Source organism: Hyla sarda, chromosome 2 (genome assembly GCF_029499605.1).
Source record: "Hyla sarda isolate aHylSar1 chromosome 2, aHylSar1.hap1, whole genome shotgun sequence".
In the NCBI taxonomy this organism is placed as follows: Eukaryota; Metazoa; Chordata; class Amphibia; order Anura; family Hylidae; genus Hyla; species Hyla sarda.
Genome location: NC_079190.1, coordinates 428,393,301 through 428,465,389, shown reverse-complemented (window position 1 = coordinate 428,465,389; position 72,089 = coordinate 428,393,301). Strand labels below are relative to the sequence as shown.

Below are 72,089 nucleotides of genomic sequence, written 5' to 3'. Positions count from 1 at the left end.
TGCTCTCGTGGATGCCAGATTAGCAGGACAGATCTGAGCAACTTTCAAAGACAAGCTAGGTCTGAAAACCTACCGGCCTCAGCCTAAACTAAACCGGGAGTTCTAAACTAAACTAATCCCCGCTAAAGCTAGCGTGACTACTGTACCGCAACTAAATCCCCTAAATCCAGTGGAATAGCGCATATTAGTCTACGGACTCTAAAAGTTCAAGGTCCATACCTGTGTCAATCTCTGCGAGACTTTGCATGTATAGAGACTGTTCCTGTTATGAAGCTTGCATAAAATGTTCCAACTGTTTTCAGCAAACTCTCCGGTTGTGGACATTCAATTATTCTATACCTCCCTATCGCTCTTGGGAAGGGTGGCGGTAGGACAAGCATTACAGAGGAGCCCTCACCCTGGCATCACGAATAGCAAGGGTTAACCAGACACCCTTTAGTCACCGCACAGCTACACCCCATATACCCTACTCCCCCAGGCTATCACTATAACTTTGCAATATTTGATTTAACAGCTACTTAAAACAAGCACAGATATGCCATTTCCATCTAAGCTCTGAGGGTATGGACACAAGTAGTGGGCACAGGGCAAAAACCATGCTAACATGCATTTTAAGTGGTAGTATTTGTTGTTTTTTTTTTACTTTTTCTTTAATATCCCCTTAGTTTTGCAGGTAAACTGTGCAGACTAAATTGTAGAAATGGGCCCAAAAGCATAAATGTCATATCACAGAAAAAATAATGCTTATATATGTTACCTACTAAATCATGTAGATGCTTTAGATGTCTTTTTCAGTGTGTCTGGCTTTTGTATTTGGCTCACAAATCCATCCAATCTGCTGCTCACTAATTCTGACATCCACTGCTCAGGAAGGGATGTGTCCAAGGAAAGCAGTGAGCCTTCCCTCACTTACCATGCATTAACTTCATGCAATCACTGCAGGCTGCTTTGTAACCCCCTGCTCTTTGTTTTCAGACAGGAGTCTGATAGGACAGAAGTAAGCACAAATGTGCTGAGGAAAAGGGATAAAAGTTGATGAAGGGGTGGATTTATTGGTCAAAGGGGTGAGGTTATCAGCTGGAGCAGGCAGGAGAAGCATTGCTAACGCAGCATTAAGAACGCCTCCATTGCTTAGAAAAGCTAATTTGCATGCTTTCTTTTCTAAAGATTAGAACAGAACGGCTGTATGATTTTTTTCTCCAGGTTAACTGCATTTGTATCGGCATCACCGGCCCTATTACCCTGTATATTCAGGTCAGTGTGGGGAATGCTGCTGTCAGATTATATTCAATGCATGAGCTTTACAATCTATGTCCAGAAATAATAATAGTAATAAAACAATGTTTAAACACAGTCCTAGTAACCAATCTGTAGACAACATTTAGCACAGGATGTACAAACGAGATTTGCAATTCAGTCATCTGTAACTTTCAGCAGATATGGTTGAAAATTCAACAGTAAGTGAAGTTAGGCATACTTGAAATAAGATATCCTAAGATAAAAGAAGAAAATATAAAGGCAGACCTGATGGACCGTGCCGTCTTTTTCTGCCGTTAATATACTATGTTTTCATCTCGACACAAATGCCAGTGAGCGTGCCACTTTCTATAATAACGTATAGGTGGTAAGTTGCAGTCACGTTCTGCCTTATAACAGAATCCCATCTCCCAGAAATAAAAGAATCATAGAGGCAGCGATAGTTTATTGCAGAATCATAAAAGAAGCAATATCACAACCCACAAGTATTACTACAATTTCATCATTTTCCTCTGTTAGGAAATGAAAGTCCACTGCACTGCACACACCATTACATAGGGTGATGTGGAGAGCAACCCGGATTGTACATTTTACACTGCAATTTCTATCAAGGCAGTAATTTCCAATATAAAGATATTACATCAGTTATACAAGCAATGTCCCTGGGATCATAAGACAAACCTAGGGTATGTTCACACACAAGATTTGGAGCAGAAATTCCTGCAACTGAAAAGCTGTTTCCATAACATGAGCATGGATTTTTACAATCTCCATTCCGATGAATAGAAACGTCTGCAACAAGTCTACCATGTTTATCTGGATTGGTCCTAAAAATTATTGTGGGAAAATGTACACACCCACTTAAATGGGCACTGTCAGAATTAAAAACTTTTTATATGTTGTACATCTTGGCAAAACACTAACCTTTCTAATTTACTTCAGAAAAAATGTATCTTCTTTTTGTAGAAATCATGGCTTATAAAAAAAAAACACTAGGGGTCCCCATACCATCCAGAACTTAAAGGGGTAGTCCAGTGGTGAAAAACTCCGACCGCTGGGGCCCCCCGCAACCTCTCTGTACGGGGCCCCGGCTCACTGGCTAGATTGCCGAAGGCAGCACTCCGGCTCTGCCATAGAGTTGTCAACACGCACCATCCCGCGGGCTGTCGGGCCCCCCCCCCGATCTGAAACTTATCGCCTATCCTTAGAATAGGGGATACGTTTTTTACCACTGGATATCTCCTTTAATCCTGCCCGGCTGCAGCATTATTTTTGTCCCAACTGAAGAACAGGTTGTGAAAAAGTACAATAAGTCAGGGCGGGACTAGCACTCTTCTGTCCTCACTCCTGTCCTGTCTATCAGACTGCAGCATGAAAACAGAGAGGAGGGGGTTAGAGAGCAACCTTCAGTGATTGAATGAGGAGACCCAGCAGAGCAGACTCAGGGAGGAAGTGAATGCATGGTAAGTGAGGGCGGGCTCAGTGCTTGACTCGGACACGCCCATTCCTGAGCAGCGGATGTCAAAAGAGTGAGCAGCAGCAAAGAGGGATTTGTGAGCCAAATACAAAGCTAGACACATTTAAAAAAGACTTGCAAAGAAACTGCATGGCCTAGTGAGTATATAAGCATTGTTTTTTTCTGTGATATGACAGGTACCCTGTAAGCTCACCCAAATAAATGAACACTATTAACCCTTTCTGAACATTCACTCAGACTGAACACCCCCTATTAGGATATATTTTCTGAATGTTTTCTGCAAACCTGTCACAATTATGCCGCAAATACCATATGAGTTACATTCAGTTTTTGATGCCGATTTAATGTAAACCCCCCAACCACCACCCCCACCGTAATACAGAACGTGGGGGGAAATCAATCACAAATCTACAACATAGTGAGTGACTGCCAATCTGGAGGTAAATTTTGCAGTAGTTCTGACACATGGCAGCTATATCAAAAGCATTAGCATTTTTTTCCTACTTACTAAGGTGCTGCCCTCCATCAACACTGATGCCCTAGGCACAGGCCCACAAGTTTCTAATGGAAACTACAGCCCTGGAAGTACAATACAGTTTACAGATTGTAGTATTGCAGTGTACAATCACAACCACTAGTGTTTATATTTACTAGTGGGGCTTAAAGTATACCTGTCAGATCCCACAAAAAAAAAAAAATAATATGTTACTCAGTACCTAATCCTGACCATGTACATTACATTTTTATGCCTCTATCACATATATATATATATATATATATATATATATATATATATATATATATATATAAATATATATATATGTTATTATCAATCCCTCTTTTCATTAGCTCACAGTGTTAGAAATCCTGTCAGGGGAAGGGGGCATGTCCCTCCTTGTGGGGGTGGGAGGTGATTGGTCCATCTGCTCATGCAGCCTTGTCCATGAATAGACTCATGGACAAGCTAAAGCCGATGCAGGACTGGCTAGTAGGTATGGTGGGATTTTCAGGGTCCGTTTTCTTTATTAAACGTTCAAAAAAAATTAACAACCATATTACAAAAGGTCTTTAATTTTCATCAGTAAGAACAAATAAAAAGTTTTTGGATCTGACAGTACCCATTTAAAAATTAAGTAAACATTAAGTTTTAAGAATGTGAAAAAAATACAGTAATAAATAGATGACCTCTCCCCCTTTTTCCCCATTTACAATATAAATAAATAAAAAGTTTTAAAAATATAAAACATATTGTAATTGATATCACCACATCCATCAAGCAAATGTATTTTCATACAGCGATTTGCTGATCATACATCATTTTTATTTTATTTTATTTTTTTTATTTTATTTGCATACCTAAGGATTTGTGGTTGTTATGGTAAATGTTTACACATGTAGATGTTTAAAAATTAGAAATGAGATGTTTAGACATTTAAAAATTAAGTAAAATTAGCCTAACATTGTCAAATCACAATGATTTTTAAAGTGACAACCCTAAAACTATGTTCAGATTAGGTTTTCGTAAAATATTTTCATAAAATGGCCCAAGAAAAAGACTAATAAATGCAAAGCTAAAACATTCCTTAGTTCCCACACAAATTAAAGTAAACCTGTCATAATTTTCATGCTGCCTGAACTAAGATTTATTGGGGTGGTCCCTGTTAGGCTGGGTTCACACCATGTTTTTCAAACACGGTAACCGTATACGGTTTTCCGCAAAAAACGTATACGACCGTTTCCGAAACCGACCACGTTTTTGCCTCCAGTTGGAAAACCGTATGCGAACCGTATGCGGTTCTTTTAACATTGTTGTCTATGAGAACCGTACACAGAATTTCAGAATACGGTTGCACATTAGAGTACGGTTTTTCTAAACCGTTTTTGGAGTTGACACATTGCGCAGATTGGAATTTCAATAGAACAATAGTAACTTTGTTAAATTGCTGGAAAACTAATTCCAATAAAATAGCAAAACCATTGGCAAAAACTGATGCAAACGGATAGAACCGTACGTATATTTTGGAACCGTATACGGGGAAAAACCGTATACGTTTTAATTTGGAGTCATACGGTTGTATACGGTTGCACACGGTTTTTGCCATACGTTTTTTTAGCGGAAAACCGTATAGGGTTACCGTATTTGAAAAACGTGGTGTGAACCCAGCCTTAGCTTTTGCCTGCCCCAGCAACAGGAAGAGATCTAATGATCAAGGCTGATGGGGCAGGTAGAGGCCACCAGGAACTGCCATGATGACTCAGGTGGAATAAAGTTACTGTATTTATCGGCGTATAACACGCACTGGCGTATAACACGCACCCCCATTTTAATAGGGAAATTTAAGTAAAAAAAAAAATACATATAAGATAAATGAAAGACTAAATGCCATATCATCCCTCTAACTTTGATTTTGCCTGAACTTCAGTTTGGTCTCCCCTTCCAGTGCCACATAATTCCTCCCCTTTTATCAGCCCGTGTGCCACATTTACACCCCCCCCCCTCTTACTCTCTCATCATTCCCCACTGTCTTATCATTCCCCCACCCCTCTCTTATCATGCCCCCCTCTCATCATGCCCCCTTCTCACCATGCCCCCTTCTCATCATACCCCCTTCTCACCATGCCCCCTTCTCACCATGCCCCCTCTCATCATGCCCCCCTCTCACCATGCCCCCCTCTCACCATGCCCCCTCTCACCATGCCCCTTTCTCATCTTGCCCCTTTCATCATCCCCTTTCCATCCGTTTTTTATATATATATTTTTCCCATCTTCCTTACTTAGCCGCGCTCGGCAGGCCAGGTCCGGTGTCGGGTCTTGCGGGCTGCGGTCAGTGAAGCTGGATGAGTGACGTCCTCTGCCGGCTGCACAGCATCAGGGACGTCACTCATCATTCGCTGCATCCGCCGCTGGTCAGTGTGGTCGCCGCTGGCAGCCCAACCGCAGCCACCTTAGAATAGTCACAGCGGCAGCAGCATTGAATGAGGGACGTCCCTGATCTTGTGCAGCGGAGCTAGCAGAGGACATCACTCATCCGGCTTCACTGACCGCAGCCGACACCGTACCTGGCATGGCGAGCGCGGCTAGGTAACGAAGATAAAAAAAAACAATACAATAAAAAGCAGAGGGGAAAAGAAGGGAAATGTAAAAAAACAAAGGGGGGGGGAGCCGCGTGCTGGTCACTGATTTAAAGTGGCCGCGGCCAGGCTGCTAATCCTTAACAAGCAGCCGCTGCTGCGGCCACTTTAAATCAGTGACAAAAAGATTTATCGGTGTATAACACGCAGGCAGACTTTTTGCCTTGAATTTAAGTTTTAAAAGTGCGTGTTATACGCCGATAAATACGGTATATCTGGCTCCCTTTAAAAGGTCGTCTGGGGAATAATCTATATTGGCCTCCTTTGGTCCATCACAGCTGCCGTGATGATGCTCCTTTTCCTCCACTGGTCTCCTCTTCTTCCAGGTTCCTGTGATGTCCCGACCTGCCCACTCTAATTACTGACTAAGGTGAGACACCAGTGCAGCCACTGTTTGGCTGAGCAGGCAGGTCCCCTGGGGTCAGGACATAACAGGAACCCAGAAGAAGCAGAGACCAGCAGAGTATTGGGAAAGTCAGGGCATGTTTTGACCATATTAAGACTGTATTTCATTGCTTAATTTGGGCTATAAACAGCCCAAATGAAAAAAAAATGTTTTTTAGGCTTTTGTTACAGCTCAAAAAACTGCTTAACCCCTTCCGGGGGTTTTCCGTTTTGGCCTTTTTGTTTTTTCCTTTAAAAAATCATAACTCTTTCAATCTTTCACCTAAAAATCCATATGATGGCTTATTTTTTGTGCCACCAATTCTACTTTGTAATGACATCAGTCATTTTACCGTAAAAATCTACGGTGAAACGGAAAAAAAAATCAATGTGAGACAAAATTGAAAAAAAAACACGCTTTTTTGTAACTTTTGGGGGCTTCAGTTTCTGCACAGTACATTTTTCTGTGAAAATGACACCTTCTTTTTATTCTGTAGGTCCATACGGTTAAAATGATACCCTACTTATATAGGTTAGATTTTTTCGTACTTCTGGAAAAAATCAAAACTACATGCAGGAAAATGTATACGTTTAAAATTGTCATCTTCTGACCACTACAACTTTTTTATTTTTCCACGTATGGGGCGGTATGAGGGCTCATTTATTGCGCCGTGATCTGAAGTTTTTTTTGCATTGATAGGACTTATTGATCACTTTTTATTCATTTTTTCATGATAGAAAAAGTGACCAAAAATGCACTATTATGGATTATGGAATTTTTTTGCGTGGATGCCATTCGGACATTTTTTTTTATGGGAAAAGGGGGGTGATTCAAACTTTTAATAGGGGGGGGGGGTTTAAACGATCTTTTTTCACTTTTTTTTTTGCAGTGTTATAGCTCCCATAGGGACCTATAACACTGCACACACTGATCTTTCACATTGATCACTGGTTTCTCATAAGAAACCAGTGATCGATGATTCTGCCGCTTGACTGCTCATGCCTGGATCTCAGGCACTGAGCAGTCATTCGCCGATCGGACAGCGAGGAGGCAGGTAGGGACCCTCCAGCTGTCCTGTAAGCTGTTCTGGATGCCGCAATTTCACCGCGGCTATCCCGAACAGCTCCCTGAGCTAACCGGCAAGGTTTCACTTTCATTTTAGACGCGGCGTTCAACTTTTTAGACGCGGCATTCAGGGTTAATAGCGCACGGCAGCGTGATCAATGCCGTGCGCTATTAGCCACGGGTCCCGGCAATTGTTAGAGGCCGGGCCCAACCCGCTACGACGCGGGGCCACACCGTGGCCCTGTGTTATAGTTCGGGAGCGGGCTCAGGGCGTACAGGTAAGCCCTGGGTCCTTAACAGGTTAAATTACAGTGGTCCCTCAACATACGATGGTAATCCGTTCCAAATGAGCCATCGTTTGTTGAAACCATCGTATGTTGAGGGATCCGTTCAATGTAAAGTATAGGAAGTTGTACTCACCTGTCCCCACCGCCCCGGACCTGTCACCGCTGCCCTGGTCAAGCGCTGGTCACCGCTGCCGCTGGTCCATCGCTGTTGCTGCGTCCCCAATGCTCCGGAACGTCTCTGCTGCCCGGGTACGTCGCTCTCACGACGACGTGATGACGACGATGGAGAGCGCCGGCGATGGACGGGATCCCGAAGAGGATGCTCCGGAGCCCCGAGGACAGGTAGGAGACCATCACCGGAGCACACGGGGCACCGTAAACGGCTGTCCAGCGGCAGCTGAAGCAGTCAGCGCTGCCGGATAGCCGTTTATGCGATGGCCCCGACATACAAAAGCATCGTATGTTGATGCTGCCTTCAACATGCGATGGCCTCTGAGAGGCCATCGCATGTTGAAATTATCGTATGTCGGGGCCATCGTAGGTCGGGGGGGGTCACTGTACATCCAAAATTTTGCTGTACTGCTTTAATTTTCCAAGAGGCCTTTGTTTATTAAAAACTACTGATGTCTGATCATGGGCTCCTTGCTCCTCCTCAGCATATCCACCATGATGGCTTACAATATCATAACCACCATGCCTATCACCACTGGTCGGCCACTGCTTCCACCTCTATCACTTCTGCAACACACTCCAAGGGCTGACTGTCCTCACACCTCAGAGGCTATGTTGCATTTGTTTTATTAAATTCATGAGGATATTGGTTATTATTTATGTCACTTTTTTTGCTGTTAGTCTATTGCTAATAATAAGAGTACACTGTTAAATATGAGAAATTATATATTTTGGTACCTTATGTTAACCCGGTCATGTGACCTTAGCTCACGAGTGTGTCTTAATTTTCTAGTTTGATTTTATCCAAGTAACTTTCTACATGTCACGTACCATGTGACCTGTAAAGGGTTTTTTAAACTGACTAACCTAACTATGTTGTATGGTCTATAATTAAGGCAATGTGGTGAAATGTGTCAAACCCAGTTTGTATCTCCTGGATGTATACAGCTTTTATTTATGCTTCAATACAGATCCAGGTTTTGTGGAGACCTGCTGCTTCTGGATAATTCCATTACTTTTCCTATATTAGCAGATTGTTTATGAAGCTGCAGTTTTTGTAAATTATCACTTACCTTGGTGCAATTGTCTCAAATTCTATAAAATGAATATTTTATATGTTTATCAACAATGATAATAAACATACAAATAAAATATAGGTATCAACCGCAGATCAGACATTTTCATTTTGTTTCTTGACAAATCTTAGAGCATTACCATGACTTGTTGCCTTTTCATTTCCTTTGTATTTTTTTCCATACATCAACCATATTGTTAGGATTCGGCAGGCTGGAGGTGGATCCTCTGTGTAAGAGAGGAATTGGCGTGGACCGTACCGATGGACCGGTTCTAATTTGCTACTGGTATTCACCAGAGCCTGCCGCAAAGTGGCAAGGTTCGTAGTCAAGGGCAACGGCAGAAGGTCTGTTAACACTGGTAAAGGTAAACACAGAAACGCTTTCACTAGGCACAGAGGCAACAAGATCCGGCAATGCTGGGAAGGGGAAGTGAGGTTATAAAGGCATGGAGCAGATGGGAGCAATTACACTGATTGGGCCAGGCACCAATTAGTGGTGCACTGGCCCTTTAAATCTTAGAGAGCTTGCGCACGCGCCCTAGAGAGCGGAGCCGCGCACGCCAGGAAGTGACAGCCGGGGAACGGGACAGGTAAGTAGATTGGGATGCGACCCGCGAGCGGGCGCGTCCCGCTATGCGAATCGCATCCCCGCCGGCAGTGACAGTGCAGCGCTCCCGGTCAGCGGGTCTGACCGGGGCGCTGCAGAGAGGAGAATGCCGCGAGCGCTCCGGGGAGGAGCAGGGACCCGGAGCGCTCGGCGTAACAGTACCCCCCCCCTTAGGTCTCCCCCTCTTTTTGTCTGCTTGTCCCTTCATACGAGACAAGGCCAGTGGGAGCAACTCTTGAGTCTCTTTCCAGATAACGGAGAAGTCCTGGGTTACTTCCTCTATGGCAGGAACTCCAGAAGAAGTGGGACTGGGGAGGGTGAAGTTTGCCACGGGGCAGAGCGGTACCAGGAAGGGGACTATGAGGAGGTAAGATCTCTGCTTGCTTTTTGCAGAAAATATCAGAAAAGTCTTGGAAAGCCTTGGGAGGGACCGGTAAGGGTGGAACCTCAGGAGTTAGACAAGTGGGAGCAGATGTGAGGCATCGTTTGTGACAAGAAGGACCCCAATTTTTGATCTCCCCGGTGGTCCAGTCTAGGGTGGGAGAATGATGTTGGAGCCATGGCAGGCCGAGGAGGACTTCAAAGGTGCAGTTGGGCAGAACAAAAAATTCAATTTTTTCGTGATGCAGTCCAATGTTCATAAGCAGGGGGTTCTGTGCGGTAACGCACAGTGCAGTCCAATTTTTTTCCGTTGACAGAAGAAATGTAGAGCGGCTTGATGAGACGGGTTACTGGGATGCTGAACCTATTAACAAAAGAGGCCAAAATAAAATTTCCTGCAGAACCAGAGTCCAAGAAGGCCACAGCTGAGAAGGAGGAGTTGGCAGAAGGAGAAATCCGCACAGGCACAGTGAGACATGGAGAAGCAGAATTCACACCAAGGGACGCCACCCCCACGTGAACAGGGTGCGTGCGTGCGTTTCCCAGACGCGGAGGACGAATAGGGCAGTCCACTAGTAAATGTTCAGTACTAGTGCAGTACAGGCATACATTTTTATCTCTGCAACGAGACCTCTCTTCATGGGTCAGGCGAGACCGATCCACTTGCATAGCCTCCTTGGCGGGAGGCACAGGGGTAGGTTGCAAAGGATTCTGGGAGAGAGGTGCCCAGAGATCAAGGTCCTTTTCCTGGTGGAGCTCTTGGTGTCTTTCAGAAAAACGCATGTCGATGCGGGTGGCCAAATGAATAAGTTCACACAGGTTAGCAGGAATTTCTCGTGCGGCCAGTACATCTTTGATGTTGCTGGATAAGCCTTTCTTGAAGGTCGCACAGAGGGCCTCATTGTTCCAGGCTAGCTCTGAGGCGAGGGTACGAAACTGAATGGCCTATTCGCCTACAGAAGAACTTCCTTGGACTAGGTTCAGCAAAGCAGTCTCGGCAGAGGAGGCCCGGGCTGGCTCCTCAAAGACACTACGGACTTCAGCGAAGAAGGCCTGGACAGTGGCTGTGGCAGGATCATTGCGGTCCCAGAGCGGTGTGGCCCATGACAAGGCCTTTCCAGACAGAGACTAACTACGAAAGCCACCTTAGACCATTCTGTGGGAAATTGGTCGGACAACATCTCCAAGTGTAGGGAACATTGAGACAGGAAACCACGACAGAGTTTAGAGTCCCCATCAAATTTGTCCGACAGGGACAAGCGGAGGCTAGGAGCAGCCACTCGCTGCGGAGGAGGTGCATGAGCTGGAGGAGGAGATGGTTGCTGCTGTAGAGGCAGAAGCTGCTGTAGCATGGTGGACAACTGTGACAGCTGTTGTTCTTGTTGGGCGACCATGGTGGCGAGGTCAGCGAGACTTGGCAGTGGCACCTTAGCGGGATCCATGGCCGGATCTACTGTTAGGATCCACCTCCAGCCTGCCGAATCCTCTGTTTCAGAGAGGAATTGGCGTGGACCGTACCGATGGACCGGTTCTAAGTTGCTACTGGTATTCACCAGAGCCCGCCGCAAAGCAGGATGGTCTTGCTGCGGAGGTAGCAACCAGGTCGTGTCCACCGTTAATGGCTCAACCTCACTGACTGCTGAGAGTGGCTGGGGACAGGAGGACTAGACAGAGGCGAGGTCAGACGTAGCAGAAGGTCAGGGCAGGCGGCAAGGTTCGTAGTCAAGGGCAACGACAGAAGGTCTGGTAACACTGGTAAAGGCAAACACAGAAACGCTTTCACTAGGCACAGAGGCAACAAGATCCGGCAATGCTGGGAAGGGGAAGTGAGGTTATAAAGGCATGGAGCAGATGGGAGCAATTACACTGATTGGGCCAGGCACCAATTAGTGGTGCACTGGCCCTTTAAATCTTAGAGAGCTGGCGCACGCACCCTAGAGAGCGGAGCCGCGCACGCCAGGAAGTGACAGCCGGGGAACGGGACAGGTAAGTAGATTGGGATGCGACCCGCGAGCGGGCGCGTCCCGCTATGCGAATCGCATCCCCGCCGGCAGTGACAGTGCAGCGCTCCCGGTCAGCGGGTCTGACCGGGGTGCTGCAGAGAGGAGAACGCCGTGAGCGCTCCGGGGAGGAGCAGGGACCCGGAGCGCTCGGCGTAACACATATGCTATGAAACCTGCAGTCAAGGTGTGTGTAATGCAAGACTTGCGGATGTGGACAAAAATTAACCAATACTGACAACTTGTGAAGCCTTTTGAGAAAGATCTGGCACAAATCTTGGCTTGTTGGGAAACAGATGGTTCCTGAGTGATCAGAGACAACATTTGAGCTGCTGCACCTGTTCTCTGGGTGGTAGAAGAACATCGAGAAAAAACACTCAAAGTGAGAGCAAAATAAGCTTCAAAAAGTCAAAAGACACAGACAACGTAAACTGTACAAAGAAGAGGATGCTTAATGATGTACGTAAAGCTTTGACACAGGGAGATGAAGAATAATGGGGATGTCATTCCTCTTAGAACTTATGCACACAACAGAGTACTCTATGAGCCCTACAACTTTCACTAACTATCATGCAAGATTCAACAGATTTTGTTTGCCTGGCGGTGTTCTCCCTTAGAAGCAAAGCTGAGAATTGCTCTATACATAGTAGACAGGTGTGGCATGCCACACATTTTCTATATGTAGCTCTCAGCTGAAAAATTCCAATTCCTCCATGACAGGGGTATTGTCCAGTCCCTCCACTTCCACCCATACTATACCCTTAAAATAAACACATAACACCAGCATGGATTAAATTGGCAACAGCAGCCATTTTATTAATATTAACATAAAAACAAACAAAGTAACTACAACTTGACCATCCACAGAGGAGGTCCTCTGAGCCTCACAAGTCCACTGGTGGTCCCCCAATGACAGTGCACACAGGTTCCTTTTACCTCCAGCTGATCTACCCACTGGCTTGGAGGCACAACCACAATGAATCTGCATGCCCGACCAAGGCCTAAGCCTCCCATCGTTCTTTCACTCTTCCCAGAACCACCAGCCATGAACCTCTTCCGCCCCAGAGTCCAGAACCAACTTTGGTTCCCTCCACCATCTTAAAACATCTTCCTGTTGCTCCCAACTTCGAGGACTCTCTGCCAAAAGGCAAACACCTGACCCCCTTAGGTGTTTGCGTCCCTCCACATGCCCAAAGCCACTTCTATGCCATCCCAGAAGGCCAAACACCACAAATCCAAATCAGAATGGCGTACAGCGACCGAGCCACAAATTTACCTGTTAGCCTTTTTCCGGGCCTTATTTATGCGATCCACCGACCTTGCCAGCTTCCAAACCTTTCTCTGCACAATGTCCGACCAGACCACGACAGTCCGTGGATACATAGCCCAGATGCGAAGAATATCAAATTTCATATCCCTCACCAGCTCTCTAAAAGGGTGAGCCCCCAAATCATTGCCACCGATATGAAGCACCAGGACATCGGGCACCCTATTCAGATGGACAAACCTATTAAAATCTGGCAATATTCTCCTCCCCAACATGCCCCTCTGACCAATCCATCTTACCACTGCCACCTGCCAAGAAAATCCAAGTTGCCTCCCGTCCGGCCTTACAACAGCTCTCAGCAACCCCCAATGGACCTACGAGTACCCCGTGATCCACACCAAGCAGGGAACTTCTGAAAAACAAAACAACAAATAGAACAAATACACAGATACAAGAATGCCCAGAAACCAACACAGAACCCCCAAAACTACTCGGTCAACCGGTCTAACTTCAAATGAAGTTAGAAGCATATAAAAATGTTGTAGAGGGCTCCAGTACCTCTATAGAAATCTCAGCCCAAAACTGCTGTGAGATGGCCATATCCACAAGCCCTTATAATAGTAACATACTTGTGTCCTTATCCCTAAAATGAATGTGCAAAATAGGTTTCCTCTTAAAGGAATAGAGCTTGCTCTATAGTGCAACCTACTGGAGGTAGCATCTCTGCACGTCAAAGCTCAACCCCTTTAAAGGGAAAGTGCCATCAGAAAATGAACTATTGTTTAAAGTGTTACTGGCACTAAAATAGCTTGGGGTATCCCGATCACACATATTTTTGATTCCCCCTTCTGCTTCCGAGATAAAAGGGTTTATCAATTCAAGGAAGATGGGCATAAACTTAATTTTAATAATGGGAGTGATGGGCGGGATTATATAGTCAAAAGAATGTTGTACATTAAGGGGACATATATAAACTGTAAAAAGGAGTGTGATCAGTGTGCCCTAAACAATTTAACCCCTTAACGTTAATGGACATAAATGTACGCCATGGTGCGGTGGTACTTAGCGCACCATGACACAAGCACCAGACCGGTGCTAGCATCATGCATGCCAGGTCCCAGCTGCTGTCAGCAGCCAGGAATCTGCCAGTAATGGTGGAAATCAGCAATCGCTAGGTAGGGGATAAGATGTCTGATGGAGGGATCCCACCACTGGAGCTTGGAGCTTCCATGTTAGTGACGTCATGCCACGCTCCCTCCATTCATGTCTATGGACGGGGATGTGATGGCTAGAACGTAGCCATCACGCCTCCTCCCATAGAAATGAATGGAGGGGGGCATGGCGGCTCTAGTCTTTCTTTGTGCACGAATGACTGGGGTGCTGTGCCGGAGGTCGCTGGAGTCCCTAGCGGTGGGACTCCCACGATCAGACATCTTATCCCCTATTATTATTTGGATAGGGGATATAATGTTTTCCAGCGGAGTACCCCTTTAACTTATTTGTATTTTGGATAGTCAAATTAGCTGAAGAAAATCTGCATCAAAATACTCACATATGAACATCTCCCAAAAGAGCATTCATGCTTTACTCATGTGCACACCTGTCAATTAATTGCAGAAAGTTTGTTGAGGATATTTCTAGCCTCAAGATGGCAAAGACAAATGGCATTAAAGCACAGGCACATTCATGGTGCTATTGTGAAAAGTGGCTTTAGCCATTGCTCAAATCTCAACCAAAATCTAAGATAAAGCCACCTTAGCTGATAATGTATGCAGCACCAAGTACAGGTTACACAATCCATAATACCATTTTATATTATAGTTTTCAAATACTAACCCTGAGATCTGTCAAAAAGTCTGAGCAGAGTGCAAACATTGCTCATTTTACGATTTACAGGATGGCTTGACAGCTCAAGGTCAATGTAAATGAACAGAATACAATCGTTCAGGTTTCCTTGGCACTGGGGAGGTTAGGCATCCTAAACTGTGCTGCTGGTTTCTCTATTCTATGGCTGGATTGGCACTGCAGAAATAGCGCCATCAATCAGAGGTACAGCAATGTGTCAATTCTAATATGCTCTGCAGAGAGGAGGGAATGAGGACTGATGAAGGGGCCTTCAGCCATTAACCCTCTTAGGGTCTTGGAAAACTATTATTGCTGCATGTGTGAACATACTGGGAAACCAATAAATAATACAAATAACAGTCTGTAGTGTGGGAGCTCAGCAGTACATCCCATTGTCTAAAACAAATTTCATTAACATTGATGCTAAATATGCTAAAAGCCAGGATGATTGTATTTATTTTATACCATTGGGTCTCTTCACTCTTTACTGTTGACCCGCCAGATGCCAAAATATGTGTTCTATGTTGTAAAGTTCTTTGTCGGTCCCATTGACTAAATAGTAGATTTGGCTTCGCTGTTCTCCAAACATTTCCTATAGTCTAAGTTTTGCCATTATTCCAAAGTAGCAAGAAAGAAAGTCTGGCATAGCCGTCACAAACTTTCACCAGTTGCGTCAGATGGTGCTCTGCTTCACATCGTAGGCATGTTATATTCCAGGTAAAAATGAAATAGTGGCACTCACCATAGACTGTAACAACTTAGTGCTTCATCGGGCCTCAAGGTAACAGGTGTTTCACACGTCTTAGTGCTTCACTGGGCCTTAAGGTGCTTCATTGGGCCTCAACAACGGTACGGGTGTACAGTTGAATAGGACGCAAAAAAACGTTTTACATGTCTTAGTGCTTTATCGGGCCTCAAGGAAACAGCTGTTTCATGTGTCTTAGTGTTTCATTGGACACGATGAAGCACTAAGGCACATGAAACTGCTGTTGCCTCCTATTCAGCTGTACATTCCTACCATTGATCGTATCTCCCCTGTTAACATGTATGTGAGTATATAATTCAATAAAGAAGTAGTTACGGTCTATGGTGAGTGCCAGTATTTTATTTCTACCTGGAATAAGTTTCCAATAGAATTCAGTTCAGTTTGTCCTAATCTTCCAACGCTTTCACTTTGCTTCAATATTATGTTACCAAAGTAGTAGCTTGACACGGGTTATGTCAACTAGGTAAAAGAAAATATAGAAAAGCAACAAGGTAATATTATTTAGGAAATGCTCAAACCTTACATAATATTCAGGTTTCACAACAGTTTAACTTCAATCTTGCTGACAATTGCCCATGCAGCTGAGATCAGAGGTGCTGTTTGCAGCTCTGTTTGGAGAGATTCCAGAGTTTTCCTTTTGAAAAGTGCCATAGAGTGTCACTGGTCATTTTCATTCCCTTGCTAACAAAACATTGACTCAGCAGGGTCATAGAGTTCAAAAGAAATTTTTGTTGACACAGCAGAACCACTCTTTTATTGCTGCACCAATCTGATTTTCAAAATGACTGGACAATATGAATTTTCGGATCTTTTAAACAAATTTGTACTGTTCTTAGATCAAAAGGCCAATGGCTGGAGACACACAGACGGTTTTGAAAATTCAGTTTGTAGTTTTTGAGCCAAATCCAGAAGTGGATCCAAAAACAAATAAAAAGTTTTAAATAAAGACTAAAACTTGTCTTCTGGTTCATATATATTTCTGTTTGGGCGTAAAATGGCACCAAGAACTGCAACAATACACATCAAAAAAAAAATCTGTGATTCCTGAAGAAAGGTTTTTGCCAAAATGGGATTTGTCATCAATAAGTATTTAGCAGTGGTCCAACCACTAGAAACCCGACAATCAAATCAACAAAAAAGGCCACATCTCTGGGCTGAGGTGCAATACACGGCACATCAATACCCTGACCATACCATATTTGTAAAAAATGTAAAGGGACTGAGGTCTCTTGACTTTTGAAAATGGAAGCTATCCCAGCAATAGGACCCCCCACTGAGCACATATTGATGGCATATCCTAATGATTTTCCATGAATGTAAAAACTCTGGACCCCCTTTAAATATATTAGAGGGAAAAAGCCCCAAAATGTTCAATCAGTTTTGATCCTACGTTCCAAAAGGATAACTACACGGTGTAGCAACATTTTTGTTTGTTTATGGATAGTAATGTGTACTATTGTGCATGCATTAAAATATAGAAAATAGTTTTTGATTCCATCAAATAGTTTTTTTCTGACCAGGAAAATTATACTTTAAAGTGTAATTATTTCTAATGGGAAACTGAGCCAGGAAAATAACATCATATGAATCACAATTGGTAAGTATGGCTATAAAGTCATCAAATACTTACAATGGTAACAATCTTCCTCATGACACTTTTATCACGTTTCCATTTTATTTTTGTCCTTCTGACAGTAGGAAGATCAAGGCACACTGCCGCCCTTTCTGGAGATGGTGGGGGGTCCCAGTGGTCAGATTCCCCACATTCAGATACTTATACACTATACAGTGGTCCCTCAACATACGATGGTAATTCGTATGTTGAGGGATCCGTGCAATGAAAAGAATAGGAAGTTATACTCACCTGTCCCCGCCACTCCGGACCATCACTGCTGCCCTGGATTTTGCCCTCCATCGCTGTCGCCGCATCCCCGGGGTGTCCCCGCCGCTCTGGACCGTCTCTGCTGCCTGGGATCTTTGCTCTCCATCACCGTCATCACGTCGCTGTGCGCGCCGCTCCTATTACATGATGGGACGGCGTGCATGGCGACGCAATGACAACGAAGGAGGATGATGGCGATGCAGGGGATCCTGAAGAGGACGGTCCGGAGTGCCGGGGACAGGTGAGTGACCATCATCGGAGCACACGGGGCACCTTAAACGGCTATCCAGCGGCAGCTGAAGCAGTCTAGCCATTTATGTGATGGCCCCGACATACAAAAGCATTGTATATTGATGCTGCTTTCAAAATGCGATGGCCTCTGAGAGGTCGTAGGTCAGGGGGTCACTGTACTTATCCTCTGTAGTGTGGATTGATGATAAGGTCATTTTCACTGGACAACCATTTTAACCCCTTAAGGACACAGCTCATTTTTACCTTAAGGACGCAACCCTTTTTTGCAAATCTGACCACTGTCACTTTAAGCATTAATAACTCTGGGATGCTTTTACTTTTCATTCTGATTCTGAGATTGTTTTTTTGTGACATATTCTACTTTATGTTAGTGGTAAAATTTCGTCGATACTTGCATCATTTATTTGTGAAAAATGCAAAAATTTGATGACAAATTAGAAAATTTTGCTTTTTTTTTTTTTACTTTGAAACTCTCTGCTTGTAAGGAAAATGGACATCCCAAATAAATTATATATTGATGCACAAATACAATATGTCTACTTTATGATTGCATCATAAAGTTGACATGTTTTTACTTTTGGAAGACATCAGAGGGCTTCAAAGTTCAGCCACAATTTTGCAATTTTTCACAAAATTTTCAAAATCCAAATTTTTCAGGGACCAGTTCGGTTTTGAAGTGGATTTGAGGGGCCTTCATATTAGAAATACCCACAAATTGCCCCATTATAAAAACTGCACCCCTCAAAGTATTCAAATTGACATTCAGTAAGTGTGTTAACCCTTTAGGTTTTTCACAGGAATAGCAGCAAAGTGAAGGAGAAAATTCAAAATCTTCATTTTTTACACTCGCATGTTCTTGTAGACCCAGTTTTTGAATTTTTACAAGGGGAAAAAAGGAGGAAAATCTTCCTAAAATTTGTAACCCAATTTCTCTTGAGTAAGGAAATATCTCATATGTGTATATCAAGTATTCTGTGGGTGCACTAGAGGGCTCAGAAGGGAAGGAGCGATAATGGGATTTTGGAGAGTTAGTTTTTCAGAAATGCTTTTTGGGGGGCATGTCACAATTAGGAAGCCCCTATGGTGCCAGAACAGCAAGATAACCCCCACATGGTATACTATTTTGGAAACTACACCCCTCAGGGAACGTAACAAGGGGTACAGTGACCCTTAATACCCCACAGGTGTTTGACAACTTTTCATTAAAGTTCGATGTGTAAATGAATTTTTTTTCACTAAAATGCTGTTTTTCCCAAATTTTACATTTTTACAAGGGGTAATAGGAGAAAATGTCCCCCAAAATGTGTAACCTCATCTCTTCTGAGTATGTAAATACCCCATGTGTGGACGTCAAGTGCTCTGCTGGCGCACTACAATGCTCAGAAGAGAATGAGCACCATTGAGCTTTTGGAGAGAGAATTTGGTTGGAATAGAAGTCGGGGGCCTTGTGCATTTACAAAGCCCACAGTGGTGCCAGAACAGTGGACCCCCCCCCCCCCCCACATGTGACCCCATTTTGGAAACTACACCCCTCACATAATTTAATATGGGGTGCGGTGAGCATTTACACCTGTGAGGCGTAAGTGCTCACTGCACCCCTTATTACATTCCGTGAGGTGTAGTTTCCAAAAGGGGTTCACATGTGGGGGGTCCATTGTTCTGGCACTATGGAGGCTTTGTAAACACACGTGGACTTCAATTCTTGACAAATTTTCTCTTCAAAAGCCCAATGGCGCTCTTTCTCTTCTGAGCATTGTAGTTCGCTCGCAGAGCACTTTACATCCACATATGGGGTATGTTCTTACTTTGGGTTACAAATTTTCAGGGTCTTTTTTCCTATTTTCCCTTGTGAAAATGAAAAATTTAGGGTAACACCAGCATTTTAGTAAAAAACTATTTTTTTCATTTTCCCATCCAACTTTAACGAAAATTCGCCAAACACCTGTCCGGTGTTCAGGCTCACTATACCCCTTGTTATGTTCCGTGAGGGTGTAGTTTCCAAAATGGGGTCACAGGTGGGTATTTATTTTTTTGCATTTATGTCAGAACCACTGTAATATCAGCCACCACTGTGCAAATCACCAATTTAGGTCTCAAATGTACATGGTGCACTCTCACTCATGAGCCTTGTTGTGCGTCCACAGAGCATTTTACGTCCACATATGGGGTATTTCCGTACTCAGGAGAAATCGCGTTACAAATTTTGAAGGTCTTTTTTTGCTTTCACCGCTTGTGAAAATAAAAAGTATGGGGCAACACCACCATCGGTGGGCACAATGGGGGAACAGAACTTTAACTCACCCGCACCGATCTGCTATTGGTCGTCGCTTCTTGACGACCAATAGAATGGATAGGAGGGGTGGCACCCCTGCCACCTAACTCCTATCCCTTCAGGGGGACCGGTGGTGTCCAAGATCCCCCTGATTTTCCGGGTCACCAGACACCCGTATGACCCGGATCCGCCGAAATTCACCGGTCTGAATTGACCGGCGATTTCCGGCGATCGTCGACATGGGGGGATCTCAGGACCCCCTGGGCATATGCACGGGATACCTGCTGATAGATATCATCAGTCATTCCGGTCCGGTCCCTGACCGGCTAGTGGCTGGGACCGGAATTCCCACGGGTGTACAAATACACCCTACGTCCTTAAGGACTCAGGATGCAGGGCGTACCTCCTGAAGAGGTTAAGTAAATGTGGTGAGTGATGGGAGGATAGTTGGCTTTTACGTTCAGGTTGTGCAAAGGTCAAGTTTGTAATGCCAGAAATAGGGTTGTGTATGTAGACTGGAGTATATGATCATATGACTATTTTTTAGAATTACGCAAACCACTATTTCAAATGATCTTTCTACCGTACACAAGACCCAGAGAAATAATACCTCTAAAGGCAGGGTTTATAGAAAGCAACTTTTGTTGTACTTTAAGTGCAATTTCAATACAGAAGAATAACAGATCGGAAACCTCTCCTGCTTTGAACAGTTCCTGACATGGACAGGGGTGTCAGCAGAGAGCACTGTGGTCAGACAGAAAATAACTTCCTCTGGAGCATACAGCAGCTTATTAGTACTGGAAGGATTATGATTTTTAAATACAAGTAATTTACAAATTTGTTTAAACTTTCTTGCACCTGCTGATGCAGAAAAAAATGTTACCCAATTTTTCTTTTTCATAAGGGGTAAAAGGAGGAAAAGCCCCACAAAATCTGTAACACAATTTCCCTCGAAGTACGGAAATACCACACATATGTGGCCCTAAACTCTTACCGTGAAATATAACAGGGCACCGAGGGGAGCTTCATGCGCATTTGAGGCCTAAATTGGGAATTTGCATAGGTGTGGACACGGATGCAAGCGTTACTCTTGCCTCCGCTGCCAAAAATACCCTACGCCAGTGTTTCCCACACAAGGTGCCTCCAGCTGTCGCAAAATTCTCAGCATGCCTGGACAGTCAATGGCGGTCCGGCAATGCAAGGAGTTGTTTTTTTGCAACAGCTGGAGGCTCTGTTTTGGAAACGCATTTTTTTGGGGGGGAGGGGAGGGGTAATTGTGTAAGGTGTATATGTATTGTTTTACTTTTTATTTTGTAGTAGTGTAGTATAGCGTAGTTAGTGTTTTTAGGGTACATTCACACGGGCGGGGGTTTACAGTGAGTTTCCCGCTGGGAGTTTGAGTTGTGGTGGGAAACTCACTGTAAACCCCCACCTGTGTGAATGTACCCTGTCAATTCACATTGCGGGGGGGGGGGGTGTTTACAGGAGCAATCCTCCAGTTGTTGCAAAACTACAACTCTAAACATGAACTGACAGACTGTGAATGCTGAGAGTTGTAGTTTTACTACAGCTGGAGGCACACTGGTGGAAAAACACTGAATTAGGCAACAGACTAACTCAGTGTTTACCCACCAGTGTGCCTCCAGCTGTTACAAAACTCCCAGCATGCCTGGACAGTCAATGGTCGTCCGGCAATGCCGGCAATGTACTGACAGCCGCTTGTTGCCAGGCATGCTGGTAGTTTTGCAAGATCTGGAGGGCCACGGTTTAGAAACCACTGCACAGGGATTTCCAAACTGTGGTCCTCCAGATCTTGCAAAACTACAAATTCCAGCATGCCCAGACAGCAAATGGCAGTGGTATAGCGTTTCTCAGAGACTGTTCTTGAAATAGTGGAGCCACTGGTGTGGCGGTGTGGGTAGCCAGCTTCTATCACTGTACAGCAGAGAGACATGGTGGCTTCTTTTCTCCTCAGGAATGATAGCCTTCTTTTTTGCAAGCAGGGAGAAAACTTCAGCGGCAACTGCCACAACCATCTGGACTCTGGTTGCCATCTTGCTTCTGCTCTCCTCAGAGGCTGCTTCCAGTCTGAAGAGGCAGGGACTCCTGTTTCCTTTTATGGCCAGCTCCAACAAGATGGACTAGCCCAGGTAGTCCCCTGAAGGTGCATTCTTTTCAACCCCAGCCCCCTGTACGGCAAGGGGCGGTTCTCTTTGTTCCACCTAGGAATCTTAGAACAACAAACCCCAGGGGGGTACAGGGTAACTGTAACCAAAACAACAACAAGCCCCCAAAGGGGTACCCTAAACTAGAACCCCCCCCCCAAAAAATGTAATTTTTATTAAGCATTTAAAATCAGAAAACACATCTGGTGATTGAACTGTATGGAACTTCAACACACTTGTGTGTGTGTGTGTGTACCACAAAAAGAAAAACACAGGATCTGTATTACTATGCCACCAATGCCTCATAGTATGTTTGCCACTTATAGATGTAGGGCCACTGTTATAGATATTAGGCTATTAATAGATGGAAATAAGGTGCTGACAGAAACCACTGCACTTTAAAAGCGAACACTAAGCCAGCTTCCTGATGGCATTTCGCTGGCAAGCCAGCGTCATCAGAGGACTGGCGGCTAGTGATGCCCGGAAGTGCGGCCTCCCCTTATATAGACTCCCCCAAGTGTCATCAAAAAGTGTTTCCCCATTCCCTATATGTAGTGGACCAATGATAGCGCAGAGATAGGATCACATGTAATGCATGCGGGATGTGTCTAGACCACGCACCATATGTATGGTCAATGATGAGCGGGGGTTTGTGTCATGTGATACAAACATCCCGCGATCGTAATCACTATGCGCCGTGTGTGTTCCACGGTGATTTTTTGGGATGGGGAAATTTCCCTTTTTGGAGAGTTTGTGGACAGGCTCAATGCCAATCAGATCGGCATGAGATTTACCTCAGAAATAGGGGGCAAAACCATCAACTTCCTGGATCTCACCATATACATTGACAATCAAAACCGGATACAAACTAATATCTACCGTAAACCGACTGCCACTAACAGTTTTCTCCATTGGGAGAGCTGGCATCCCGGCTCACTCAAGACGAGCATACCCATCGGCCAATATTTCCGAGCCAGGAGGAATTGTTCAGATGACCGACAATTTAGGCAGGAATGCAACCAATTAAGATCGAAATTTATTCAGAGGGGTTACCCAAAAAAACATCTGAGATCCTCTTTCACTAGGGCATCCAGGAGTAGTCGCACCGAACTACTATCGTCTAATACACCAGAGACACAACCTGACAATATCATCAGATGAATAGGGACCTATGATGCATACGCCACTCAAATCATGCAAATTTTACAGAGACATTGGCACATCCTTATATCAGACAGGAATCTTAAGGATAGACTTAGTTCAAAACCTAACATTACAAAAGAGGATCAAATCTCCATGCCCTGCTTGTACACAGCCATTTCCATGCATGCACCTGAGAGGAGTGTTTCCACTTGGTTACCAGCACGCCCACAGGGTTCCTTTGCGTGTGGTCACTGCACATTCTGCAAATATATAAAATAAAATAAAAACTAAGAGTTTCATCAATCCAGCAGATGGACGAACCTATACAATTCTTGATTTCATTAATTGCAGGAGTAAAAATGTAATTTACATAGCTCAATGCCCTTGTCTGAAGCTATATATCGGGAAAAACCACACAAGAGCTTCGTCGAAGAATTAGTAAACATCTGAGCACCATGAGAACCAACCAGGATACCCCTTTGGCCAGATATATGAAAGGCCAAAACGACAACAGGATGGACAAAGTTTTCTTTTGGGGGGTTATGTCAGATGAAAATAGACTCCCGCAAGGGCAATATTAATGGCCTCCTGTTACGGGAGGAAGCCAGTTAGATTCATCGCCTGAATAGCAGAAGCCCAATAGGCCTCAATGAAGGCTTTTCATATTCTGCATTCTTCGGTTAAATTTGTTCACTTATATTTCACCTGTACCACACCCCGGTTCAGCCTCCCACATATGACATGGCCTATTCCATACTATAATCAATATATCATTAAATATACCATCTCCGTCCCCCCCCCCCCTTCTCCTCCATTCAGCTCCCCTTTAGTTTACCCCTTCATATTTTGGGGTCACATCCCAATATACCCACCTGATTTAATATTCCTATATTTGTATTTTCGGGCACTACATACCCCTCATACACTAGATGACATCTTTTTCCCCTATTCTCATATGATCATTATTACATGTGATCCTATCTCTGTGCTATCATTGGTCCACTACATATAGGGAAAGGGGGGCACTTTTTGATGACACTTGGGGGAGTCTATAAAAGGGGAGGCCGCACTTCCAGGCATCTCTAGCCGCCAGTCCTCTGATGATGCTGGGTTGTCAGCGAAACGCCGTCAGGACGCTGGCTTAGTGTTAGCTTTTAAAGAGCAGTGGTTTCTGTCAGCACTTTATTTCCATCTATTAATAGCCTCAACAGTGGCCCTACATCTATAAGCGGCATACATACTGGCACTGGAATAATGGCACAAGGGGATAAAGATGGAGGGGAGGATAATCATCCCCCCCCTCCCTCTTAATCCCCCTGTGCCATACTTCCCCCTCCCTCTGATCCCCTTTTGCCATTATCACTACCCCCCCCCCTCTATCTTAATGCCCTTGTGCCATTATTTCTCTATCTTTTCACTTAACTATTGCGTGCAGACACATTTATTCTTGTATTATAGAAAACACTGTATAATAAATCCAGAATCCCAATTTATTTTGTAAATAACTATTCTCATTTTATTTTTGGGCGGGAAGGGGAAGTCATTATCCTCATCACAACATCTCTTCTGTTCAATAGCTTTAGTTTGTCAAGTGTAGAAAGGTAAATTGTAAAGATATTTTGTAACCTTGACAGTCTTATTCACAGAGGTTTATGAGGTTCTGTGTATGATATCAGTGCTGAACCGAATACTAGACAGATATACACCCATGGTAGATGAATACACTCTTCGCATCACACCCTGAGGCAGAGGTTTGACACTCTTCTTGTAAGTGTATATTTTCTTATGACAAGCAGAGTGTTCTGTTCCCAAGGGACTGGAATTTCTTAGAAAACAGTCGCGCATATCTGATGAAAACATTTGCATTCAGGATTGTAAACATCCAACAATTAGCTAAAAGCAGCAGCTTCACATTTGACAATTCCAGGGAGGCAGCGCTGGAGCTGAGCAGAGACGTGTATCACAAACACAGGCTCATACAGCTGATGAGACAAGAAGTAACAAGTTCAACTATGTTTTATGAGAAATCACAGCCTTGAACTAAACTCTGTCAAAAAAATATGCCTGGAAAATATCTTATTAGGGTACATTCACACGTACTATATCTGCTATAGTTTTCAATGTAAACTATATGACTGAACACAGTGCCAAATCTGCAGAAGCTTCTGTACATGCGAATGTAGTAAGTGCACACAGGCAAATTTAGAAGCGGGTTTTCAGTGAGTTTCCTGCTGCGAGTAGGAGCTGCAACGGGTTTTCCGTGGCAGATTTTTCAGTAGCAGAATTTCCGAGGCGAAAAATCTTCAGCAAATTACATTGACTTCAATGAGGTGCGGAAAGCCCTCCTTGGTTCAAACTCACAGCAGTAAACTTGCTTCTAAATTCGCACATGTGAACATATTTCAGAGCTAGCATTAGCAACAGGCAAAGCTGGAGGCTTATGGCAATGCTGTAAGAGTTACATGAAAATTTAACCCTAGTTGCCAGATTCCTCCACATATTACAGGTGATCAGTATTACAGATCATATTACAGTTCTGGATGACGTCCACCTTCTCCTTCAGTGTTAATCACTATCGTGGGGGGGATGACCTTCCCGTCTCCGCTCTCTAACGCGATGGTCGGCTGCCCGACACTCTTTTAGTGGGCTAGTCCATTTTCACTTGTGGGTGAGCCTATTTTAGTGTAGTAGGGTGCAAGGTAGGGCCTGGTAGGTCCAGCAAATAAGCCTGGTTGTCCGCTATTGTAAAGGTGACGGGTCCTTATGGGAGTGTCCATTATTGAGATACCTGTGAGCAGCTTAAAGTGTCCATGTAACTTAAAAACACTTATGATATGTAAAAGGGGCTTGTCAAAAATTATGATTGGTCTGTGTGTCCATACCCCCACCATTTGCCATAACAAGGCATGAGAAGTGCTCCTCTCCCTGTCTTGCTTCCAGTTTCACAGGATAAGTTCCATAGAATTTCCATAGGGTCCTGTACAGTGACAATGAAACAAAGAGAAAAGTGCCTAACCAAGCACTTCTTTAGCTTCGTTCTGGTTATTGGTGGGGGTTCTGATCAAAACTTTTGACATGTTAAAAGTATTTTTTTAGTGACAAGGACCTACCTTCATTAGCTGTTGGACAAAGGTGTGTTTAGTTGACAGCTATCTTTCCTCTTCTCCCAATACATGTGAACCTTCAGTACATTTAACACGTTCATGTGTGTGCACAGTGAAGAGAGGTGAGCCACTGCCAGAGAGCCCAGGCGGCAACTTATCATTCTGAAAAAAAAGAGCTGAGCAGGTAAAATCCAACATGAATAATCCTTCAATTCCTTCATATCGTGGGATGGGACGGATATATTAGTGGAATTGAGGGAACGGTGGTTGGTAAGTAAATGTCTAATATTTTTATTCTGCCAGCCCAGGTAGAATGGATGAAAAATAAATTCTCCTTCCCCTTGCTGATCGGTGGGTTCCTGGTTGCTTAGTATAAGTCTGTCACATGTTATGTTATGCAGTCACATGATTTGTTGTCACATGTTCTCCCAGAGAGCACCAGCTAAACCTATGACCCGCAGCTTGAGCAATGGGCTTTAGTCCAGCCCCCCCCCCCCCCCCCCCACACTATAAAGGGGCGGCCATTACAGTTCACTATCTTGTACCATCAGTCTTTACTGAGACAGCAACCACCAGAGATCTCAGTGCAAGTGATCAGCATCTGGAAGACCCCACAAGCTACAGTCCTTCCAGTAAGTCTCAAGTCTATATCTGCTGTCACTACAAGTAGCCAAGTCCTGCATATAGTCAAGTCAAATCTAATTTCAAGTCAAGTTAACTACAAGTATATTGGTCCAGCAAGCTGCTAGGTCCTCTGGGTCCGGGCCACCGCTCTGGGAATTCTGGCCTTAGCTGTGAAGATAATTACACCTGTCTTCTACTCAGTAAAGCCTCCGTTTGACCATAACTGGTTGTGGACTCTCATTTCACTTATAGCAATTGGGATAGCAGAGAATCTGGGCGTGTGGTGTTCCGGAACCCCAAAACCACACTGGCGTCACAAACACTAGGGGTTAATACCATCCAGCCCTCGGAGTTAATACCATCTGACCCCACCACTCATACCGCTACACCCGTGGTCCCGCCATTTCACCCGGTGGTCCACCACAACTTTGGTGTCACGTAACAGGATACTGGTGTGTGCCTTAACCACTCAGCCACCCAGTCAAGTCCGGCCACCCATCAACAGCATACAGGTGTGTGTGGTCGCAGCTCCGCCCAGTCAGTCCCCAGCGGTGACAGAATACCAGCAAGTGCCCGCTGCAGCACCGACTCTGCATAAATCAACAATTTGCTGCAAAGAGTCTTCAGCACCAGTGGCCATCAGCGTTAACCCCTCGGTGCCAAGTAACGTTTGAAAGTACTCGTTAGAGTCCATTGCCGGCCAGCTTAACCCCTTGAGGATGCAGGGTTTTTCAGTTTTTTCACTTTCGTTTTTTCCTCCTTACCTTTTAAAAATCATAACCCTTTCAATTTTCCACCTAAAAATCCATATCATGGCTTATTTTTTGCCTCACCAATTCTACTTTGCAGTGACATTAGTCATTTTACCCAAAAAATCACGGCAAAACGGGAAAAAAAATCATTGTGTGACAAAATCAAAGAAAAAATGCCATTTTGTAACTTTTGGGGGCTTCTGTTTCTACGCAGTGCATATTTCTGTAAAAATGGCACCTAATCATTATTCTGTAGGTCCATATGGTTAAAATGGTATCCTTCTTATATAGGTTGGATAATGTCATACTTCGGAAAAAAATCATAACTACATGCAGGAAAATGTATACGTTTAAAAATGTCCTCTTTTGACCCCTATAACTTTTTTATTTTTCCACGTAAAGGGCGGTATGAGGGCTCATTTTTTGTGCCGTGAACGGAAGTTTTTATCGGTACCATATTTGTTTTGATCAGACTTTTTGATCACTTTTTATTCATTTTTTAATGGTATAAAAAGTGACCAAAAATAAGCTTTTTTTACGTGTACGCCATTGACCATGTGGTTTAATTAATGATATATTTTTATAGTTCGGACATTTACGCACGCGGCGATACCACATAGGTTTATTTTTATTTACACTGTTTTATTTTTTTTATGGGAAAAGGGGGGTGATTCAAACTTTTATTAGGGCAGGGGTTAAATGACCTTTATTAACACTTTTTTTTACTTTTTATTTGCAGTGTTATAGCTCCCATAGGGACCTATAACACTGCACACACTGATCTCTCATGCTGATCACTGGCGTGTATTAACGCCTGTGATCAGTGTTATCGGCGCTTGACTGCTCCTGCCTGGATCTCAGGCACGGAGCAGTCATTCGTCGATCGGACACCGAGGAGGCAGGTAAGGGCCCTCCCGGTGTCCTGTAAGCTGTTCGGGACGCCGCGATTTCCCCGCAGCGGTCCCGAACAGCCCGACTGAGCAGCCGGGTTACTTTCACTTTCATTTCAGAAGCGGCGGTCAGCTTTGATCGCCGTGTCTGAAGGGTTAATACAGGGCATCACATACCTCACATACCTCACCCATGTCAGACCCCCCAATTTCAAGTGTCAGTCCCGTCAGTCAAGTATCATCACTTATTTCAGCTACCGAAATGGAAGAACCTGTCACCTGCCCAACTGAGTCAAGAGCTTGCTGTTCCTGAGTCTCAAGAAATGGTGCTGCATAGGTCCCAACGGTCCACACAAGGGCAGATACCCGCTAGATACAAAGATTAAAGTACACATAGTTTTGTATACCTAAGTCAAGTATAGCTAAGTCACATAAAGTAGAGTTGTATCACTCACATTATACAGTCTACTAACAGTCATATGTCAAATGTGTATACTGTCATATGTTCTTGTGTTCGTGCGCAGGATACTTTCCTGTTCAGAAAGTACTCCTGAAACTAACCTAAAGCACATAGTCAGTGAAAGGTAACGTGAATGTCAAAATGTTATCTGTATTCATTGTCTAGCATAAATATGTCTAGAGTGACCAGTAATAATAGTGTGTGTATATAGGAGAGTACAACTTGCACTGCCGAGTGGTGCAATATACATGTATATACGCCCTACGCCCGGTCCCGGTATAATAAGGTGGGGTCATGACAGCCGGTACCCTGGGCAAATAGCGCGCAGCACCGATCGTTGTGCTGTGTGCTATTAACCCTTTAGACGTGGCATTCAAAGTTGATCGAGACCCTCACGGTGAAATCGTGAGGTCCCAATCAGCAAGAACGCGAGCGGAGGTCCCCTTACCTGCCTCAGTCACATCCGATCGGCGATTGATTGCTCCAAACCTCAAATCCAGGCTTGAGCAATCGACAGCCAATAACACTGATCTTTGCCATCTCATGCACAGCAATGATCTGTGTATGAGATTGGTATGTTCAGTGTAATAGCCACTAGAGGTGAAAAAAAAAGTTAATAAAGGTCATTTTACCCATTCCCTAATAAAAGTAAGAATCACCCCCCATTTCCCATTTATAAAAAAAAAACTAAAATAAAAATAAGCATATGTGGTATCCCGACGTGCAGAAATGTCCAAACTATAAAAATATATCACTAATTAAACCGCACAGTCAATGGTGTACGCGCAAAAAAATTCCAAAGTCCAAAATGCCGTATATTTGGGCCCTTTTTTTTCATGAAATAATGAATAAAAAGCGATCAAAAAGTCCGATCAATATAAAAATGGTACTGATAAAAACGTCATATCACGGCGCAAAAAATGTAGCCCTCATGCCGGCCCGTACGCAGAAAAATAAAAAAGTTATGGGGGCTAGAAGATGACAATTTTAAAAGTAAAAATTTTCCTGCATGTAGTTGTGATTTTTTTTACAAGTAATACAAATACATTTTAACCGCATGAACCTACAGAATAAAGATAAGATGTAATTTTTACCAAAAAATGCATTGCGTAGAAAGGGAAGGCCCCAAAAGTTAAGAAATTGCATTTTTACTTCAATTTTGTCGCACAATAAATTTTTTTCCACTTCGCCGTAGATAATTTGGTAAAATGACTAATATCACTGCAAAGTAGAATTGGTGGCACAAAAAAATAAGCCATAATATGTAATTTTAGGTGCAAAATTGAAAGCGTTATGATTTTTAGAAGGTGATGAGGAAAAAATGAAAATGCAAAAATGGAAAAACCCTGCGTCCTTAAGGGGTTAATGCCTAGACAGGATCCCTATGTATAGGTAGTATAAAGGACCTGTGGGAGGTCTCAAGGACCTGTGTAAATCTGTCACATGTTATGTTATGCAGTCCCATGATTTGTTCTCCCAGAGAGCACCAGCTTAACCTATGACCAATGGACTTTAGTCCAGCCCCCACTATATAAAGGGGCAGCCATTACAATTCACTCTCTTGTACTTCAGTCTTTACTGAGACAGCAACCACCAGAGATCTCAGGGCAAGTGATCAGCATCTGGAAGACCCCACAAGCTACAGTCATTCCAGTAAGTCTAAAGTCTATGTCTGCTGTCACTACAAGTAGTCAAGTCCTGCACATAGGGAAGTCAAGTCTAATTTCAAGTCAAGTTAACTACAAGTATATTGGTCCAGAAAGCTGCGAGGTCCTCTGGGTCCTGGCCACCTCTCTGGGAATTCTGGCCTTAGCTGTGAAGATAACTCCATCTGTCTTATACTCAGTAAAGCCTCTTTTTGACCATAACTGGTTGTGGACTCTCATTTCACTTCTAGCAATTGGGATAGAGGAGAATCCAGGCGTGGGGTGTTCCAGAACCAAAAAACCACACTGGCGTCATGAACACTAGGGGCTAATACCATCCAGCCCCTGGGGTTAATACCATCTGACCCAACCACTCACACCACTACACCCTTGGTCCCGCCATTTCACCCAGTTGTCCGTCACACTATAGTGAAGTATTCTCATATTCCACGTATTATATAATTTCATATTATATGTAATACTATAGTAAAGTATTCTCATATTAACATTTTATATAATTCTACATTTTATGTTCTAATATAGTAAAGTATTCTCATATATCATTTACTATATAAATCCACATTTTATGTTCTACCATGGTTAAGTATTATCATATGTCACTTATTATATATAATTCCACATTTTATTTTCTACCATGGTAGAGTATTTGCATATTTCCCCTATTATAAAATATAAAGTTTAAGCTTTAGTTGTAGCTTCAATAATGCAAGTATTTTAATAGAAGAGTTACAAAGTGATATTCCCCTATTACAGCCAGTCACTCTGTTCACATATAATAGTCGTTCTGAACAAGCACAAAGCAGATACTGAACATAATGGTCACAGGGAAAAACCTTTTCATTCTCTGCCCAGCTTTATGCCAGATTCTGTTATTGTAGCCGTCTCCTTGGCTGCCTGGAAAGAACCTGAAAGAAACACAATGCCCAAGAAAGTTATTATGGAGCCCGAGTGATGTAATAGGCAGCATTGGAAGAGATAGAATGAGGCAAATACAGACAAGTGTCAGGATGGTCTAGCGACTGAAGCAATACGAGTAGAACAATGATCCGGCTCACTATCTTATTTCATAGACAGTCACAAAGATTACAGGATTAGAAGCTTTAGCTGCAGGACTTAAAAAACGACACAAACATAATACATTACGGTAGACAAGCCATATGGGCTACAAACTTTTATACAAGATCCAAAGATTGTGTTATCCTGCTTGAGGATTGAGTAGAATCTCTAATAGGGCAGATGGCATCAGTCCAGAGAACGAGAGAACGGAGAAAAAATTATTTCATATATATTTATATATATATATATCCTTTCAACTTTATCTTCAGAGACAGATTCCAATATGATATATGTCCTATCTGCAAGAGGAAGGACTATTGCATTTAAACTGTATTGTGGTGCCATATTTGCAGCAACAACAGTTCATGAAACTAATGCTGTGGGCTGTCCGGGCATGCTGGGAGTTGTACTTTTGCAATATCTGGAGGTCCACAGTTTGAATACCATTGGACTAATGCCTTTGCAGCCTAGGAAATTGTATTGCCATGGGCCATGCTTGATTGTGTTATGATGCTATAACATATATAACTCTAACCATAGCGTTTTGTATTCCAGGGAGGCAATGGCTTGACATATACTGTGACCCCTCCGACTTACAATGGCCCCAACATATGATCATTTCAACATACGATGGCCTCTCAGAGACCATGGTATGTTGAAGGCAGCATCAAAATAAAATGCTTTTGTATGTCGGGGCCATCGCAAAAACGCCTATCCAGCAATGCAGACTGCTTCAGCTGCCACCGGATATCTGTTTAATGTGCCCCGTGTGCTCCGGTGAGTGTCACGCATCTGTCCCCACCGCTCCGGACCGTCCTCTTCATGCTCCGCTGCATGGCCATCGCTCTCCTTCGTCGTCATCACGTCACCCCGGGGACGTGATGACAGCAATGGAGAGCGACAATAATGGGCAGCGGTGATGGTCCGGAGCGGTGGGGACACGTGAGTATTATTATTGCACGGATCCCTCAACATACGATAAATTCAAGTAACGATGGTTCATTTGGAACGAATTACCATCGTACGTTGAGGGATCACTGTATATGAATGTATATGTATGTGGTGCCTCAGTGCGGAACACATCTGTCTACCTGCTCTGCCAGGTACATGTCACTTTATCGTGTCTGCTCCGGGCCACAGGTCCTGAGTTAAATGTCAAGTGTTTTATATTGCATTCTTAAATGGGCACTGTCATGAAATAAAAAAATTGATATGTTGTAGTACTTAAGTACTACAACATATCTCTAATATAGTTTAATTAAAAAAAGTGATTTTAAACCAGTTTAAAATCACTTTTAAATTCGGCCACTAGGGGTCGCCCTCCTAGTGGCCGAATTCATTCGGCAGTGACGTCACTACAAAATTTCGTCTCATTTGAGCCTGGCAAATGAGTCGAAATTCTAGTCACTGCGGTGCTCGCTCCCGCCTGTCAATCAAACAGGCGAGAGCGAGCACAGTGAAATCCAGGGCTGCGCATTGGCTCCCTGGACTCACACACTGGCCGCCTCCCTGCTGCATATTCTCCCTGCAGCAGGGAGGAACATGGCTCTTACCTCTGCTTACAGCCCCGGCTCCAGTGGGGATACGCCGCCTCCTCACTGCTCCTGTCATTGCCGGGGGGAGCGCGTTATATGGAGCAACAAGTGTATGCCCGGCTTCCTGTCATGCTCCTACACTCTGGTAACTCTCTCTATGGTTCTGGAGGACTTTCAATACTCCAGAAACATAGAGACAGTTTCCAGAGTGTACGGGCATGACAGGAAGCCGGGCATACACTTGTTGCTTGCTACGGACCCCCGCTCATGGTCCGGCACAGGTGAGGGGGGGAGGAGGGCGGGGGGGGGGGGTCTTCCAACACAGGGTGCCTCCAGTTGTTTCCCCACTACAACTCCCAGCATGCCCTGACAGCAAATAGATGTCAGGGCATGCTGGGAGTTGTGGTGGTGAAACAGCTGGAGGCACCCTGTCCTGAGAACTATGGGCGGAACTCGGCCCCCAGCAGGCATCAGTGAAGTGGTGCCTGCTGGGGAAGTCTGCCTGGTAGTGAGCACACTACCAGGCAGACAAAATGCCATTTTTAAGATAATAAAAAAAAAATATAAAGGCAGGGAGGGGGTTAGGGATAGATGGGCAATAGGCAGGGACAGAAAAAGAAAAAAAGAGGATGGTGGGAGCTACCCTTTAAATATTGCTAAAAAAAAATGTATGTCTTTATATTTTCTATTGTCATGAAAAAGAGAATAGTGACAGGGAAGGCCCTCTGGGGGGGCAATTGCCCCGTTGACCCCCCCCCCCCCCTCCCCCTGGATCCACCCCTGGTGATAGGATGCATAGGGGATCATATGTGCATAGTGTTGCCAATCAGGGCCTCCTGTCCTGCTCCCCCCAGGTCTGTCTAGATATGGAGGAATTAGTCAGTAAGTTAGTTAGTAATTGAGTCCAGTCAGAACTATGTGAAGCATCTCAGTAGTATACCTACCCCATATCTCTAATGGGGACAGGTTTCATGTCTTTCTACCTTTTCCAGGTAGTTGTCTGCCCGCACATGGATCCTGCCAACCAGGTTGTCCATCAGTCAAATCCGTCCACGTCAAGCAAGCTCAGACAAGTCAGCTTTGGGGAGAAGTGCCATAAAAGCCAATGGGCCATGTAGCCAAAAAGAGGATAATGTGAGTGAAAGCTTCTGGCAGCTCTAGTCCATACAAGTGTACCATGGCAGTAAGCCCCAACCCTGGAACCCCATGTGTGAAAGTCTAGGCTGACAGCAGCTACCCTTTTACTCTCAAGTCTGTGTTTCCCACTTTGTCAAGTCAAGTCTCAGTCAGTCTAGTCATGTCAGCTTAGTCAAGTCTGTCCACGTCAACCTCAGACAAGTCTATGTCACAATTCAGTCAGAAAGGACTACAAGTCCCAAAGTACTAAGAAAGCAACTGTGATTCCCTGCTGCTATCTTCAGCAATACTGCACTAAAACTGAACTGTACCCGTCATGTCATCTATCTGCACTTCCTGAAGTAAGGTTCAAAAGTGGTATCCCTAACCTGGCATTTGAGGTACTCTTTACCCAGTGCTTGGCAACGGCAACCGCTTCATCCTTGGAGTGTGGTAGGTTAACACTCCTGGCATCACAAACTCTTATAGTCACAACACCCATCAGTCTATATACACGCCATTAACTCCAGTTCTCCACATATATAGGTACCATTCAGAGCTTCATGCTGTCCTAAGACACATAAGCTCTTTCTTCATTAACCTTTTTCCATGACACAGCCCATTTTGGCCTTGGTCAATTTTGCTTGTTGTTTTTTTTCTCCTTGTCTTTTGGTTATGTACACACAGTAAGATATCTGCGGCGGAATTCTGTATTCTCAAAACACAGAAATCTGCCGAATTTCAAAGCCCCATTAACTTCACTAAGATTCCACCACAGAATGACGAATATTCATATTTTTTTCTTCACAGTACACATCACAACAATGATGTGCACTGTGTAAAAGAAAAAAAAAAAAAGGTGTTCATCCCTCCCTGCTTCCAGCTTGTGGTCCAAAGAAGGCTCCAATATTATTTACTGGAGTCGGTGTGGAACGCAAATATATGTGAATATGCAAATATTCGCGAATATCGGCACTTCCAGAGGACACCTGATCCCTCCTTCTTTTAGCTTGTGGGCCAATGAGAAGGATGCATATACAGTTGTCAGAGGTTAGCAACATCCCTAGCAACTAATAGGAAAGCGAATTGATAGTTACAGTTAGATAGGTTAGGTTAGTTTAGCAGATAGGTTCTAGTGTAGGGTATAGTGTTAGTTGAAAGATATAATCGCACTTGCGCACTATGCGAATTTCATTATGATTTTCGCATGGGGAAAAAAAGTAAATGAACATTGCGAACATAGGACGAATATTCGTGCACATATTCCAGAAATATCGCAAATTCGAATATGGCCCCTGCCGCTCATCACTAAATCCCAGTAAATTCCAGAGGAATTTCTGGTAAAATTCCACTCTGTAAATATTAAGTGACATAACTATTACATTTTTCCATCTACAGACCCATAGGAGGGCATGTTTTTTGCATGATTAATTGTATTTTACCATGATACCTTTCGATTTACCATAAAATTTACAGCCCAATAAAAATAATATATTATTTGGTGGTTGGTGGCATTGAAAAAAAACAAAACGCTATTTTGCAAGGAAAGTTTTAAAAGGTATTTGTTTGTGCACTTTACGGTAAAACTGGCACCGATCTGGCATCAATGCAATCACAATATCTAATTTATATAGGTTTTGTTTTATTTTACTACTTTAAAAAAAAGTTTACACTTTTTTCAAGAAAATAAGTGTGCTTATAATCACCCTCTGCTGGCCTCTATAACTTTTTTTTATTTTTCTGTATATGGAACTGTTTGCTTCGTGATATGTAGTATTTTTTTATTGGTTTTGTTTTGAAGGGACTTTTTCGATTGCATTTTATAACATTTTTTTTCTGGCATGTGAAGTGACAAAATCAGCCTTTTACCACGCAAGATCATAAACATTATATTTAAATAGTTTGGATATGTTTACACATGGCGATAGCTATATGTTTATGTTTATTTTTTTACACTAGTTTATTAGAAAAATTGGAAAGGGGGTTATTTAAACTTTTATTAAAGGAGTGGCTTATTCATATTCATTAATATGTTTTTTCATTCTTTTTTTTCCACTATTGTTTGGCCACATGGTTCAGTTGTTCGCAATAATAATAATTCAAGTTAACGTGTGATAGCTTGAAACTATAATGCTATAGAAGGTAAACTCAAAATGAAGGAAAATTAGAACATCAACCATTGCAGGCACTTACCTACTACACTTGCCCCTTATTGGCTCTACTTGCCCCCAATGGAATGCTTTGCCCTCATTGCTCCAGTATTTGTCAACTGGCATCAATGACCAATGTAATATGCCATTAAATTCCATCTTTTGAGGTCAATTGTTATAACACATGAAACTTCAGAAGACTTTCCAAATACGTTCACTGCTCCTTTGGAACACTTGCTGTTCTACTTTGGCGATCCTACCCTAACCTCATGGGGAACCTTGGCATCACTAGCTATTCAGCAAAACAGTTTTAAGAACAAGTAGTATGAATTTCAAGGCAAATTTTTCATCTTTTTATTTTTTCAATTTGGTTCCATTAAGTATGATTATTTAGCATCGCTGGCTGATATGCATTAAATCTAAGATCATGACTTTTGCTGTTCTGTCTGGGCCCCACTATTGTTTCAAATAGAGGTAGAAGAAATCCCGGTACTCTCAAGATGCTGATACAAAGGTACTTTATTTAAAGGGGTACTCTTTATATGTCTACCTAGACATCTTATCCAAAGGATAGGGGATAATATGTCAGATCGCTGGGGTCCCACTCCTTTGGATAGGGGATAAGATGTCTAGGGGCGGAGTACCCCTTTAAGCATTCACTGCATACAACATAGCAGCACGCGTTCCGGCATAACCCTTTTTCAACTGCATAAAGAACACTCAGAACTGCAGAATATGTGCTGCCATGTTGCATGCAGTGAATTCTAAAAGGGGTACTCCGCTGGAAAACATTTTTTTCTAAATCATCTGGTCCCAGAAAGTTAAACAGATTTGTAAAACACTTCTATTAAAAAAAAAATCTTAATCCTTCCAGTACTTATAAGCTGCTGTATACTACAGAGGAAGTTCCTTTCTTTTTGAAATTCCTTTCTGTCTGACCACAGTGCTCTCTGCTGACACCTCTGTCCATGTCAGGAACTGTCCAGAGCAAGAGAAGTTTGCTATGAGGATTTGCTCCTACTCAGTTCCTAAAATTAACAAAGGTGTCAGCAGAGAGCACTGTGGTCAGACAGAAAGAAAATTCAAAAAGAAAAGAACTTCCTGTGGAGCATACAGCAGCTGATAAGTACTGGAAGGATTGGGATTTTTAAATAGAAGTAATTTACAAATCTGTACAATAAAGAAAGGAAGATGCGGAGCACTAACCGTATATGCAGAAATCTTTATCCCATGTCAAAGGAGCTTGGCGTGCAGGGGAGCGGGGTGGCAGGGAGACCTTCAGGTGATGGGCAGTATCGCGCGCATGCGCTTCTTCAGACCTGGCGCATCACGTCCGGAGGTGTGCTTTTAAAATCCGGGGGGGCGTAGTCATGACAACACCACCACGTCCGGGAGACATACAGGTAAGTGGAGGAGTGGGGATTGGTGATGCCGTGGATGGGGAGTGGAAAAGATACAATAGGTAAACGTTACAACATGTAATGTTAAAAGCATACTCAAGAAAAGGAAGCCAATCATATTATGCAGTATTGGGGACTTACAAATTATAAGAATACGCTCATGTCGTCATGGTCATTTAACCCCATGACGCCTAGAGCGTCTGTACGCATAATCCAAAGAGATTTTTTGATCATCAACGTTTTGTGTCTATCCTGGATATTTGAATTGGGTTCAACACGTTCTAGGGCAGAAAAACGTAGGGCTTTGGGGTCACCCTGATGTGCCTCATACATATGGGTAATGAACCTCATAGATCCTTGTTTAGTTCTTAGGGAACGGATGTGTTCCCTTATTCTGTGGAACAAGGGTCTTTTCGTTTTCCCTGTGTAGTAATGGCCACACACGCATTTGAAGCAATATACTACATAGGTAGACCTACAGGAAATAAATTGGTTCACTTTTATTGTGTGACCACCTAGTGTAACTATTTTGGCTTGATCATTGTACAGGCAAAAAGAACAGGAACCACAATGAAAGTTACCAATAGGTCTAGTATCAGTGAGCCAATTGGTGGTACTAGCTTTTGATACCTTGTTGCGAGTACGTTTTAGAAAATCGGAAATTGTACTGTTTTTCTTGTAAGTGATTATGGGTTTTTGTTCTGCTATTGTTTTAAGGTCTTCGTCCCTTTGAATCATATACCAATTATTATTTATGGCATGTTTTATATGATTGTTGAGGGGTGAATTTTTGAATGTGAAAAAACATCTTTGTTGTTGCGATTGCGGCTTCTTTTGTTTGAACAATGTATGTCTCGGAATGGTTTGTAAACGTTCTCTGGCTTTTGTGCCTATGCTAACATCTTCTTGTGCATCTTTGAAAGGAATTACATTTTTACCAGCAATAACCCCTTCATAAAACACATCAAACTTCTACTCCGCTTTGTAGATGATATTTTTTTTGTGTTGGACGGGACCAACGTAGAATTTAACCAGTTCATTGAATACCTTAATGTCAGTAATAACGTTAACATGTTATTTACATCCCAGCATGGAGGCAATTCCTTAGAGTTTTTAGACGTCCTGATTACAATACACGACAATACCATCACCACTACAGGATACCGCAAGGTCACATCTAGAAACGCACTGCTCCACTATCAGTCTTCTCACCCTAAACAGTTAAAAGATAGTATCCCTTTCGGACAAATGATCAGGCCTCAAACACATTAATAATGATCCCACCATATTTAATAAACAACTAGATGAATTAAGCTCACATTTCCTACAGAGAGGGTACCCCCAACATGTCATTACAAAAGCCAGAGAACGTTTACAAACCATTCCGAGACATACATTGTTCAAACAAAAGAAGCTGCAATCACAACAAAGATGTTTTTTCGCATTCAAAAATTCACCCCTCAAAAATAATATAAAATAAGCCATAAATAATAATTGGTATATGGTTCAAAGGGACGAAGACCTTAAAACAATAACAGAACAAAAACCCATAATCACTTACAAGAAAAACAGTACAATTTCCGATTTTCTAAAACGTACTCGCAACAAGGTATCAAAAGCTAGTACCACCAATTGGCTCACTGATACTAGACCTATTGATAACTTTCGTTGTGGTTCCTGTTCTTTTTGCCTGTACAATGATCAAGCCAAAATAGTTTCACTAGGTGGTCACACAATAAAAGTGAACCAATTTATCTCCTGTAGGTCTACCTATGTAGTATATTGCCTCAAATGCGTATGTGGCCTTTACTACATAGGGAAAACGAAAAGACCCTTGTTCCACAGAATAAGGGAACACATCCGTTCCCTAAGAACTAAACAAGGATCTATGAGGTTCATTACCCATATGCATGAGGCACATCAGGGTGACCCCAAAGCCCTACGTTTTTCTGCCCTAGAACGTGTTGAACCCAATCCAAATATCCAGGATAGACCCAAAACATTGATGTTGGATTATTATCAAAGAATCTTGTTGGATTATGCGTACAGACGCTCTGGGCGTCATGGGGTTAAATGACCATAACGACATGAGCGTATTCTTATAATTTGTAAGTCCCCAATACTGCATAATAGAATTGGCTTCCTTTTCTTGAGTATGCTTTTAACATTACATGTTGTAACGTTTACCTATTGTATCTTTTCCACTCCCCATCCATGGCATCACCAATCCCCACCCCTCCACTTACCTGTATGTCTCCCGGACGTGGTGTTGTTGTCATGACTATGCCCGGACATGATGCGCCAGGTCTGAAGAAGCGCATGCGTGCGATACGACCAGTCTGCCTGCCACCCCGCTCCCCCGCACGCCAAGCTCCTGTGACATGGAATAAAGATTTCTGCACATACGGTTAGTGCTCCATACCTTCCTTTCTTTATTGTACAGTATTATCTCACCTGCACAGCAGCGTAGAGCACAATACCACAGCAGTTACTCACAGAAAGGATTGTGGTTCATATGGGACACGCAAATCTGTTTGCTATATCAGTGATGCTTGTATAGAAAGGTGCGCAGCCACCCTCCTTCTGGATAATTTACAAATCTGTTTGCTATATCAGTGATGCTTGTATAGAAAGGTGCGCAGCCACCCTCCTTCTGGATAATTTACAAATCTGTTTAACTTTCTGGCACCAGTTAATTTGAAAAAAAAGTTTTCCAGCGGAGTACCCCTTTAAGTAAAGAACTTTTGTATCAGCATCTTGAAAGTGCCAGGATTTCTTTAACCTCTATTGGATACACTTGATCCACGAGTACCTATACACAACAGTGCCGACCGAATATACCTTGGACGGCCCACTATTATGTCTAAATGGTGGGGCAGATGCCACTGTAGAATTTGGCATTTTTACATGAAATCATATACTTTGCCTAGTCCAGAACATACTGCGTTTCCAGCACACAGTGTTAACAATCACTGATGGGAGACGCCATGTCCCTGAGTTGTGACACTAAGCGCTGCCCATTTATTAGGAAATGATATAACGGCTGGCCTCTTTGTGACCAGTTCTACATCTTGGAAGAGGTAGTAATTGTCTGAACAGCTGCTGAACCCACCAGTTTCTTTAGCAGTCACAGCTACTTATAACCAGATAGTGAATAAACACAGTGACTGTATCACATTGCTTCAACACACAGTTATATTTAATACTTAACCTAAATTGTTACCACAGCTGCCATATTGAAATTTGCTGCTCTCTTAAACAAAACTTCAGTTCCAGCCCAAACACTCTGCGCATTTTTGACATTATGTTTAGATTTGTTAACACATATGGCATAACTGTACATTGGGGGAAAAAAACGTCATTTATTGTTTTTGTGTAAATGATTCTTCATCTTTATGAAATGGGTCTTAAGGACAAAAGCACTTTTTAGTTTCGTCATTGTTGTATTTCAAGTGCTGTATTTATTTATTTTTTTATTAGTTTATTATACTTGTAGCTATATATGGGCTTGTTTTATGGGGCAGTTTATAGTGATTATTACCATTACAGGAGTGTAAATAAGCACATGGCTAGATAGGGCTAGTCAGTAGGATCCCATGCATACTTCTCCATTGGTGAGATATAAGACTTTTTGCCATTATGCAAATAAGACTCATGTGCCCAGGAGGCATTCATTCACATAGTAGTAGCCTCAAATAGATCAGCCCATCTCCTTTTTTTTATCAGTCACATGGTGCAAGTGGGCTGCGGAGCATTGATAAAGAGTACATTGTGCTAAACTTGTCAGGGCTCTTTTTAATGCTGCAGAACACCCCCTGTGTGGCACTTGAGCCTCTTTTGCATTATACCAAAAAACTTATATCTCGCCAATGTAAAGGACCATAGAGATAAAAAAAAAGGTATGCCTGCAATCTGGATGTCTTTAACCTTTCACCACACACACACACAATTGCCTCCTGTCTCTAATCCACCCACTTACCACTACTGCCTCTAGCCAGCAAACCACTCACCCGCATTGCCTCCTGCCTCCCAACCACCCGCATTGCCTCATGCCTACAGCTGCCTGCATTGCCTCCTGCCACCCGCATGGCCTCCTAGCCACCTGCTTGCAGTGGCTTCTGGAAAACACTCTTGGTCAGCATCCATTTTGAAGAGTGGAAGTACAGCTGGTCCAGTGCAGATAATGATCATGGGCAGAGGAGGTGGCAGGTATAATTTATGCCCACGCACAGGTGGCAGATCTCTGTCAGTAACATCACATGGTCACTGAGAAGGCACCTAACCCAATAGAAACTGTAATGGAGCAACTGTCTCTGAGAAGGAAACAGCTCAGGTGATTAGACAGTCTAATAATCCATGTTGCTTACATTCAGAGTCTGTCACTGGTGAGCAGGGGCACCATCAAGAATGTTGGGGTCCTAATCACCCCTCGCCCTTTCTAGCTCCTACCATAGTACAGATTTTGTGTGGTACCCCGAAAAAGACTATGAAAAAAATGGCAATAACAGTGACTGTATTGTCCTCAGTTTTAAGGAGTCATTTAAGAAGCCATTTTTTTAAAGTAATGTGCCCAGCCTGTGTTGTAAATAAAAAGAAACCCTGAACTTACCTCACTCACCAAAGCCCCCATCCCCCCTGGAATTTGAGAATAAGAGGACAGCATGTGAGGATGGAATATGTGGACGGGATATGAGGACAAGATTATTTTTTTAAACCGTACTAACTATGTAACTATAAATCTGTAGCTCATAGACTACAGAATAGCATCCAATGACAAGCAGCTGTTTCTAAGGCCAGCTGTAAGACTCACGGCAGTAGGCTGTAGAACTCAGAGTAGTAGTGGATCCGGTGGACCTGTGTGGTAGACGACATGGGCCGTGCCAGGGAGCAGAGTCTAAGGTGCCCGCAAAGCGGGACAATCTTGCTGTGGCAGGCGGCACCCAGGTCGCTACCCCTGAAACGACTCAACCACACAGGCGGCCTAGGAAGTTCGAGGCAAGGAGGGATACAGCTAGTCGTGGTCAGAATAGCAGAAGGTCGGGGCTGGTGGCACAGGTGCGTGGAATGGAACATGTCAGGAGGTCAAAGGCAGGTGGCACGGGAGCAAGGAATGGTAACGGAACAGAGGGGTCAGGAACGGGCAAGGCAAGAAACAGGAAAGCCTTCACTAGGGCACAATGGCATCAAAGATCTGGCAGAGGTTTGTGGGAGGTGCTGGTACTTACAACAAAGGTGCAGGTGTATGTCATAATTAGAGGTGCACTGGCCCTTTAAATCAGAGAGCTCCGGCGCGCGTGCGCACTAGGAGGCGGGGGCACGCGCGCCAGCACTGAAGGAGGATGGACAGGACAGTAGAGGGCAGAGGTGAGTGATGGGCTGGGATTCGAATGCGGGCGCATTCCGTGATGCGAATCCTGAACCATGACGGCTGGGGAGGAAAGCGCTCATGGCCAGCGTGTCTGGCCGGAGCGCAAGACATTACACCAGCAGGACATTGTCATGTATCAAAAGATGCATGGACTTGAGGGACAGGGACATAATATTACTGCTTTATAAAGCATTGGTATGGCCTCACCTGGAATATGCTATTTAGTTTTGGGCACCAGTTCATAAAAGGGACATTATGGATCTGGAAAGAGTACAGAAATGTGAAACTATACTAATAAGGGGCATGGAAAATTTTAGCTAAGAGAAAAGATTACAAGAATTACATTTCTTTAGTCTTTAACTCCTTAAGGACGCAGCCCATTTGGGCCTTAAGGACGCAGAAAATTTTATTTTTATGTTTTCATTTTTTCCTCCACGCCTTCAAAAAATCTTAACTCTTTTATATTTTCATCCACAGACTAGTATGAGGGCTTGTTTTTTGCGCGACCAGTTGTCCATTGTAATGCCATCACTCACTTTACCATAAAATGTATGGCGCAACCAAAAAAATACTATTTGTGTGGGGAAATTAAAAAGAAAACCGCAATTTTGCTAATTTTGGAAGGTTTCGTTTTCACGCCGTACAATTTACGGTAAAAGTGACATGTGTTCTTTATTCTTTGGGTCAATACAATTAAAATGATACCCATGATAACATACTTTTCTATTACTGTTGCGCTTTAAAAAAAAATCACAAGCTTTTTAACCAAATTAGTTTAAGATCCCCCTATTTTGAAGACCTATAACTTTTTCATTTTTCCGTATAAGCGGCGGTATGAGGGCTCATTTTTTGCGCCGTGATCTGTACTTTTTATTGATACCATATTTGCTTATATAAAACTTTTAATACATTTTTTATTAATTTTTTTTTGAATAAAATGTTATAAACAAGCATCTATTTTGGACTTTTTTTTTTTACGTTCACGCCGTTCACCGTACAGTATCATTAACATTTTATTTTAATAGTTCAGATATTTATGCACCCGGCGATACCAAATATGTATATTAAAAAAAATGTTAACACTTTTTGGGGGTGAAATAGGGAAAATGGGGCAATTTACGTTTTTATTGGGGGAGGGGGTTTTTCACATTTTTTTTACTTTATTTTTTTTACTTTTATTTTTACACTTTAATAGCCCCCATAGGGGACTATTTAAAGCAATCATTCAATTGCTAATCCTGTTCAGTGCTATGAATAGGACATAGCACTGATAAGGGTTATCGGTCATCTTCTGCTCTGGTCTAGCCATTTTATACATTGTTTTACTACAATTAGAGTCCCTCAGGTATATCCATTAGGGATAGGATTTTCCATTCCTCTTCAAGATATCATTATGCATTTCAGAGGACTGGAAAGATCTGTTCTTTTCTTTTGATCTCAAACTTACACTTTTTAGGTATAAATAGTTTTGGTTTTTTTTTACCTGTGAGCGGCACATTTTTTTCTTGTACACATTGAAGACCATGTTTAAAGGAGTGCTCCGGATTTATACATCTTATCCCTTATCCAAATGATAGGGGATAAGATGTATGATCGCAGGGGTCCCACCGCTGTGGACCCCCGCGATCTCGATGCAGCCACCGGCATTCTGTGCCGGGTGTTGCCTCCGAGATGGGGATGTGATGTCACACCACGCCCCCTCCACTCATGTCTATGGGAGGGGGGCATGATGACCGCCACGCCCCCTCCCATAGACCTGAATGGAGGGGGCGTGGTGTGACATCACTAGGGGGCGTGGCATTGCCGTCAAGTCTTTGCTGCACCAAGTAGGCGGTGGTCCCAGCAGCAGGGCCCCTGCAATCATACATAGATTTATAAAGCCAGAATACCCCTTATATCTGAGTTGTTTAGCCCTTTTACTCTTTGGTAAATGTTTATTGGGAAAAAGTCCAGGAGGACTACAAATATGGTTGTAGGGGAAAAAGGGTTAAAAGTATGTGGATACAGGAAAATATGCTAAAACCTGTAAAATATTTTGGGACATTACAGGAATAAAGAAACAGGAATAAGACGCTTGATGTTTTGAAGGAGATCACAGACCTGTAGTATTTTTTCTCAGCAACAATGAAACTAAAAAGAGGTTGAAGAAGCTTTATGTTCTGTCCTATAGGAAGCCCAAAGCTATGTGTAAGCGTGCCCACATTGACAAATATCCCTAGCTCAATTGGGGGGTTGGAGGGGGGCGGTGGTTCTTTTCCGAAATATCCAATGGCCAACACACTTCTCTAGTGATACCCAACATCAAAACCATACAGACAATAGGTCCAGCAGAGCATCGAGGCTTCGTTTATGGACAGATACAAGTATGAACAAAGTCTTCACTGATCTCACAAGATCCAATATATAAAAGGGAATGTGGCCTTAGTTTTAAGTACTTGCTGTCAAGAATGGTGTTGAGAATCAATGAGCAGTTTCTATACAATGACAGAAATGAAAGCAGAGCATGCGCCCCATTGACCTGTAGGGTGTCATCAGTCACTTGTTGTGTGATTTATTATTTCTCCAGTCGGCAAGCACAATGCAATTTTGGTGAACAAATACAATGCAACAGATTTATTATAACTGCCTTAAACCTAGAAAACTTAACACTAGACCAGGCAGGCAAAAGATGAGACAAATTCATCATAGTGGCTCAGGATATCTGATAAATCTGGAGGATCCTCCTAGACGTGCCAGACACTTTTCTATTTCCATCTCTGGGTAGGATTACTTGATTTAAACACTTAGCACCACAATTTCTGCACAATTGTGGCATAGATTGGCGCACTTTAAGGTAAGCCCTCTGTTCTTTAAGACATGCCCTCTTTACTAGACACTAGCAGGAAAGAAAACGTTTCTAAAACAAATACATAACTCAGATGTCAGTTTTTTTTGTGTGTGTGTGTGTAAACTAAGCTGAAATTCTTTCCCATGTAGCTTAGTAAAGTAATAAATAAATAAATACATAAAAAAAGGCTAAATAACTTTTTTGTTGCTACACAAAATGTGATTTAGTTAACTATAAATAAGTAGAAAAATCTAAACAAAAACTACAACATACCCATGGATTATTCATTTTATTTTAATGTATGTCATTTTGTAACTAACAATAGGTAGAGTTATTAAAGTTTTGAAAAATAATATCATTATTGATACATTTTTGTAGTTTCCACAAATAACCACAAAATGTTTTGACTAAAATTCACCACTAACAAAGTACAATACTGTATGTCACAAAAATAACAATTTGCAAATCAATTGGATGTAAAAGTAAAAGCATTAAAGATTTATTTCTAAAGTGACACATGCAAGATTGGAAATACGGGTCTGTATCAGTAAGGCCAGAAGTGGCTGCGGTAGGAGTCACCTACAACGCAGGAGATGATTTGTCTTCTTCCATTCTATTTGGTGACATGCAAGATGTTTAACTATGGACAAGCTGAAACCCCAATTCAGGTGAATTTGTAAAAAATGCTACTTCTAAGGCTATGTTCACATGGCCAATGTCCACACGGAAAATTTCTGTTCGGATATTGCCCCGACAGCGGAGTGCCGGCAGAACATGCTAGGACCGCTCAGGAATGTATTGTATCAAAGACCACAATGCATCTCCATGCGGACTCCGCAGAAAGAATGGACATGTCTATCTTTTCTGCCGACACCGGAATTGGGATTTCCGCTTGCACAGCACAGCAGAATCCCATTGATATCATTGGGACTCTGCTGCGGTGGAATCTCCGTGCAGAATTCTGCATTAGATATTCCATCGTGTGAACATAGCCTAAGACTTGAATTTAAACTAGGAAAGGTAAAGATTAATTCCAAATATAATGATTCTGTAGATATAGCAGGTAGAACCTTTAAAATATTGTCAAATACACAAATCATAGAAAAAAGCAATAGTAAATCATACATCATATGACTGTACCACAATTATCACTAGGGCATCTGTGCTGCTTTTATGTCATTGTGTATACACTACACACGTTTCTTAAAGGGGTACTCCGCCCCTGGCATCTTATCCCCTATCCAAAGGATAGGGGTTAAGATGTTAGATCGCTGCGGTCCCGCTGCGGCACCCCGCCATCATTACCGCACAGAGCGAGTTCGCTCTGTGCGTAATGACGGGCGATACAGGGGCCGGAGCAGCGTGACGTCATGGCTCCGCCTCTCATTACATCACGGCCCGTCCCCTTAATGCAAGTCTATGGCAGGGGGCTTGACGACCGCCACGCCCCCTCCCATAGACTTGTATTGTCGGGGGCAGTCCGTGACATCACGAGGGGGGAAGCCATGACGTAACGATGCCCCGGCCCCTGTATTGCCCGTCATTACGTGCAGAGCGATCTCGCTCTGCGCAGTAATGATAGCGGGGTGCTGCAGCAGCAATCCTCGGGGTACCCAGCAGCGGGACCCCGGGATAAGATGTCTAGGGGCGGAGTACCCCTTTAACACATTTTTTTCAAAGAAAGCACATAAAGCCCAGATCCACTTTCCTATATCTTGAACCTATGGACCTGTGGCCAAAAGTACTAAAAGGCAGGGTAAAATGTGCCACTTGGTACTGGAGATCCTGTGCTTACGGTGGCATGATGTAAGTGGCTGCTTTCATTGGGAATATTCATTTTTTTAAATTAAATCAGCTCTACTGCCTCCCACTTGACCAGTGTGTTGTTACGTCTGGGCAGGGAAAGAGTGCAGCCCTGATCTCACCCACTCCCACTGACCCTGCCTACTTGCTATCTGCTCTAAACAGCAGATTGACAACCACGATGCCGGTCCCTTCCTAAGTAAGTGATGGGAATCACTGTCAACAAAACAAACTACAAAAACAGACTCGGGTCAGGAAAACATAAGGAGTCCACTAGCCAAGTTGATAACAGGAAATGTCAAAGTACAAATTCGCAAATACAGGAGAAGGGTCAGAAATCCAAGCAAAAAGTCACAAATAACAGAAAAATCAGGACTATAGGTTATAAATGCTAGCTACTAGAGAGAAATCTTTCACAGGCGAGGTCTGAGAGCATACTGCAGGTTTACATAACCAGTTACACAGGTGAACACAGCTGACGAGCCGAAAAAGCCAGGCATTGCCACAGCAACCAGACAAACAAAAGACCCTTAGTATAGATTGACCCTACGGGTTCTTATAGTACTCCTCCCCTTTTTAAGAGGTGCCACTGGACCCTTAACAACTTGAGAGTACAGGGGAATGGGCTTGCATACAACTGGACCATCAATATCCTCATCTGTATCCTTGTCCTCTAAGTCACACCACTCATTGGTGTCCTTACAGTCATCCTCCAAATCTTCACTACTGCTTTTTGACTCCAAGTCCACATGCACACTCTCCAAACACCTGTTTCCCTTGCCATCACAACAAACAAATTCAGTCAGAGGTTGCTGCAGAACTGGTTTTAAAACATTCTCAGGTATAACATCAGTTTTTACTGAAGATTAAACAATGCCCCCCAGAAGAACTTTGCCAGGCGTAGTTCTCTGAGAAGCACGAGTGGCCTCTATGATTGCCACTTGGACACGGACGCTTGACACAGGAGCCAATGAAATGTATATCCTCCCCCAATAGAAACACAGGCCATTGAGTTGGTGACATTTTCTGCACTCCACCGGGGTGTGAATGGACCCTACCTGCATGGGTTCCTCCTTGGGCACAGGTTGGATTTTAGAGACAGGAAAGGAGTCAAGCAAAAGAGGAGAAGTAGAGGAAGATGAACATTCCCATCTGCGATCATGCAGACATCTATCCAAAAGCACAGCTAAAGTCATGGCTTGGTCAAGGGTGTCAGGAGAGGGATAAGTAGTCAACATATCCTTTAAGCAGTCAGAAAACCCCAGTCTAAACTGGCAAATCAAGGCTGGAGTATTCCAATTGGAGGCCACACACCACTTTCTAAATTCTGCAGAGTACTTCTCTACTGGTCTGCGACCTTGCTTTAATGTACGCAGTTGAGGCTCAGTGTATCCAGTCCCGCAAATAAAGCGTCCAGGGAGGAGAACTCTGGAGCATCAGGATTTTAGGAAAATACCCATTCCTGGGGACCCCCCTGCAAAAGAGACATAACTATTCCTACTCTCTGGGCTTCAGCACCAGATGGGTAAGGTTTTAACCTAAAGTACAATTTGCTGCTCTCAAAGTTTTGTGGTTATCAGAAAATCGATCAGGAAGATTAACTTGTGGCTCCACAGGAGCTGAAACATGAACAGATGACACCTGAGTTCGGGAGGACTCCAGCTCCTGAATTCTGACTAGCAAGCGCTGAATTAACTGCTCCTGATCTTGCAACCTCTGAGTCAAAGTCTCGAATAAACAGAATGTGATAATGAGTCTTATTCTGGCCTCTTCAGCCCCACTTGGTGGATACTATCTGTCAAAACCATAAATCCAAAAAGTGCAAAATAGATAGTGCCTAAAACATAACTTTTAATAATGTGCCTTAAAGAACACCCAAATGTGTGAGCTAATCACCATGTAAAAGGAGAGTATCAATAAAATGCAGGCTTAGTAATGAGTATGTATAGCCCAGGATTTATCAAAAACAGTGTTGCATTAATATACGCCCAATAGCGGACATGTATGCACCTATTATCCACGGCCTCTACGCATTTCTATCAGTCTGTAGTGACGTCATCAGGATGGCAAGGAGCAAATATTGGAAAAATGCTAAACAATGCAAAACTATATTACTTAATATGTCATAACACACTCAGGATATTATCCTTTTGTATAGTAGTCCTGTCTTGGTTTCTCACAAGCACTATATATTACAAAGATGCAGGATAAATTCCTGTGGGAAAAGAAAGATATGTATTCCAGCCTGCAAAGGAACAAAAGCATCGCACATCCACAGACACATGGAGATCGCCGTCATATATTGCCCTCCTCGAGCAGTGGTCTCGAACAAGTTGTGCTGGGACGCCGCTCACATCGTGGTTACACGCTGAGCAGAACCTGGCGTAGTGTCTAGATGTAAAAATTCTCCTACTAATATATATCTATCACCATATGTTATCCTTTCCTCTTTCCTGTCATGTCGGCTAAAGTAAAGGTAGTTGCCAGCACGTGAAAGAAGTGTTCACAAATACACAGAATAATCCCTATATACTTTTGTTATTTCCAATATTTCCATATACAGGCATCTTCCTCTTCATTCGAGGAAGGGTGTGAAGGAAAAGCCTTCATTCAATCCTCCAGGATTTTTGCTGTTGAGACGATAAATCCATTTCGCCTCCTCTTTCAGTAGAGTCTGATTTATATCTCCTTTTCTTGGGCCTATTTCATATTTCTCCAGACCCCAAAATTTAATCTCATCAAGCTTATTATTGTGTTTTGCTCTCATGTGCCTCGCTATGGGGGTGTCCGTCCCTGTTCTGATTGTACTGATATGTTTGCTGATACGTTTTCTCAACTCTTGAATAGTTTTTCCAACATATAGTTTGGGGCATGTACATCTTGCTATATATATTACATTCCGGCTGCTGCAATTTATAAATTTCCTAATGTCATATTTTCTCCCATCCTGTGGATTAGTAAAGTTCTTTGTTTTTATCATGAATTTGCAGGAGGCACAGTGACCACAGGGATATGATCCCTGTGGGGGGGCCGGTAGCCATGTCCCCGGTCTTGACTCCTCTCTTCTTTCTTGGTGATGGCTATGAACAAGTAGGTCTCGTAAGTTCTTGCCCCGTCTGTACGTAATACTTGGTCTTTCTGTCAACGTCTCATTCAGATCTGGGTCTGATTTCAGAATCCTCCAGTATTTTGTCAGAATTGTCCTAACTTTTGAGGCATAGGCATCGTACATGCCTATGCATCTAATGGTAGGTTTTCCAATCGGTGCTTTCTTTGGTCCCAATATGGTTGCACGGTCACTTTGTTTTGCTCTATTATAGGCCCTTCTCATACATCTCTTCGGGTACCCTCTTGCGGTAAATCTCTCCATTAGATTGCTACTTTCTTTCTGGAAGGGGCCATCCTCTGAGCAATTGCGTTTTGCTCGAAGGTATTGACCCACTGGGATGCTTCGTTTCAGACTTTCAGGATGCCAGCTCTCCCAATGTAAAAAGCTGTTGGTCGAGGTTGGCTTTCTATAGATATCCGTTTGGATCCGCTGATTTCTATCTATATAGATAGTCAGGTCCAGGAAATTAATGCTTCGTCCCCCTGTCTCTGCCGTAAACTTCATGCCAATATCATTGTTATTAAGTTCATCTACAAACCTTCCAAACAAAGGCCCATCACCATCCCAAAAAATTAAAATGTCATCTATGTATCTTCCCCAAAAAAGAATGTGCTCCGTGTATTGTGAAAAAACGTCACTAAAAACAATCGTGCTCTCCCACCACCCTAAAAATAAATTAGCAAAAGACGGTGCACAGGCTGTCCCCATGGCGGTGCCCCTCGTCTGCCGATAGAGGGCACCGCCAAAGAGAAAGTAATTGTGTGTCAGAATGAATTCAAGAAGTGTCAAGACTAATTGATTGTGTCTATGAAAATGTGTACTCCGTGTAGAGAGGAAAGTGTTCACCGCTGTGATCCCTAAGTCATGTGCTATGTTGCTGTACAGGCTCTCTACATCGAGGCTCATTAGAGAGGTGTTCTTATTCACTGTCAAGTCATTTATTTTAAGGACAGTGTCCTTTGTGTCCTTTAAATGTGAGGGGAGGGAAGATACAAAAGGAGTAAGGATTTTGTCCACATACTGGCTTATTTTCTCCATCAAATTATTTTTGCCGGAGACTATGGGGCGGCCTTTGACTGGGTTTGTTGATTTGTGTGTTTTTGGTAGGGCATAGAAGGTTGATATTGTAGGGTGAGTATTGAGTAGAAAGGTATATTCATCCTCTGACACTAATTGTTCATCCTTTGCTGACTTAAGGAGGGCCTGTAATTCGCTCAAAAAAGAGTCTGTTGGATCCCTGTCCAGGGGTTCATAGGTGCTCCTATCTTCTAATAGTTTTAGAACCATGAGGGTGTAGTCCTTTTTGTCCATGAGGACGATGCCTGTATATGGAAATATTGGAAATAACAAAAGTATATAGGGATTATTCTGTGTATTTGTGAACACTTCTTTCACGTGCTGGCAACTACCTTTACTTTAGCCGACATGACAGGAAAGAGGAAAGGATAACATATGGTGATAGATATATATTAGTAGGAGAATTTTTACATCTAGACACATGGAAACCTGAAAATCTATACATACAAAAAGCGACCCTGGACATTTAAATATGAAAACAAAGAAAAATACAATAATTACCTTGGGAGAGGATGGGGACCCAAGGATGAAGGGAATGAGCTTGGAGGATGTGAGTCTGGAATCAACAATAACAAATAATATGTGAACTTTATAATCAATAATAATAACAAAACCAAAAGGACAAAAAATAGACATATAAAACATCATGACTCAATAAACTCCACAAAACGAAAATCAAGAAGGATTAGATATATCTAACCTAACAGAATTATAGTAATTAAGGAGCAAATGAGACATAATGATAAACATAAGAAAAACAATATCACTACAACAATAAAAGACTCACAAAAATAAAAATAATCAAAATAAAATAATTATAAGGAATGATCCAATGATGAATAATAAAACCTATAATGAGAACAAAAGTAATCAAGTTTCTAACATTTAGATCACCCACCATATGTATATATGACAACAATAGTGCACTAGAAATAGTCAAGGAAGGCTTTAATGTATGAAGGACATGAAGAATAGAACATTACCTATGAGTAATGAGACCGATCAGGGACAAATGCGCATATTGAGAGTGAAGAATGAGTCTGCGTGTCAGGAGACGGAGCTTGCGTTCCACTGAGAACGGGACAGGAAACACTGCGCACGCGCGAGAAGACGCGCGTGCGCAATAGTGATAAGGAGATGCCCGGGATTATAGTATTACAGGGCATGCGCGCGAATGGCGGCCGGAACACACAGTCTGCCAACCAAGCCCTGATTGGATCCAAACACCTCATTCGGCGCATCGGAAGTGATGCGCCGATACAGGGTTATAAAAGGTAGTGCCGCACGTGAACGCCATAGTAGGCAGCTCTCTGAGGAAGTTAGTTTTCTAACGAAACGTTAGAGCAAAGCATCTAGATTTTAGACAGGAAGACAGTGTCTAATAAGGGTGCAGAGTTACTGTATGTCAGTAGAGTAACATACTCACTACACACAGCGAGAAATTGGATAACTCTTGCACCAGCAATATAGCACCACTAAGTGGGCATATACAAAAGGAACACTGCCTTTCCTGATAATTTTAAACATATATAAGTTTCACAACCACAGTTAGACTTTTAAGTAACAAAAATAAAAGTTATATTTTAATTGGGTTACAGACAGGGTATTGTTCCCCGGAAGGGAGGTTTTCCTCCCAGAAGGGGATTGGAAAATTGAATACAGTTTTTAAACGCTAGCTACTAGATAACTCTTTCAAAGGCGAGGTCTGAGAGCATACTGCAGGTTTATATAGCCAGCGACACAGGTGAACTCAGCAGGGTCAGCTGACCAGTCCAAAAAGTCAGGTGTAGTCACAGCAACCAGACAAACAAAAGACTCTCAGTACAGATTAACCCTATGGGTTCTGACATGTGTCTTTCAAGATAAAGAAGAGTGGAACAGTGCACTGCTGAGGCATGTAGATCATGCATAGAGCAACACAATTGACTCAGCTCGGTCGTCTGTGACAATAGGAAGACGACACTATGGGGGGATAGGGCTAAACTATGTATACAGATCCAAGATTCTGGTACAGCACAGTATGTGGGTATTTCCCAAGAGAGTATTTTGGTAAACAGAACATACCATGCAACACCAAGAACTGGCTATACACTAGGCAGCAATGACTTGTGTAAATGTCACCATGAATGGCCTTCAATATTTATCAGTTCTGCTGCCAATAACAATTATGACATTGTAATTTATCATTAATAAGCAAGTTTCCTCATTGCTCTTTCAGCTACAATTCCTGTTCCAAACTGGTGACGCTGTTAAATAGCTGAGAGGGCAAGGGGACCCATGATACTTTTCATATGCCTATCTGTACTTCTATAACAAGCAAACACCTTGTTGTATCGCTCTTTTTCCCACTTTGATGGCAGTTTTTATATCCAAAGTCATTTGAGCCATCATGGACTTAACTGAACTCTATGCTGGGCATCAGTCTGTGTATTGGCAGTGTAACTATCATGGGGATCGGTCATTTATTTTGCCTGGAAAACCCCTTTAACCCCTTAAGGACCAAGGGCGTACAGGTACGCCTTTGCTCCCTGGTACTTAAGGACCAAGGGCGTACCTGTACGCCCGTGGGAATTTCGGTCCCCGCCGCGCGCCGGGCGGGGATCGCGCCGGGGTGACTGCTGATATCTATCAGCAGGCACCCCGCGCAAATGCCCAGGGGGGTCATTAGACCCCCCCATGTCGGCGATCGGCGCAAATCGCAAGTGAATTCACACTTGCGATTTGCGCCGATTCCGGGTCATACGGGTCTATGGTGACCCGGTGACCCGGAATAGAAGGGGGATCGCGGGTGTCCTAGACACCCACGATCCCCCTGTAGCGATAGGAGTGAGGTGGCAGGGTTGCCACCCCTCCTATCTCTGCTATTGGTGGTCTAGACGCGACCACCAATAGCAGATCGGGGGCGGAGGGGTTTACTTTCGGTTTCCCTGTCCTGCCCTCCCACAATAGGCGGGGCAGAACGGGGAAACCGACAGGGACCGGCGCCGAAGATCCACTTACCCATCGGCGACGGCAGCGGCGGCGGCAGCGGGCGACGATCGGCGGAAGAAGAGGACCGCGACGCAGCTCCCTGGATCCAACGGAAGCCGGTGAGTTACTTAGCAACATCTGGAGGGCTACAGTCTGAGACCACTATAGTGGTCTCTAAACTGTAACCCTCCAGATGTTGCAAAACTACAACTCCCAGCATGCCCAGAGAGCTGTTTAGGCTTGCTGGGAGTTGCAGTTTTGCAACAGCTGGAGGTCTACAGTTTGAGACCACTGCAAAGTGATCTCTATACTGTGCACCTCCAGATCTTGCAAAACTACAACTCCCAGCATGCCCAGACAGCAGTTTGCTGTCTGGGCATGCTGGGAGTTGTAGTTTTGCAACATCTGGAGGTCCACAGTTTGGAGACCACTATGCAGTGGTCTCTAAACTATAGCTCTACAAATGTTGCAAAACTGCAACTCCCAGCAAGCCTAAACAGCAAACAGCTGTCTCTGCATGCTGGGAGTTGTAGTTGCGATCCCTCCAGCTGTTGAATAACTACATCTCCCAGCATGCCTTTCGGCGATCAGTACATGCTGGGAGTTGAAGTTTTGCAACAGCTGGAGGCACACTGGTTGGAAAATACTGAGTTAGGTAACAGAACCTAACTGAAGGTTTTCCAACCAGTGTACCTCCAGCTGTTGCAAAAGTACAACTCCCAGCATGCACGGTCTGTCAGTACATGCTGGGAGTTGTAGTTTTGAAACAGCTGGAGGTTTGCCCCCCCCCCCCCCCCATGTGAACGTACAGGGTACATTCACACTGGCGGGTTTACAGTAAGTTTTCTGCTTCAAGTTTGGGCTGTGGCAAATTTTTCACCGCAGCGCAAACTCCTAGCCGTAAATTCACTGTAAACGCCCGCCAGTGTGAATGTACCCTAAAAACACTACACTACACTACACATAATAAAGAGTAAAACACAACATATACACCCCCTTACACTGTCCCCCTAATAAAAAATAAAAAACGTATTGTACGGCAGTGTTTCCAAAACAGAGCCTCCAGCTGTTGCAAAACAACAACTCCCAGCATTTCCGGACAGCCACTGACTGTCCAGGCATGCTGGGAGTTTTACAACAGCTGGAGGCACCCTGTTTGGGAATCACTGGCGTAGAATACCCCTATGTCCACCCCTGTGCAATCCCTAATTTAGTCCTCAAATGCGCATGGTGCTCTCTCACTTCGGAGCCCTGTCGTATTTCAAGGAAACAGTTTAGTGCCACATATGTGGTATCTCCGTACTCGGGAGAAATTGCGTTACTAATTTTGGGGGCTTTTTTTCCTTTTACCCCTTATGAAAAAGAAAAGTTGGGGTCTACACCAGCCTGTTAGTGTAAAAAAAATTTTTTTTTTACACTAACATGCTGGTGTTGTCCTTTACTTTTTATTTTCACGGGAGGTAAAAGGAAAAAAAGACCACCAAAATTTGTAACGCAATTTCTCCTGAGTACAGAAATACCCCATATGTGGGCGTAAAATGCTCTGCGGACGCACAACAAGGCTCAGGAGTGAGAGCACACCATGTACATTTGAGGCCTAAATTGGTGATTTGCACAGGGGTGGCTGATTTTACAGTGGTTCTGACATAAACACAAAACAATAAATACAGACATGTGACCCCATTTTGGAAACGACACCCCTCACGGAACGTAACAAGGGGTATAGTGAGCCTGAACACCCCACAAATTTTCATTAAAGTTGGATGGGAAAGTGAAAAAAAAAAATTTTTTTTCACAAAAATGCTGGTGTCACCCTAAATTTTTCATTTTCACAAGGGAAAATAAAAAAAGCCCCCCAAAATTTGTAACCCAATTTCTTCTGAGTAAGAGCATACCCCATATGTGGATGTAAAGTGCTGTATGGGTGCACTACAATGCTCAGAAGAGAAGGAGCGCCATTGGGATTTTGAAGAGAAAATTTGTCCGGAATTGAAGGCCACTTGTGTTTACAAAGCCCCCCATGGTACCAGAACAATGGACCCCCCATATGTGACCCCATTTTGGAAACTACACCCCTCATGTAATGTAATAAGGGGTGCAGTGAGCATTTACGCCCCACAGGTGTCTGACAGATTTTTGGAACAGTGATCCGTGAAAATGAAAAATGTAATTTTCCATTTGCACAGCCCACTGTCCCAAAGATCTGTCAAACGCCAGTGGGGTGTAAATGCTCACTGCACCACTTATTAAATTCTGTGAGGGGTGTAGTTTCCAAAATGGGGTCACATGTGGGGGGGGTCCACTGTTCTGGCACCATGGGGGGCTTTGTAAATGCACATGGCCCCTGACTACCATTCCAAACGAATTCTCTTTCCAAAAGCTCAATGGTGCTCCTCCTCTTCTGAGCATTGTAGTTCGCACGTAGTGCACTTCAGGTCCACTTATGGGGTACCTCCATACTCAGAAGAGATGGGGTTACAAATTTTGGGGGGTATTTTCTGCTATTAACCCTTGCAAAAATTTGAAATTTGGGGGGAAACACATATTTTAGTGAAAAAAATATATATATTTTTTTACATATGCAAAAGTCGTGAAACCCGTGTGGGGTATTAAGGCTCACTTTATTCCTTGTTACGTTCCTCAAGGGGTCTAGTTTCCAAAATGGTATGCCATGTGTTTTTTTTTTGCTGTTCTGGCACCATAGGGGCTTCCTAAATGCGACATGCCCCCTGAGCAAAATTTGCTCTCAAAAAGTCAAATATCACTCCTTCTCTTCGGAGCATTGTAGTTCGCCCGTAATGCACTTCATGCCAACTTATGGGGTACCTCCATACTCAGAAGAGATGGGGTTACAAATTTTGGGGGGTATTTTCTGCTATTAACCCTTGCAAAAATGTGAAATTTGGGGGGAAACACACATTTTAGTGGAAAAAAAAATATTTTTTTTACATATGCAAAAGTCGTGAAACACCTGTGGGGTATTAAGGCTCACTTTATTCCTTGTTACGTTCCCCAAGGGGTCTAGTTTCCAAAATGGTATGCCATGTGGGTTATTTTTGCTGTTCTGGCACCATAGGGGCTTCCTAAATGCAACATGCCCCCCAAAAACCATTTCTGAAAAACGTACTCTCCAAAATCCCCTTGTCGCTCCTTCGCTTCTGAGCCCTCTACTGCGCCCGCCGAACTATTTACATAGACATATGAGGTATGTGCTTACTCGAGAGAAATTGGGCTACAAATATAAGTATACATTTTCTCCTCTTACCCCTTGTAAAAAATCAAAAATTGGGTTTACAAGAACATGTGAGTGTAAAAAATAAAGATTGTGAATTTTCTCCTTCACTTTGCTGCTATTCCTGTGAAACACCTAAAGGGTTAAAACACTTACTGATTGTCATTTTGAATACTTTGGGGGGTGTAGTTTTTATAATGGGGTCATTTGTGGGGTATTTCTAATGGGAAGACCCTTCAAATCCACTTCAAACCTGAACTGGTCTCTGAAAAAAAGCGAGGTTCAAAATTTTGTGAAAAATTGGAAAATTGCTGCTGAACTTTGAAGCCTTCTGGTGTCTTCCAAAAGTAAAAACACGTCAATTTTATGATACAAACATAAAGTAGACATATTGGAAATGTGAATAAAATAAAAAAATATTTTGAATATCCATTTTCCTTACAAGCAGAGAGCTTCAAAGTTAGAAAAATGCTAAATTTTCAAATTTTTCATCAAATTTTGGGATTTTTCACCAAGAAAGGATGCAAGTTACCACAAAATTTTACCACTATGTTAAAGTAGAATATGTCACGAAAAAACAATCTCTGAATCAGATTGATAACTAAAAGCATTCCAGAGTTATTAATGTTTAAAGTGACAGTGGTCAGATGTGCAAAAAACGCTCTGGTCCTAAGGTGTAAAATGGCCTGGTCCTTAAGGGGTTAACTACTTAAGGAGGCAGGGCGTAGCATGTTGTTGTGGGTTCCAGTTGCTGTCAGGACCAACGGCTAATACCGAACATCTTGATTGGGCCAATGTCTGGCATTAACCCTTTAGATACCAAAAAGTTTACCACAGCATTTAAATGCTGGAAAAATTCATTGCCGGCCAGCTCAGGGAGCTGATCTGGATAACTGCAACGGGCTCCCGATCAGCTGAGAATACAGACGGAGGGTCTCTACCTGCCTCATTGCCATCCGATTGGTGCTGCAATAGTGCAGGCAGCTTTAGCAGCCTGTAGTAAAGGAGCGCCGATAACACTGATCAATGCTATGCTATGGCATAGTATTGTTCAGTGTATGCAATCAAAAGATTACATGTAATAGTTCCTTATGGGAACTGAAAAATTGTGAATAAAATTAAAAAAGAATAAAAGAAAAGGGAAAAAAAAAAAGCAAAGAAAAAAGTAATAAATGTGAAAAAGCCCTTACCTTCATAAAAGTTTGAATCATCACCTTTTTCAAATAAAATAATGTAAACAAAAATAAGCAAACATATTAGGTATCGCCCCATGCGGAGATGTCCAAACTATTAAAGTATAACATTAATTAAACTGCATTGTGAGTAGAGTTAACATAAAAAATACCAAAGTTCAGAATTCCTGATTTTTGATCACTTCATATACTATAAAAAATGGGTAAAAAGCGATCAAAAAGTCCCATTAAAAAAAAATGGTACCGATAAAAACTTACCTTGTACATCCCCATATACGTAAAAATAAAAGTATTTTAGAAGTGAAAATGCATACAAAGTTTCGTACATAAAGTGTTTTTTTTATTTATTGTAAAATAAAACAAAATGTTAATAAATTGGGTATCGTTGTAATTGTATGAACCCACAAAATAAAGATAATGGCCCAGATTTATCAAACTGTGTGAGAGAAACAAATTAACTGATTTTTCCCACAGAAACCAATCACAGCTCAGCTTTCACTTTACAAGAGCTCGTTGGCTGAGCTGTGATTGGTTGCTATGGGAAAATCTCTCTATTTTTTTCTCAAATCTGGGCCAATGTGTAATTTTTTTAAACAAAAAGTGCAGTGTGTAGAAGCAGGAGCACCCAAAACTTGCAAAATGGGATGGGGTTTTGTTTCCTTGTAGATTTTGTGGTAAAAACAAGCCCTCATATGAGTCTGTAGGTGGAAAATTAAAAGTGTTCTAGCTATCAGAAGGCTACTTAAAGGGGTACTCCGCTGCTCAGCGTTTGGAACAAAATATTCCGAACGCTTAGAGCCGGCGCCGGGAGCTCGTGACAACATAGCCCTGCCCCCTCATGATGTCACGCCCTGCCCCCTCAATGCAAGTCTATGGGAAGGGGCATGACAGCGTCACGCCCCTTCCCATATACTTGAATTGAGGCGGCGGGGTGTGACATCATGAGGGGGCAGGGCTATGATGTCACGAGCTCCTGGCAACTAGTGTTGCTCGCGAATATTCGCAATTCGAATTTTATTTGCGAATATTGCATATTCGCGAATTTGCGAATATTCGCGAATATAGCACTATAAATTCGAAATCACGAATATTCGCTATTTTTTTTCACAGTACACATCACAGTGATCATCCCTCTCTGCTTCCAGCTTGTGTGGTCTAAAGAAGGCTCTAATACTACTATGTGAGATCGCCGGGCGAATATTCGCATATGCGAATATTCGCGAATGTTGATCCCTCCCTTCTGCTGCTTTTATCAAGTTACACTGGTATACTAGCTATAAAGTTCATACATTTTCACATATGCGAATTATCGCATATGCAAAGATTCGCATATGCGGGAAAAAAACGCAAATATTACGAATATGCGAATTTAGCGAATATATGACGAATATTCGTCCATATATTTGCAAAATATCGCAAATTTGAATATGGCCTATGCCGCTCAACACTACCGGCGACGGCTCTAAGCGTTCGGAACATTTTATTCCAAACGCTGAGCAGCGGAGTACCCCTTTAAAATGAAAAATCCCTGTGTCCTTAAACGGTTAAATCTATGTAATCCGATGTTGCTTTATTGTCTGTGCATAGGTTTTAATTATTTCTTGGTGTTTTCTCTCTTCGTATTTGCACCTGCCTTCTAACATGACGGCTGCACAATTCAGAATGTAGTGTTTAGAAAACTCAACATCAATATGAGACAAGTGAAGAAAAGGATTTTATATAGACTTACTGTGGAAGGCTGTAATTGTTGTTTAGCCAAGTCTTCCTGTAATTTTACACTCACTTAAATGGAAATATAGAGAACATATAATTTATATTGCTGTAACAAAATAAATGTTGTCAAAAAACATCCAGCTATTTATTTTGGGGTTTACAATTCAATTTCCTTGTGAGAATCTTTAGAGATTATTTATTGTTCATCTGGAATATGTACAGATCACTGCAAGAACATTTGGGATAGGCCCATGTGAGGGGATTTATCAAAACCTGTCCAGAGGAAAAGTTGCCCATAGCAACCAATCAGATTGCTACTTTCATTTTTTGAAAAGGCCCCTGAAAAATGAAAGAAGCGATCTGATTGGTTGCTATGGGCAACTTTTCCTCTGGACAGGTTTTGATAAATCTCCCCCCATGTGTGTATAGTATTCTCTCACAAATAGAAAGCAATAGAAAAATATCCCCGTTCCTCTCCCACTGTGTCCGTATGTAAGTTTTTTTATCCAATAAAGAAGAATTGAGCAGCATGTTAAGTGCTCCATCTTATATTCTTTTTCTGAAGATTAATAGCCAAATATGCTTAAAGGGGTAGTCCGGTGGAAAACTTTTTCTTTTTTCTTTTTTTAAATAAACTGGTGCCAGAAAGTTAAACAGATTTGTAAATTACTTCTATTAAAAAAAAATCTTAATCTTTCCAGTACTTATTAGCTGCTGAATACTACAGAGGAAATTCTTTTCTTTTTGGAACACAGTGCTCTCTGCTGACATCACAAGCACAGTGCTCTCTGCTGACACAGTAGGGAAAAATCCCCATAGCAAACATATGCTGCTCTGGACAGTTCCTAAAATGGACAGAGATGTCAGCAGAGAGCACTGTGCTTGTGATGTCAGCAGAGAGCTCTGTGTTCCAAAAAGAAAAGAATTTCCTCTGTAGTATTCAGCAGCTAAAAAGTACTGGAAGGATTAAAATGTTTTAATAGAAGTAATTTACAAATCTGTTTAACTTTCTGGCACCAGTTGATTTAAAAAAAAAAAAAAATACGTTTTCCACCGGAGTACCCCTTTAACCCCTTAAGGACGCAGGACGTAAATGTACGTCCTGGTGAGGTGGTACTTAACGCACCAGGACGTACATTTACGTCCTAAGCATAACCGCGGGCATCGGAGCGATGCCCGTGTCATGCGCGGCTGATCCCGGCTGCTAATCGCAGCCAGGGACCCGCCGGCAATGGCCGACGCCCGCGATCTCGCGGGCGTCCGCCATTAACCCCTCAGGTGCCGGGATCAATACAGATCCCGGCATCTGCGGCGGTTCGCGATTTAAATGAACGATCGGATCGCCCGCAGCGCTGCTGCGGGGATCCGATCATTCATAACGCCGCACGGAGGTCCCCTCTCCTTCCTCCGTGCGGCTCCCGGCATCTCCTGCTCTGGTCTGAGATCGAGCAGACCAGAGCAGGAGATGACCGATAATACTGATCTGTTCTATGTCCTATACATAGAACAGATCAGTATTAGCAATCATGGTATTGCTATGAATAGTCCCCTATGGGGACTATTCAAGTGTAAAAAAAAATGTAAAAAAAATGTAAAAGTAAAAGTAAAAAAAAGTGAAAAATCCCCTCCCCCAATAAAAAAGTAAAACGTCCGTTTTTTCCTATTTTACCCCCAAAAAGCGTAAAAAACATTTTTATAGACATATTTGGTATCGCCGCGTGCGTAAATGTCCGAACTATTAAAATAAAATGTTAATGATCCCGTACGGTGAACGGCGTGAATGAAAAAAAATTTTAAAAGTCCAAAATTCCTACTTTTTTAATACATTTTATTAAAAAAAAAATTATAAAAAATGTATTAAAAGTTTTTTATATACAAATGTGGTATCAAAAAAAAGAACAGATCATGGCGCAAAAAATGAGCCCCCATACCGCCGCTTATACGGAAAAATAAAAAAGTTATAGGTCATCAAAATAAAGGGATTATAAACGTACTAATTTGGTTAAAAAGTTTGTGATTTTTTTTAAGCGCAACAATAATATAAAAGTATATAATAATGGGTATCATTTTAATCGTATTGACCCTCAGAATAAAGAGCACATGTCATTTTTACCAGAAATTGTACGGCGTGAAAACAAAACCTTCCAAAATTAGCAAAATTGCGTTTTTCGTTTTAATTTCCCCACAAAAATAGTGTTTTTTGGTTGCGCCATACATTTTATGATATAATGAGTGATGTCATTACAAAGGACAACTGGTCGTGCAAAAAACAAGCCCTCATACTAGTCTGTGCATGAAAATATAAAAGAGTTATGATTTTTAGAAGGCGAGGAGGAAAAAATGAAAACGTAAAAATTAAATTGTCTGAGTCCTTAAGGCCAAAATGGGCTGAGTCCTTAAGGGGTTAAAGAGATTCCTCTAAAACTACAGTAATAAGGAAATAGTTCAAAAGACAATGATTCAGAATCTTCAATGTTTAACCTTCTACTTACTTGCATTCCCCCATTGTTAGCCCACAAAATCAGGAGTCCTCTCTGTTTTATTGCTAAACTAACTAGCTCCATCTATGCCTTGACATGCTCAGGGTAAGTTTACATCAGTACCACAAACATATGCACAAAAACAAGACCAATTTGGCTGAATGTAGCATCCATTCAAATCACATATGCTTTTTTTTGTGGTATATGGTTTGTATACGCTTGCACATGTTTTAAACATATACAGGGTTTTTTTTGCTAATATGTAAAACTATGAAAAAACTGTAAAACCAACAAAAAGTAAACAAAAACATATATGTTTTAAACTTAGACAAAAATAGACCTGTACCACAACACATATCACTAATATACTTCTAGTGGGGAAAAATGTATGTTCTTACACCATTTTCTTGTGGTACATAAAAATGGTGTGTGTAAAAAACTTTTCTACACCACAAAATAAATCATAAACAATTGGTGGGAGTGATATCGTTGACATAATGGACGTCGTTTATACCATAGTATATGTTAAGGTACTCTTAAAACATATCTCTGTGCCATAGATGTGAACCCAACTTTACAGCAGAAAACAAAAGAGAAAACAGGAGCACTTCTTGGTGTGACATCTTCAGGTTTTTCAGGTATAAAATTAATAAAATCAAGGACCAACTTTACTAAGACGGTTGTTCCAAAAACCGGCATAACACGTTTAAATGTTTAATCATGTAAGGCTGCTGCTCCTTCTTCCCCACGCTCTCAATGGTCTACAATATCACACACCACTCTCCACGGAGAATCACAGGGCGCTACCAATGAGGTTATCCAAAAAGTACTTTAAAAAGATTTATATAAAAAGACGTACTACGCATTATGAAACCGAAACGGTTTCGTAATGCGTAGTACATCTTTTTGAATAAATCTTTTAAAAGTATTTTTTAAGAATTTTTGGACTACCTCATTGGTAGCGCCCTGTGATTCTCCGTGGAGAGTGGTGTGTGATATTGTGGTCTAACTTTACAGCAGGGAAATGCAAGTGAGTAATAAGATTAAAATTGCAGAACTACATAATGGTGTAAAAGGTAAGCGGGAAAAACTTTATTTCATCATGTGCCAAGGAACAATGTATTGGCAACATGGCCTAGGTGGCCGAAATGTTACTCTTTATAGTTACTTTTTACACCATTCTGGAGTGCTGCTGGTTGTTTGCCTGTTGACCGCTGACCTACGACCCTCCCTTCTGGCACCCACATCTCTATTGGAGTAGTGCTGCTTTCATTGTAAAAACTATCCAGAGGGTAGGTGACGAATGGGTGATGGGTGAATGGGTTATGACCACCAGCACCTCCTCCGTGCTCAAAACTAGCAATTCATGATTACAGCTTGTGAGTACAGAATAGCACTGCCGTGAGACTGAGGGAGATCCCACATTAATCTGTCTCCCTCAGTCCCCTATTTAAAGACCATTATTTTGAAGTATCTGGGGGTCCCAGCAGTCAGATCCCCATAGATCATACATTTATTATCACCTATCCTGTGGATTCATGTTGTTAGGGGCCCCACCGCTTTAAAGGAGATCTGTAGAGCTCTGAACTTTATCCCCAGCAGTGTACAGGAAAGGGGGTGTCCTCTCATGATGCGGCCGCCGGCACGCCCCTCCATGTATCTCTATGGGATTCATGGAGGGGCGTGCCAGCTGCCGCGTCATGTGGGGACGGAACTCCCCCTTTCCTGTACATTGCCGTGGCCCCGTACCCTCCGACCCTCCCGTGATCTAAAACTTATCACCTATCCTTCGGAAAGGGGATAAAGTTCAGAGCTCTACAGATCTCCTTTAAGAGAAAATTTCATTGCCATAAGAGTTAATTCTATAAATATCTTCAACAAAGATCTGCAATTTTTAAACAATATTTGAAACATAACATCTAAACAATATTTATAAGCAGATATGTCTAGAATTTCGAAATATCTGATTTATCTTAATTTAATCGCAATTTAAATTTACTGGAGTTTAAAAAAAATTAAGGAAGATTGCCACATTATTTCCAATAAAGAAAAGCTTACGACAGTGAAAAGATCTAATCCCCCCCTCTGTTATATCAGCCTTTGTATTTTCCAGCTTTGCTTCTTAAATTTGGATCCTAGGACCCTTGTGCCCTATATGTAAAAATCACTAAGGGCCCATGGTTTCTTTACTTTAGAATTGTGAGGCTCTACCGAGCTGGAGATTGAGAAAATTGAGAAGAGCTAAGAAATTGATTTGGTATTTAATATTAAGCTGTGTTTTCCCAGATTTATTTCCCTAAGTATATGTAATAATAATAATACACTGCTCAAAAAAATAAAGATCTGAATGAATGAACTAATCGTATGAAATACTTTCGTCTTTACATAGTTGAATGTGCTGACAACAAAATCACACAAAAATTATCAATGGAAATCAAATGTATCAACCCATGGAGGTCTGGATATGGAGTCACACTCAAAATCACAGTGGAAACCACACTACAGGCTGATCCAACTTTATGTAATGTCCTTAAAACAAGTCAAAATGAGGCTCAGTAGTGTGTGTGTGGCCTCCACGTGCCCATATGACCTCCCTACAATGCCTGGGCATGCTCCTGACGAAGTGGCGGATGGTCTCCTGAGGGATGTCCTCCCAGACCTGGACTAAAGCATCCGCCAACTCCTGGACAGTCTGTGGTGCAACATGGATGGTGGATAGAGCGAGACATGATGTCCCAGATCAATCGGATTCAGGTCTGGGGAAAGGGCGGGCCAGTCCATAGCATCAATGCCTTCCTCTTGCATGAACTACTGACACACTCCAGCCACATGAGGTCTAGCATTGTTTTGCATTAGGAGGAACCCAGGGCCAACCCCACCAGCATATGGTCTCACAAGGGGACTGAGGATCTCATCTCGGTACCTAATGGCAGTCAGGCTACCTTTGGCAAGCACATGGAGGGCTGTGCGGCCCCCCAAAGAAATACCACCCCACACCATTACTGACCCACCATCTGCTTTGTGAACCTGCTTTCATCTGTGAAGAGCACAGGGCTCCAGTGGCGAATTTGCCAATCTTGGTGTTGTCTGGCACATGGCAAAAGTCCTGCACAGTGTTGGGCTGTAAGCACAACCCCCACCTGTGGACGTCGGGCCCTCATACTACCTCATGGAGTCTGTTTCTGACCATTTGAGTGGACACATGCACATTTGTGGCCTGCTGGAGGTCATTTTGCAGGGCTCTGGCAGTGCTCCTCCTGCTCCTCCTTGCACAAAGGCGGAGGTAGCGGTCCTGCCGCTGGGTTGTTGCCCTCCTCCACATCTCCTGATGTACTGGCCTGTCTCCTGACAGTGCCTCCATGCTCTGGACACTACGCTGACAGACACAGCAAACCTCCTTGCCAAAACATCAGCCAGGAAGCATAGGAACTGAGAAGTGGTCTGTGGTCACCACCTGCAGAACCTCTCCTTTATTAGAAGTGTCTTGCTAATTGCCTATAATTTCCAACTGTTGTCTGTTCCATTTGCACAACAGCATGTGAAATTGTCAATCAGTGTTGCTTCCTGAGTGGACAGTGTGATGTCACAGAAGTGTGATTGACTTGGAGTTACATTGTGTTGTTTAAGTGTTCCCTTTATTTATTTTTTTAGCAGTGTATAGCTGTATAGCCACCTGCTCTGGCAGATCACTAATAGCGGAAAGGAAGGCCATTCTATATTACTGAGGAAAAGAAAAAACCCTTCTGAAGTCAAATGCTGCTTATCCCAATGAAAATGGATTCCAAGTAAGCAGTAAAGTTCAAATCCAAAGTGGACTCCTCTATTTGCAGTACAATAGAATAATAAAAGGGCCAATGATGCTGCTGCTTCCACAACCGGCTAGCTTCAGGGCAGAGTGAGAAAGCAGCAGCGAGTAATGTCAGCGAGGTCCTGGAGTGCTGCACATGCACCAAACCTGCCACCCGAATAAGGAGGAAAACCGGCAAACAGGGCCAAGGATGGACCCATGGTGAGTATCATTTTCATCAGTGTCATCTGCATTACATGCCTGTACCAACAGTTTAGTGCTGGTGAATGGTGACAGATTCCCTTTAATAGATCCCAACAAGGGGTGCCTTCTTTTGGGATCTCCCTCTATGAGCCTCTTTTGGCAGGCAAGTGAGTATATTTCCATCAGGTAAGCAACTAGGACATTGAAACTGGGTTTTCCTCTTATACACCTCTATGACATCACAAATAGATTTCTGGCAGGTATGCTACTGTGACATCACAAGTAGTTATTAGGTAGTTTGATGCAACTTCAGGAGTAGGTTTTGCCAAGGGACACTCTTGTCACCTGACAATATGCTTTCATTTGGGAAATGTACTGTGACCATCAGGTTTCCATATGGTAATATGTGACATCACACTAGAGTTTCAGAGGATTGTGTTTCGGTGTTATATGTTTTATTTATTCAAGTAAGATTGACAAAGAAGTGACATTGTATCGGTGCTGCTGTGATGTCACAAGTAGGTTTAAAGGGGTACTCCACCCCTAGAGATCTTATCCCCTATCCAAAGGTAGGGATAAGATGTCTCACCGCGGGGGTCCCGCCACTGGGGACCCCTGCGATTTCCCTGCTGCACCCGGTGTTTGTTTAGAGCGTCGGGTGCTGAGCAGGAGACTTGCATTGAGGGGGCATGGCCTGACGTCACAAGCGGGGTGCGGCCATGACATCACGAGCCTTCGCCCGGCATTGCCAGTCATCCAGCATGGAGTGAAGTTCGCTCCATGCACCGGATGTTGGGGTTGTCATAGCTGGGATCGGGGAGGTCCCGTCTTGGGGGTCCTTTGGATAAGGGATAAGAAGTCGAGGAGCCGAGTACCCCTTTAATTCAAGAAGGTTACATTCCAGAACTGTGACAGCCAGGTACACTGCAGTGACATCACAAACAGTTTATACTTTTGTATGCGGTTATGAAAAGTTAAATATTAGTCAAGCGAGCTCCTGTAACTTTACAACTGTGTCCCTGCCCAGTCGGTCTCTGTGACATCACAAGGGACTATTAGTCATGTTGCTTCTTGTAACGCCAAAGTATGTTGTACTAAAATACAGTTGTGACAGCAGTAGATTTAACTTGTGCAAGCGAATGTATATTTCTGTTAGATTAGCTGTGACATCACCAGCCTTGCAGGTTTTTGTGACATCACAAGTACCGTAGATTTTTCATGTCAGGTTAGCAACTGTGACATCACAAATTGTGTTTTTCTCAGGTAAGCTGCTGAAAACATCACATCTGTATAAATCATGCAGCTTGCTGTGACATCCCAGAAGAGTGTTAACCAGGTACACTTGGTTACACAAGTAAACTAGTGTGACATCATAACTGCATCTTTCCCAGGTAGGTCCCAGCAACTATGGAGTGGAGAGAGGTAAGGTGCTGTGACATCTGGTTAGATCAGGCAATCATACGTGATCATAAGCATTAGAGTTTGCTGAAACAACAAAAGCAGAAACACCTGTGACATGGTTGGTACGGCTGAGAAAAGACATACGTCCATCAAGTTCAACCAAAATATTGAAGGGAAGGGGTGAGGTTGGATGAAGGGTAAGGGATGTGATTTTATATTTCTCCATAAGCATTAATGTTATATTGTGACATCACATGTCATTGCTATAAGGTAGACTACAGTTACAGTTGAAACCAGAAGTTTACATACACTACATAAAATACACATATGCATGTTTTTCTCACTATCTGACATGAAATCAGAATAAACCTAACTGTTTTAGGTCAATTAGGATTACCAAAATTATTTATATTTACCAAATGCCAGAATAATGAGGAGAGGGAGAGAAGGAGAGGGAGAGAAGGAGCGAGAGAGAGAGGGAGAGCGAGAGAAGGAGCGAGAGAGAGAGGGAGAGCGAGAGAAGGAGGGAGAGAAGGAGCGAGAGAGAGGGAGAGCAAGAGAAGGAGGGAGAGAAGGAGCGAGAGAGAGAGGGAAGCAAGAGAAGGAGGGAGAGAAGGAGCGAGAGAGAGGGGGAGAGAGGGGGATAGAGAGAGAAAGAGAGAGAGAGGGATAGTGAGAGAGATAGAGAGAGAGAGAGAAGAAGGGAGAGAGGGAGGGAGGCAGAGAAGGAGGGAGAGAGGGAGGGAGAGAAGGAGGGAGAGAAGGAGGGAGGGAGAAAAAAAAGAGAGAGAGGGAGGGAGGGAGAGAGGGAGGGAGAGAAGGAGGGAGAGAGGGAGGGAGAGAGGGAGGGAGGGAGGGAGAGAGGGAGGGAGAGAGGGAGGGAGAAAAGGAGGGAGGGAGGGAGGGAGGGAGAGAGGGAGGGAGAGAAGGAGGGAGGGAGAGAAGGAGGGAGAGAAGGAGGGAGAGAAGAAGGGAGAGAAGAAGGGAGAGAGAAGGAGGGAGAGAAGGAGGGAGAGAGAAAGGGAGAGAGGGAGGGTGAGAAGGAGGGAGAAAAGGGGAGGGAGAGAGAGAGAGAGAGGGAGGGAGAGAGAGAGGGAGAGATCATTTTAAGGCATTTTTTATTACTTTCTGCTAATTCAAAACTTTACATACATTTCATTAGTATTTGGTAGCATTGCCCTTAACCACCGACCCATTTTTTACCTCTATGACCAGGTTCTTTTTTTTATTTTTTTTAAATTTGATATGTATCTCTTTAAATGGTAATAACTTTAGAACACTTTTTCTGAGAGCGATTCTGAGATAGTTTTTTCGTGACATATTGTACTTTATATAACTGGTGCATTTTTGTTGACACATGATGCATTTTTTGTGAAAAACTTCAAAACATTGTGAAAAATTGGAAAATATCTGTCTTTTTTTTTTTTAATGGTATACAATGTGCAGTAAAAGTGATGTTTTATTTATTCTGTGGGTCAGTACGATTATGGCGATTCCCATTTTATATAGCTTTCTATGTTCTTTTCCTTTTCCAAGCAGAATTCTTTTTCTGCCATTCATTTTCCAACAGCCGTCACTTTTTTATTTTACGTCCGCCGCCATTGAGTAAGAGCTTATATTTTGCGGGATGAGCTGTTTTTACAGGTTATACTATGCTGGAATACATTTGTACTGCAGCACAGTATGACCTGATGAGCTGCAGACACTACAGCCTGTGTGATCCAGCCTCTGGCTGGATCTCACAGGCTTCCGTAGCAGGCATACAGAAGGTCACGATCTGACCTCCTGCTGCCATAGCAACCAACAGCGGCCCGCGATTGTATCGTGACGCCGTTGAAGAACAGGGGGAGAGCGCTCCCCCTGTCAACACCATAGATGCCGTGATCAGCATTGATCACGGCATCTATGGAGTTGATGCTGCCGGGACCGGCGCGATCTGCGGCGGGACTCCGGCTGTGATTGACAGCTGGGTCCCGTCACCGATCTCCTGCGCTGCTCGCGGCAGTGCCGGAGATCGCTATGACGTATGCATACGCCCAATTGTGCGAACGTGTCTGATGATTGGACGTATGCATATGTCCTATAGCGGGAAGGGGTTAAGGATGCATGGTTTTTCCACTTATGATTTTTAAAAGGTGAGGAGGAAAAAACGAAACTCTTTAAATTTTGCACCTAAAATTCCATGTTATGGCTTATTTTTTGCGCCAACAATTCTACTCTGCAGTGACAGTCATTTTACCCAAAAATCCACGGCGAAACGAAAAAAAAATTCATTATGCGACAAAATGTAAGAAAAAAATGGCATTTTGTAATTTTTTTGGGCTTCCGTCTCTACGCAGTGCATTTTTCGGTAAAAATGACACCTTCTCTTTATTCTGTAGATCCAAACAGTTAAAACGATACCCTACTTATAAAGGTTTGATTTTGTCTTAAAAATCATAACTACATGCACGAAAATTAATACGTTTAAAATTGTTATCTTCTGACCCCTATAACCTTTTATTTTTCGGTACAATTTTTGTTTTGATTGGACTTTTTGATAGCTTTTTATTAATTTGTTTTGCTATAAAAAGTGAACAAAATACCTTATTTTGGACTTTGGAATTTTTTTAGCACGTACGCCATTGACTGTGCGGTTTAATTAACGATATATTTTTATAGTTTACGCCATTGACTGTGCGGTTTAATTAACAATATATTTTTCTAGTTTGGACATTTTCGCGATACCATATATGTTCATTT

The 72,089-nt window shown here is 42.8% G+C and overlaps 1 long non-coding RNA gene across 3 annotated transcripts; it reads right to left on the bottom strand.

Moving 5' to 3' along the window:
• Positions 1-16,092: 16,092 nt before the first annotated feature.
• On the bottom strand, positions 16,093-61,738 carry LOC130358026 (uncharacterized). 3 transcript variants are annotated; one of them, XR_008889376.1, is made up of 5 exons: positions 61,492-61,738; positions 59,760-59,783; positions 31,760-31,831; positions 26,540-26,695; positions 16,093-16,174 (listed from the first exon to the last, which is right to left on the bottom strand). It is a non-coding gene; the product is annotated as an uncharacterized LOC130358026 (long non-coding RNA). The 3 variants fall into 3 exon arrangements; XR_008889374.1 differs by lacking the exon at positions 16,093-16,174 and adding an exon at positions 24,944-25,411; XR_008889375.1 differs by lacking the exon at positions 16,093-16,174 and adding an exon at positions 24,944-25,276.
• Between the last annotated feature and the right edge of the window lie 10,351 nt (positions 61,739-72,089).